General features: G+C 35.7%; 1 long non-coding RNA gene across 1 annotated transcript; it reads left to right on the top strand.

Moving 5' to 3' along the window:
- Window positions 1–38,578: 38,578 nt before the first annotated feature.
- LOC117979433 (uncharacterized) lies at window positions 38,579–43,138 on the top strand. Its single transcript, XR_008624566.1, has 3 exons — window positions 38,579–38,944; window positions 42,776–42,886; window positions 43,002–43,138. It is a non-coding gene; the product is annotated as an uncharacterized LOC117979433 (long non-coding RNA).
- The last annotated feature ends 28,951 nt before the right edge of the window (window positions 43,139–72,089 follow it).

The raw sequence follows: 72,089 nt of genomic DNA, 5'->3' as shown, positions 1-72,089 counted from the left end.
CAACAAAAAGGAGTTGACATTTTTCCTAAATGGAAGAAAAAAACCTGTCATTTTGAAGTCATGCTGTCATGGTATCATATATAGCATGCCTCTATTATTGTTGTGTAATGCCTAGAAAACCAAAAGTCTATAGTCCTAGGCATATGAGGGCAAAAAAATAATAAATAAAAATACTCCCCCCTCACTAAAAATTAATGCAAATGAAATGCAGATCAACAACACAGAAGCCTTGGGCTATAAGTGTGCCCCTTCATACACAATGTAGGCTTGTTACAATACAGAAAGCTACAGACCTCGTGGACACTCCCAAATACCTGCCAAGTCATGCTGTCCTGGAAAAAAACTATAGTCAAGACGAGAAGAAACAACTCTGTAAAGATAAACTCAAGCTCAATTTCAGAAATATGGCCTATCTCTACGAAGAACGAGCTGAGAAACACATCTGTTATGTAGCAGGCAAAGAATGGTGTACATGTGCAAAAGAAAATGGTATGACAAAGGAAGAGAGGTAAAGCTGAGAATAGCAAAATGCAGGCTTCCAGTCTAAAAGACACAGAATGCATGAATGCTTCTTCTTGCACAGGAAAAGATCTCTTCATTTTTATAGCCAAACTTTCAACAAATATTCACTTAATACCACATGCTGGATCCATAAGACATACAAAGTTCTGTGGATAAGTTGCTCTTGGCACCAGGCAGAGGTAACTTTGATTTTAGTTTCACTATTATCAAGTGCCTTTCACAATGTGTTAATTTCACAGTTGTCTTTACATGTTCCTAAATGGTTCTCCACAACTATGGAGGGCTTATGGGAAAAGAAATCTACCTGTCTATGGACAAGTTCCCAATATAGACCAAACCGTATATACGACTTCCAGGGAGCAGAGATTATATTATCATCAGTCATAAGTATGTACCTATAAAGGTTGGGTCATCATTCTCCCCCTCAAACATGACCCAAATTTGTGCATGTCAGTTCTCACAGCCAGTGCATGCTCTTAATATTGAACATGAGGAATAGAAAGAGCCCCATGTTTGAAATTAGACAAGAAAACTGGACAATGATAATGTATGTGGGATAGTGTCCATGTATATTAAATTGTAACAATATTGAAAATTTTATTTCCAATAAAAGAAATGTCTTTTTAATTCTGTTAAAGTAAATGATTCATAGGATGCCTGCAATGCCATTCCTGATCAATTCATTGTTTTCCTTTTTATCTCCAGTTGCCAAGTGTATAGAATGTGACTTGGTAGATGGATGGATGGATGGATGGATGGATGGATGGATGGATGGATGGATGATTAGCTGTGATTAATTATATATTTGCCTCTTAATATCTATTCATTTAAATTATCAAACTTTCCACTATTATCTGAAATATGTTCCCTGACATTTTTTAAGAACTTTATTTTCTTCTCTTTTATTAATTTTCAAATGCTACATTTCTTCCACTCTTCCACAATCCAGTACATTCAGGATTTCTCAGCTCCTAAAAAAGGGCACATGGAGCCCCTATTGCAACTCTCCCTACCATTAAAGACTTGGGTTTTAATACTTTCCATTCATGCATACATCTTTCTATCAGCTTAAGTCCTATCAACAAAATTAAAACATCTCTCCTAAAAGCTGCCTCTGCCAAGGGCTCTGATTGATTTTTCTCTGCTAAATGATCAAGTAATAATGATCACTTAATCATTCAAAGACTTCTTGATGACTTGTGCCTAGAGAGCCAAGGCAGGGAAGCTCCTTCATGCCAAGTGTCATCTAGTTGCTGTGCAGGAGCTGAGTAATGTCAGTGGCAAGCCATGGCAGGGGAAGAAAATAGAAAATTGGTGTATGTAACAGCATTTCACAAAGATTAAAAGCTCAATGTAAATATAATGTAATCAGGAAAAAAACAGGTAGCTTAGTGGTTAAGAGTATGGACCCTGGCAACCATCTGCTGGGGTTCGTCATTCTGGCTGGGTCCCTCACTAGCTGTGTGACCTTTAGCAAGTGACTTGCTGTCTCTGTGTCATAATTTCCTCTGTAAAATGAGTATGATAATTGTGCCTACCTCTTAGAGCTAACGAGATAATTAAATTCATTGAGTAATGTGAAGTGCTTTGAATAGTGCCTGGCACAAAGTACTCAAATGTTAACAGTTATTATCATTTTTATTATAATAATTATTTTTTATTATTATTGCTTTGAAGACAGAACAAAAAGGAAAAACAAGATAAAGAAAAGAACATAGAAAAGCCCAGAATGGGGAGAGTGAAAAAACATGGCACCAGCTTTTGACAGTCAAAGGCTGCTTTGTGCTATCATGTTGTGTTTAATTCAAATCTATCCCCCACCCCACAGATACAAGGAAAACTTATGAACAAAGTAGTTCACTAAAATTCTCAAAACAATATGTCAATGGCAAACCTCCTAACTGTTATTTTTCAAGAAATATTCATTTTCTGCAACTGCCTAAAAACTAAGTAAAATGTCCCATTTTCTTTAAGTATAAAATATTACAAATATCATCAACTCTTTAGTAGCTTACATGTCTTCAGATTAACTCTACAACCAAAACTTCTTCCTGTAAGTAGCCCCCAAAATAGTCTGTTTTTTTCTTTATTCCCCAGTCAAAGTATCAGTCCAGGCTCTGAATACTCCTTTACTTTGAAATCTGACTTTTCTAAACAACAGTTACTGAGAGTTTTATTAGTCTTCTATGATGCAAAAATATACATTACTTTCTTCTAGAAATTCTATTGCCTTATGTAAAAGGATGACTTTCAATGTTCACAAGGTTTGTCTTCAAGTGGACCTAAATTCTAACATTTCTTCAATCTTTCTTATCTGACTGTTCTATTCTGTTCTAGTCCTCTCTATTGTACTCTCTTTTGTTCAAAGAATCCTTTATCTCCTGTTTTCAACTCACCAATATTAATCTGATTTTACCACCTACATTTCCAGTGCCACGCTTGTTCACATTCATTTGACGGGTATTTATTGTGTGTCTACTATTGTGTATCCTAGCATTGCAGATACAGCAGAGAATAAAAATAGACAACATTTCTACTCTCACATAGCTTATATTTTAGCTGGGAAAGGCACACAACAAATAAATAAATATATAATGTCTAGGTGGTAATGGGTTTTAAAGCAAACTTAAGCAGACTAAGAGGACACCCACTAGAGGCAGAACTATCTAGACAGCTTGGTTAGAGAGGGCCCTTCTGACATGATGATATTTTAATAGATGTCTGAATAAGGTGAGGGGGTAAAAGATGTAAAAATCTGATGTATCATCCTAGGTAGAAGCCCAGGTATCAGCATCTTTAACATAAGGAAAATTACTTAACTTCCATAAGTCTCAGTTTTCTTCTCTGTAAAATAGCAATGATGATAACACCATTGTTTTGGGGTTATTGTAAAAATTAGAGCTAATGCCTGTAAAAGATTAGAAAAGGACCCAGTGCAATAAATAATCATCATTATCTCACACAGCTATGTAAGAAAGTATAAAAATTTAGGATACACCAACAATACTTTCTGAAAATTTAGGATACACCCATAATGCTTCCTGAAAACTGCCTAAAAAGCATTTCAGAGTTTATAGCAAATTAAGTAGCTTCTTAAACACAAGTCTGAAAAACCAACAAATCTCTGAGTCCCAGTATTCTAATTTTCTAGATGTAAGATCTTGGGAAGCTTATACAATTTCTCCAAATTTGAATTTCTTTGTCTGTATAATGGGTTGTATTAAGGCCGAGCACGGTGGCTCATGCCTGTAATCCCAGCACTTTGAGAGGCTGAGGCAGGAGAATCGCTAGAGCCCAGGAGTTCAAGACCGGCCTGGGCAACATGGCAAGACCCCATCTCTACTAAAAATATAAAAAATTAGCCTGGCATGGTAGCATGCATCGGTAGTCCCAGCTATCCAGATGGCTGAGGTGGGGAAGATTGCTTGAGCCAGGGAGGTCGAGGCTGCCATGAGCAGTGATAACGCCACTGCACTCCAGCCTGGACAACAGTGTGACACCCTGTCTCAAAAAATAAAAATAAAAAGTTGATGTATGAAAAAGGCCTAGCACAATGCTTGACCTAAACAAATGTTGATTTCTTTTTCCACAGCTTTTTCTACATTTACTTAGATAGGGTAGCACAATTTGTTCATATAATTTGATGCACAGAATTAATTTGTTCATATAATTTGATGCATGGAATTAAACATGTTACCTTTTATAGATGAAATATTTAAAGGTGATCCCATATGGTCACAATAACCTTGAGGTTATTGGGGTATTGGGAGAAGGCAGAGAGGAGCAAGAAAATTAAGTAGTTGGCCTGTGACCAACTGCTTCTACCAAATACCCCAAAAGTAGCCTTTTACAGAATTTTTCTCTATTAAAAACAAAAAAGTTTTTCCTCAAGAAAGTTTGTTTACATCAGGAGAGATTTATCATTTTACCAAAAGTGGGGAAGTCCTTGAAAACACCCAAAGTTATCCTTACTAAAAATTCCTCATGAAGTTTGACCTTCCTAAACTCCCCAAATTCCTAATCCCATAAAAAAATGGCCCCCAAAAGGGGAGGGGATGGTGAGGCCTCCAAAAATTACTACATCTTCAACTGTCTGACTGAATGTTGAAATAAAAGATTTTTAAATAAAAAATAAAAATTATTGCATCCAATATTGATTAAAGGCAAAAAGACCAATGTATTCAAAGTCAACTGAAGAAAACAAAGGGTGCAAACACAAGATAAAGTAGCATCACTTTGAGGAACTAACTTAAACCAGAAAGCAAGCTTTAAAACAGAAAAGACAAAATACAATTCAAATCCTGGCTGAGTTCCAAATTTGGACATAAATCCTTTCACAGATGATATGCTAAAATGGGTTTGTTCATTCAGCAACTATTACGAAGAGCCTACTGCATGTCAGTTATCTCTCTGGGCACTGGGGAAGCAAAAGCAGACACAACAGACAAAACCCCTGCCCTTTGGGGCGTACACATGGATGGCGACAAGAGATGATACACAGGTGAGAGATATGGCAAGTCAGATGGTGATAAGTGCCATGGAAAAAAATAAAGCCAGAAAGTTGTGTGAAATGCCGAGTCCACTAGGGAGGGTTGCTTTTTTTGTTTTTTTTTTTTAATACAGAGTCTTGCTCTGTCACCCAGGCTGGAATGCAGTGGCACAATCTTGGCTCACTGCAACCTCTGCCTCCTAGGTTCAAGCAATTCTCCTGCCTTAGCCTCCCGAGTAGCTGGGACTACAGGCGTGCACCACCATACCCAGCTATTTTTTGTATTTTTAGTAGACGGGGTTTCACCATGTTAGCCGGGCTGGTCTTGAACTCCTGACCTCAGGCAATCCACCTGCCTCGGCCTCCCAAAGTACTGGGATTACAGGTGTGAGCCACCGCGCCCAGCTGAGGGCTGCTATTTTTAAGAGTGGTCAGGGACACCTACGCAGTACATAGATGACTTTGGGGAAAGATATTATGCAAGTGAGGAAGTGAGTCATGAAGGTATCAGGGAAAGGAGCACTCTAGGAAGAGAAAATAACAAATCCCTTGGAGGCAGGGATTTTCCTGGATTATCAAGCAAGTGCAAAGTGGGACATGTGGCTGGCGTGAAGTTAGCCAGGGAGCAGAGTAAGGGAAGAAGCCAAGAGGTATCTCAGAGGTCAGATCCAGTAGAGCCCGGGCGTCATTAACAGCACTGTGGCCGTCACTCTGTTCTGTAGAGAGCCACTGGTGGGTTTTGAGAAAGGGACTGAAATGAACTGATATTTAACCTCTATGGATTTGATGTCAGGGTGTATTGGAGTGAGGAGAAATGGACACAGGAAATGATGACAGCGGCTTGGACTACTGTCTTAAAACTGAGGTTTTATCCTGAGAAAATTCCCTTTTCTAAGACAGGAAGGACTGTTAAGAAGTGGCTTGTTTTGTGAGATTAGGATGGAGATCAGTTTGAGAAGCCCGTTGGACATCCAAACAGCAATGTCCAGTGAAAAAGAAGTTAAATACACATGCCAGGAGTTGAGGGAAGTAGTCCTGGCTGGAAAGAAAAAATTGGGATTTTTCAGAATATAGACAGTATGTAAAGCCTGAGAGATGAGATTAACCTAGAAAGCGAGTGTAGAGAGAGACACCTGAGCTTCCCTGGGTTCAAGAAGATGAGATACAGGCTGGGTGTGGTGGCTCACACCTGTAATCCCAATACCTTGGGAGGCCAAGCTGGGAGGATTGCTTGAGTCCAGGAGTTCCAGACCAGCCTAGGCAACACAGCAAGATCCCATCTTCATTTAAAAATATATGTATATTTTTTAAGCTTTTTAAAAGAAGATGAGACACAGCTAGCAAAGGAGTGGAATAAGAGCTGCTGGTGAGGGAGGAAGACAACCAGAGCCATGTGAAAGAAATCATTTAAAGAGGAGCGAGTGATCCCCTATGGGGAAAAATAAAATGCTGCTTCTATGTCAATCAAGATGAGGGCTGAGTCACTATATAGGAGGCAGCAATAAAAAAAATAAAGTAAAAGATAAGGGCTGAGGACTGACCATTAGGTTTAGCATCATGGAGGTCCTTGATTTTAGGAACAGAGCATCAGTGGAGCAGGAAAGGAAAGAAGGAGGGGTGGGAAGCCTAGGACATCAGATACAGACAGCCCTTTGAGAGGTTCTGCTCTAAAATGGACTGAAAAATGGCCATGTGCGGTGGGGCATGCCTGTAGTCCCAGCTACTCGGGAGACTGAGGTGGGAGGATCCCTTAAGCCCAGGAGTTCAAGACCAACCCAGACAACATAGTGAGAGCCAGTCTCAAAAAAAATAAAATTAAATAAAAAATAAAATGAATTGAGAAATGGAGAGGCTGCAGGAGAAGTGGGGTGAAGAGAGATAGGAGAAATTACAGCAGAGAAAGGGAACGTTTGATGATAAGGAAAAGGACGAAGCAACTGCTGAAGTGGCATCCAGTGTCAGGCTCCAGAGGAGTGAGGGGCTCTCTGATCAAGAGGAGGGGCTGGTCTCAAAGAGGGTGAGTAGAGTACAACCATGGTAACAGCAGGACGCAGAAGCACTGGCACGGAGGCAAGTAAGAGGCTGAATGTGGAAAGTCAACCCCCAACGTGTTGGACCAGTTAATGCTGCTGGTCTCTCTGAGAGGTAACTATGGAAATCTATAATAAGCCAAAGCAGCTGCACCCACAGCTGATGTGAGCCATGTGAGAGGACCACGTCATTATTATGGAAGGGGTTCTTAGAATTGCCACCCAAGTAGATTCTGTTGGAGATGGGAGGAGAAAGGGAGGAAAGGGAGTAGAGAAGGCCACACACAATCTTAAATTCAATATTTCACTCCCGTTAAAGATAAGCTGTTTATAAGCTCCAGTGTAGGGCATGTAATTCTATGTAAAAACTCTGTGGTTCCTCTTCCCACATGTAAATCATGATCACTCTACATTCTGCTCTCTGGGAGCCCTCAAGGCAAAGAGACAACAAGCCTCGAGATATAGTAATAAAAGTCTGGGTATTATAAAATCTACCCTGAGCTCCAAGAAAAGAATAGAAAGAAGGAAGCTCTGAAAAGTACTAATTTACCAAAGTACAATGCAGTTTTGTAAATTTTTATTAACATCCTCGGAAATCCAAATGCCCATCTTGATACCTGAGGGTTTTTCCCCTCAATTATGGCTATATATGCTTTAAGGATAAACTATGAATTCTCTTTAAACTAAGTGCCTTGATAAAATAATGAGTATTAAATACATTTCAGACCACAGAAAGGACTTATCACAAGTCTTTGTGGTAGCTGAGGAGTGCCCCCTACAGACTGATATGCACAATGCAAGCAGATGAAGAGGAAAGAACTGAGCAGCAGTATTTCAGGATTCTCAATAAGGCATCAATGAAAAAAGGTAAGAAACCTTTGCTGAACAAAATGTGACACTAAAGGCTAGGAAATATATGGACACTATGAATTCTTGTTTTTACATATTTGTAAACAGCAAGAAATGAAAAACCTTTGTTTGGACTTTTCTTCTTTTTGACTCTCACCACCGATTGCCCGCAACTGAAGAATGTGTTAGTAAAGTCTGTTTTGTTCTTTGGTTACTTCATATCAATATTTGAATACAAATGAAAATAGTAAAATAGTAAAAAAGATATTTTATTCTGCTGTGCAAAAACAACTACCTGGATTCAGAAATTATTTACTTCAGATGTCGGCAACAAAAATAAAACGTAACATATCTATTAAAATGAAGTTAAATGAATTCTAGTTTGAGGTTTTATTCCTTTTTGTAAAGACTCCACAGAGAAGTATTTGCCTTCTATGAATGTTATCGCTTAAAATGTTTATGTTTTTCAAACTAAAAATCACAAAAAGACATGAAAAACATATCCTATGATTATGAATAGATTTAAAAATATATAAATCTATAAATGTCAAAATATATTACTACACTAAGATTCAATATTACACACTATATAAAATATATTACAATAATATTTGAGAGGCAGAAAGTTATATAGTATATAACCTAATCATAGTTAATAAATTTCATACATAACAATATATTCCAGTTTAATTTTCCATTTGTAAGAGAAAGGAGACAAAATATAATTCAAAACCTTTACATTTTTTATTAAAGATTTTTAAAAACGAATACTGGTGCAATTTAAATGTACCAATATGTTTGATGTCTTTAAGTTAAACTCAGAATTTTATAAATCCTTAGCAATGGACAGAATAGTATTTATCCAAATTAACAGCCTTTTACATGATCTTTGAATAAATGTAGATCTTTGGAAAAATGCGTTTAACATCATAAAATGTTCATTTAGACTCAATTTCACATACACTCAGGAGATATACATAAATGAATGTGATTAAATTGATAAATTACACTTCCAAGCATTTTCATAAAGAATGTTTTTCACACTCAGAAAGAGGCAATTAGGGTCATGTTTTGATGGCTTCTTTTTCTTATGGAATTTAATAAGATATAATCAAATATTTATATATTGCTTCTTCTAAAATTTTTTAAATTGCATAATAATGAAATTAGAAAATATATTCTTTCCTGTAGGTAATAAAAGCCAGTGTACTTACAAAAAACTGCTTGATATATTAATCTTCCTAAGTGTTCTGGTTATTGACCTAATAATCACAATTGTCTCTTCTTTCCCTCTTCTAATAATATATACATGATGCATTCAGATGTTAAAATGCAGCACTTGTGGAAATGTCTGTTAAAAAATATTAACATATAGGCCCCAAAAATGTATAGTACATTTGAATTAATGAAACTGACTGTTTTTACATGTAATTAACCTCTTGAATGCACTCACTCTCATTATAGAATCCTTGCCAAAATGCAGTATTGCATTTCGGAAGGAATGAAGGGGAAGGGGAGGAGAGGGGAGGGGGAAGGGGAGGAGAGGGGAGGGGAGAGGAGAGTAGGGGAGAAGAAAGAAGGAAGAGAGAAAGAGAAAGACAGAGGGAAGGGATTAGGCAGGTCAGCCAACTGATTTAGGTAAATGAATCCACGTTTATAAACATGCACGTTGTAAAATTAACAATTTTCAGAAGAAAGGAATTAATTTACAAGAATAGCATTGATTCAGAAATAAATGTTATTATTCCTAGATAACAAATACAAATAAAAAATCAAATGCCTTAAATATACAATGTTGATTATATGGTCTTATCTTGTGGAAATGTACAAAAGTACAATTAAGATAATTTTGAATAAACTTTTATTCAAATTGAAAACACAATTATATGTTGCATATACTCCTTTGGTGTTTAGAAGATATCATAAATTCAGTTACTTCCTTATGCCCCAGAAAATGCGGATATTTTTTAGAAAGGCTATTGCTTTCATACTCTTTCTAACATGAAAAACACTACCTTTTTTGGCTAATACAAAGAAACCACAATTAACAGTGAAACCATAAATACTTTCTGTGTTAACCACAAATGGCCTTTCTCATAGAGAAATGGCTTACATGTGTTCTAAATGTGTTTGGTTTCGTTTTGTATGGAAGGAGCTGTGGGTATGTTTTTATCTAAGAAAAGAATATGGCATGCACATGCACAACTTTCTAAAATGAGAAACACTCATTGAATTTAATCGGAGTTTCGTCTGGGGCGGAAATTCAGAATTAAGCTCCATGGGTGATGATTTTGGATTATCTGGACAGGACTTCAGGGTCTACTTGCCAAACTTTCTTGGACTCTCAGTGCAACATGAGGCAGAAGGGATCTTCGCCTGTGTCCTATTATTGTATCTGGTGTAACCATGGGCCGATCTCACCAGGCATAGCCTTCACACACTTTCACTTTATCAGTTTCATTTGAGTCAGTCCCATACTCAACTGTCCACTGCTCGTGACTCTGCTCTGCTTGAGTCCTTTGTGTGTGCCTGTGTGTGTGTAACCATACCTCATTTCTTCAGTATTACACATCCTGTGAATATCAGGGAGTCTATGGAAATCTACACGTTGATGCTTGAGTATTACACATCCTGTGAATATCAGGAAGTCTATGGAAATCTACACATGTTGATGTTTATAATCATTTTTCTATTTGAATATAACATGTGCTGGGTCATCTTTATAAATGATGGCAACACTCTGAGAATACATAAGAAAGAGGAAGTTTCTTTCAAAAATGTGACCTTTGCTCACTTGTATTACTGAGTCTCCTTGGAAAAGGTCTAAATGGAAATTAAAACAAATTTTTGTTTTGTAGTTTTTCAGTGGTCATATATAAAATAAAAAAATGAGGAAATCAAATTTAACAAATGAACAACTCAGGATTTGTTCAGAATACTCTCTACCCAGTTGAATTTATACCCACAAAATAGCACATCTAAGCAAAAAGATTTTCTCCATAGAAAGCATTTTTTAGAAAACTTTCTGTAAATACGTATCCCACTAAAGATTCATCTAGTCCTCTGTTATCTTAATAACCTATAGAACTATTCCAAAGAATAAAAAGGCAGCCTTCTTATCATTTGCAAGCTTAAGACAACAGACTGAACATTTGTTTTCTCATTTTGTTTACTTTATATGTGCTAAGATGATTACTAATTTTAAAAGAAGAAAACTATAATCTTCGTGGCCCTGTAAATTATTTGATTTTTAAAAAGCTAAGTATTCATAGCATTGAAACTAGATTTTTAAAAAAGAAAACATTCAGTTCAGAAATAGTAATAAAACCCTTGTTTGACATCATGTAGACAAAGCTATTAATTGACCTATGAATTTATTGCTTTTTTGTGAATTTGTGATTAATTTGAATATGGTTGTAAGTAATGCTAATGATCTGTGATTCAAAATTAGGGTTATTTTGGTTGGTTGGTTGATTTGTTTTCATGAGGATGAGGCCTGGGAGTGTGTGGAGGCATCAGTGGGGGTGGGTCCCCTTGCCTAGAGGGAGATATAATGGAATTATCCGCAGCTATAGGTCTTTTTCTACCAGAGTAACTGTCCATTTACCCCCTTATGTTGAGCTATTAAATATACATAATAAAACTTGGAAAGTCTTTTATTCTGCTTTCACCCAATTACATTTTTAAAAATGCATTCAAATATATACAATCAAAAAACGTGTATTAGTCTTTGGTATGTAAGCTTCTCTGTAACTAAGATAGCTACCTATATTTAAAATATTGTCAGATATATACTACTAAAAGGGCATGTATCATCAGATATACTCTTATTTTGATTACAGTTTAAAACTTGATTACACTTAAAAACCTAAAATGTGTTCTTTGTGAGAATTTTCAATATTTGGGGAATGAATGGCCACAATGGGTGAATGTTGAGAATTCTTTTGAAAGGAAATTTCTTACATTCATTTTATAAATCAGGTGAATGCAAAAGATAAGAGTGTATGTTTTTAATACATACAGTTTGATTACAGTTAAAAACTTCAGACAAGGTACATAAAAGGTAAAAGGTACATAAAAATAAAATCTTAAACTAAGGAGATAAACCATAAACACTTTTGGCTAATCCTAAGGTGTTTCTTAAAAAGGAATTTTAAGGTGATTTTTTTAAATTCTAGAAATAATCTTAGTGTAAGATGGTGTTATAAGATATTAGAAACCTTAAAAGCTGCCTTATAACACCATCTTATACTTCTCAATATATTTCCATTTACCTTTCCATCTGCAATACTAACAAAAGAAAACAAATATAAGTGCATCACATATAATCAAGACCATTTTTACTATCACATGAATATTAAAACAATAATGTCTTACAAACAGCATCAGTCTTATAAATGAAGTTTTAAAAACATACACTCTCATCTTTTGCATTCACTTGATTTATAAAATGAATGTAAGAAATTTCCTGTCAAAAGAATTCTCAACATTCACCCATGGTTGCCATTCATTTCCCAAATATTGAAAATTCTCATAAAGAACACATTTTAGGTTTATTGTCAACCTCATTTGATGTTTCTTAAAGTGAGGTCCATGAACCACTTACATCACAATTTATTTCTGAAACTTGTTAAAATGCAGATCGGAATCTCTGAGGTGGGGCCTGGGAATATTCACTTAACCATCCCTGAAGGGCTTCTGACACGTTCTGATGTTGGAAACACCTTCAAATGGCAGTTGCAGGAGCACAGGGCCTTATTAACCTATCTGTCCCCTGCACCTGGGCCTGTACCTGGCACGGAAGTGCACTGAGCAGAGTGTAGTTGAGACGCATAACTGGCCTGCTGCTTGGATGACCTGAGACCACAGCAGTCCTTCTCAGCTCACAGCTGGTCAGGGTGGGTGCCTGCATCCTCAAGTTCCCCACAGCATGCACCACGCAGCCCGTTTGGGATGCATGGGCACCAAGGAACCCTTGCTTTGTGTGTTACTGAACTGATCTGACATTCTAACCAGAAAATAAATTCTTGCAGGAGAAAGATTTGTTTTGTTTCTTTTGTTCATTCAACATTCATGGTATACGTGTTTATTGAGCACTTACTCCATGCCAAATGCCATGTTTAGAACTGGTATGGAGCAAGAACAAAATAGACATATTTTTAGACCACTGGAAACCCCTTGACTCCTGGAATGGTTCTCAGGAGGGATAATCCTGTACCTAAGTGGCAATTTAGACTTATAGTGTGTATTTCCATCTACTAGGATAGTGGTGTCAGAGCATTTACAGCTTACATACATAGTATATCCTTATATACTTCCCTTTTATATTTCCTACATATTACAGTTACAACATCATAGATCCTCTTTCAATGATGTGCACAAGTAGGTAAGTATTATCTGTTAATTTCGTTTAAGATTACTATATTGGGCATCATAAAGTATATTTTTGTGATGGATAATTGGGTATAATATGGTTGAAAACCATTAACTTGGTGAATTTTTTAATATTAACTTGAAGATTTCCTTAGCACTAACCAGAGAGATATTTCCAAAGTATTTATAAAAACACATAACTTAATAGATTAAGTAATATAATTTCACTGTGCTGTAAACTTTCCTTTAGTCAATAAAAGCTTTCACATAGTTCTCAGATATATGCATCAGTGGTCCGTAGTTTAATACCATGTCTACATGACTAGGTGACCAAGAGGTTTCATGGTTTGTCAGCTAATTAAGTTAACTATGGCCAGCACTTACTATATCACCCTGAGAACATTCTGACCAACTAGGTGGTGACCATTCACTAAATGACTTTTTTAAAAATCAAACTGCCCACATTAATGTAACTATACTACCTAGACTCAGTTCCATTCCAAAGAAGCAAGCAAAAATTACAAAAAAAAGTAGGTGAGATTTATCCTACAAGGAAGGAATATTCTTGATATTTTCTTACACTTGAAGGACAAAGAAAAGAAATGAAAATTACTCAGATGCGATTAAAAAGCAATAATAATTCTATACCTTGGGAGCTCTTTCCTTCATTGAATTCTAAATCACAGAGACACTAACAACGTTCTACTTTCTTTCTATGAATGACCATTACTGCAATATCTTTAAATACTTATTCTGGCTTACACTGATGCTGAAACAACAGCATCTGATACAGCCCTTGTATTTGTAATTCGGGTATAGCAGGAGTAATCCATCTTTGGCATTAGAAAATATGCTTTATCAGCAAATGAAGAAGCAAAAATGACACCAAATGATGATAAAGGAATGACCCAGAGTAGTTCCATTGAGCTTTTATCACCATACTGTGTGAAGACCATCACTGTATAAGGAATGGCTTTTCCCACCTAAGCCCTCTCCCTCGAGTCAAACTTGTGTTTCCCTTTTAATGAGCAGTAAACACCAGGATGCCTATTACTTAGCTTGCCAGAATGACTACAGATTTATAGGAAAGAGGTAAAAGTAAACACGAATAATTTAAAATGCATTAAGTAGGAAACGCCTTCTTCAACTAAACTATGTTGTACATTTTATCAAAAATGTCAGAAAATATTTGTAAATCTTATATTTTCCTTTCTACAAGAAAAGTGGCACCCATGTCACTCAGTTCAGCAGTGTGAACAGTTGAATGAAATGGAAAACTCTTAAAAGTAGTGAGTAGCTTTTACTAAACTAAGAGTTCTTGAAAGTCAAAAAAAAAAAGGTTGTATGAAGTGCATCTTTTTCTTAAAATTATTTTTTCAAGACTTTTGATTACCTGGGCCACCATCAATTTACTATATGCATTGATGTAACCATCTATTTTCACTCAACCAGTAGAAAGCAGAAACAATGGATGTAATGTGTTAAGACAAAGGCCTAGGACAGTGGGACATGTTAGGCCATAAACATGTATATATGTGAAGTGCAGAGTTATTCCCTTTCAAAGGATGATGTGGAACACAAGACAAACTCCTACGCTGTGTGCAGTAGTGTCTGAGCCATGCAGATGCAGAGTGCTCAGGATTCTGCAGTATTTGATTGATTTTCATTTATTCCAATACCTCCTCCTACAGCTATTGTTTTTAGTCTGAGCTCTGATACAAAAGAGCTGCAACCCAGGAGGAACAGATATTATGGAGAGCTTCAGAGCTACTTACTCCTTGACAGAACAGTGATGAGAACTAGAAAACTTTGGAAGTCTATAAACCAGAAAGCACCATCTCAGCACAGCCCACAATTCTCTCTGCTTCAGCCCAAGATTTCCAACCCATTCCTTTTCCTTCTTTCCTCAGGAGGATAACGGAAGAAAAATAGCTTATGTATTTCCATATGAGTATCCCCAAAAGAGAAACAAGGAGTAAATAAGAGGTAGTCATAATTATCTGCCTCATTCCATCCCCAACTTTAATCCTCCTGACCCCAAAGACAGAATGCATATGGATTTAATTGGGATCCCAGGACAAAAAATGGCTTGTCAAAAAAGAGCATGGTCTCAGGTCTTAGCATTCATACCTACCACAGAGCCCTGCTGAAGGGCAGGAGTGGCCATTGGCTGGCAGTGTGTTTGAGGGATCTAATCCAGGTTAAACTGTGTGTGTTGTGATGAGCAATTTCACAAAGACATCCTCACTCCTCAAAACTCATGTATTCCTGCAGGTTCATGGGAAAAATGTCAAAAAGGCAACTGCCATATCCAGCATTTAACAAAATCATATTGGTTTCCACTATTTAGCTATAAACAGTCACTAAGGCTTTAAGCCCTTCATTCTTTCTCTTTACCTCCTACCACTTTCTCACTGTTGATAGTGGACAGTCTAGCTGGAATACATATTTCACACGTCAGCTTAAATCACTCCTGTAGCGTGACATCCCCAACTCACACCATCAAAATGACTCCCCTGTCATAAACTCTGCACTCTCTCTTTATGACACTTGTTACACCTGTATTCAAAGTTTATCTTTTCTGGCAGGGCACAGTAGCACATGCCTGTAATCCCAGCACTTTGGGAAGCCGAGGTGGGAGGATCACTTAAGGCCAGGAGTTCGAACCCAGCCTGGGCAACGTAGTGAGACCCCATCTCTACCAAAAAAACTTTAAAAATTGGTGGGGTGTGGTGGCACATACCTATAGTCCTAGCTACTTGGGAGGCTCCAGCAGGAGGGTCACTTGAACACAGGGGTTTGAGGGTGCAGTGAGCTATGATCCCATCACTGCACTCCAGCCTGGGCAACAGAGTGAGACCCTGTGGCTTAAAAATAAAAAATTATCTTAGAATAAAAATTTCATGACAGCATGGACCATGCATATGTGCATCACCATTATATTAACAATGCTCGTTCCTTGCATAGTGTAGGTGCTCAATAAAATATCAGTTGAAGAAGTGAATAATATTTTAGTATCAGCTGATGGCAAATATTTTCTGCCATGGGACTCAGTAATAAGTTCTCCAGTGAACAGTAAGGCCGTGGATAATATGGATTAACTTTAACATTGCTGTAAAGACCAAAATTCTTAACATCAAACCCTGCCACCTTTTCCAGGTTCACCTTGCACCAGATTTCTCTTACTGTTCATTCACACTATTCTTTCAGTTCTCTGAGCGCACCACAGGACTGCTTTACCACCATGGTTGTTTTAAAGGGCTATTTTCTTTGCTGGAAATATTCTCAACACCTCCATCTTGCATCTGTTCCTCATATTCTTTCTCACAGTTGAATTTTGCATTTATTTCTATAACCTTTCAATTCCTCACCAGATCATGCCATCTGCGAAACTAGGACAGTATCTCTTTATATTCACTATAGTATCCCAATGCCTAGCACAATGTAGGCACCTGATAAATATTGTTGCATGATTAGATAAATATTGTTGCATGACAGATGAATATATTTTACTGTGCCTTAAATCATCCAATTATATTACCATCTTCTTTTTGGTATTTATTGCAATGTTGCCTTTGAAACTATACGTTTTTCTATTCTTTATAGAGTTGCTACCACCATAGAATGCAAGAAAGTCAAAAATGTGCCACCTACTTCATAATTTTTCTCCTTTCTCAAGCCAGGAATTTTCCACAGATATACATCAGATTTACCAATTCCTAGATTTCTCCGAGACTATGGCCAGCCTATAGGAAAGGCCTCTCTTTGCATCTTCAGCTTTGGCATTATAACTTTGAATTGTGGTCTGTCACATTCAGTGGCCCCTAGCATTGATTCTTAACAGATATAAGCTAAATTACTACTCCCTTAACGAGTCCTAAGGACTAGACCAAGGTGGATTTAAGAGCCATGTTAGGCCAATGCATTCAAATATGTCCAAATCACTCACATTTTATGGGAGACATACTCTCTATCTTCCACATACAGCAGAGATGCACCGGCCCCCTGTTACCCATCTCAGGGTGGATGACTAGAATTGGTATTTTGATTTCTTGCTTCAAAATGGTAAGGTCTGACATCACCTCTCATCAGAAATATCTAAAATTGATTTCTTAAAATGGGATGAAAATGACTTTATGGATTACAGAATGGGAGGCTAGACACTGAATTAGACTCAGAACAAACAGATAAAATTTTACTTTGCTTAATCTCAGGAGTCCTCTGGGCATAGGCCACTTGCAGGCAGAGCGTTGGCTAGCATTCTTTTCTTTCTGCTCTTTTAAACCACAGGTCATCTTAAGTAGATGTACCCAGTTAGTCAATCCAACAGCCTTTTTGCTGATCTGAGTCTAATTGTGACAAAATATGTGGGGTGTTGACTTTGGTCACCAAACCCGAGCTATTCAAAACTGCTGATGTGCCAGACACAGGTTTCCTTATAGACATATGTCAAAGGCACACTGCGTGCTCTGGCTCCCAAGCAGGGGTTTTAGAGTTGTTGGCTTCCTAGTTTGCAATTTAAACCCTCGGACAAAAGTATTCTTCTGGGTAGTGTGGGTGCAGCGTTTGCAAGCTTTAAGTTGTTTAAGCTGAGTTGCCCCAAAAGGCAATTACTGGCAGCATTTCACTATCTTTCTGCTCCTTTGATGTGGTATTCATTTTGTTTGAGGCATTTGCCTCATTTAGGAGGTATGAAGTTTCTGTTAGGAATCTTCCCTCAACCCTTCCTAGGATTGGAGAATGGGTAGTCTCTGTACAAACCACAGAGCCCACTGCATAAATTGAAACACTTAAAAATAACACACACACACACAACTGTACATCTAGAATAATGAATCCAGCGTCTAGGCAAAAAAAAGCTGATATCTACAGATTACAGGACGTAACCCCTCTTGGGTTATCACACTTTGCCCCCTTCTCTCATGAGACATTGTAATAAATGTTTTGAAAAGCAGCAAAAACAAAAACAACATCCTGCCTTTAGATTGACATTTGAAAGGTATATACACAACTCTTTTCCCTAATTGTAACTTTACAAAGATCTTGTAGCCTTAGAAAAATGTCTTCAAAGTGTGAACATATCCATCTTCACCTAGAAGAGTGAGCCAGGTGGGTTTCAGAGCTGCATGAGTGGAAGTAGCAACCAGGCCTGGAAAATGAGCCCGCATGTCCCTAGCAACAGGTCAGCGTCTGCTAATTCCTTAGGTTTTAAATTATAACAGGGTAGGGCCTCAGTAAAAATCTGAAGTCCTGTGGGCACTGGAAGAAGGGAAGAGTTTAAGCTACATGCCAAGTAAGCTTCCAGGTGAAGTGGGCCATACTGATGCACAAAAATAGAGTTGCTTTCAAAAATCAATAAGGTCCATTCCTTGGATTTGAATAAGGACAATGTTTATTCTCTGTCAATGAACTTTTATTTCTGGAAAGTAAAATGAGGACAGATAGACTTTTGAAACAGGTTGTAACCAATGGCTCCATTTTCATTATCTGTTTCAAAATAATCCACTTGGCTTCATTGGATTCATACTAGCTTAAAAATTTAAGTTATTAATGCAAATTTTTAAAATAGTGTGGTGACGAGAATCAATGTGAGTATGTTAAATAATTGTGCACTTTTATATACTGGGCATGAATATTACTAATGTTTCAAAACCTAAGTTGGCCTTTCTTTGCAAAATGACTAAATCCTTCTCACATTCTCAGTACTAATGATGTCACTTAGAATAATCTCTTTAAAAAAATACTTGTGACTTTTTAAAAAGCCTTTGCCACAAAATATCTAGTTACTACTAATATGAATTCAGGAAGCATGGAGTTAAAGAAGTTGGCTTTTTTTTTTTCTTAAATCTGAACAATTGGAATCAGCAGTTTGCATTATTTTAAAAATGAATGCTTAGAATCAGCAATTTTCTTGTTTTTTTTTTTTAAAGATCTTGAGGGTTTTTTTTATTTAAAGTGGAAAACTACATTAAGTGCAAGGCAGTCAACAAAGAAGCAGCCATAAAGCCTAAGTATTCCTAGAGTTATAAAATATGTCCATTGTGCCAATTCCACTGCCAACAATGAAGTTTTAAGCATTAATATGCCTTCATTGCAGTTTTAATGCCTTAATATTGACTCTATAGCTCTTTTGGGTAATTTTGCTTTCTCTGGTACTTGAAAGGTGATGATGTCAGCGTTCTTCGCACTGATTCATATGCAGGTTGATGAAGCTGAGTTATTTATTGAGTTCCATTATATTTTCTATAAACATTAGTTCTCAATAAACAGAGACATTTAGCCGAGGGTTTATTTATTAAATAGGTACTGTACAGATGGTTTTGCCACACATGATGTGCTGCAGAGGATATTACTCAGGAATAATCAGCTGTGTTATAGCTTGGCTAAATTAATAAGATGATAATGATGAAATTGATGCTTTTGAGCTAGGCTTGGTAAATGGTTTTTGCATAAACAAACTGATAAATTTGAGAAGCAATTACTTGCTTGTCAACGATAAAAACACAACAGGGCCCATTTATAGTTAGGTCCTATTTATTTTTAAAGATTGTACCAGATTTTATGTTTAATACACTGCAATTAAAAAATAATACTTAAATGAAGAAGAATAAAAAAACTAACTTTCTGAGTTCTTCAAATCTGAAAAAACTGCATTGCTTGATTAGACATCAAGAAAACTTTTTTGCTGCATCTGGAGGGAAAATATATCTGAAAAACAACAGTGTAATATTCTACATAAATTTTTTCATCATATAGGCATATTGCACAAACTGCTAATTTACAACTCCTGCTACTCTGTCATCCGCTTCCCCAGAACACACAAACACACAGACGAAGGGAGATACACACACACTTAATAAAGGGCTCTACAGAAACTTGTTTATCTGGTTCCCAAATAGCAAAGGAATTATTTAACCTAGTTAATGATGTTCTACAAAAATTACAGTATTCACCCATCTTTTTCAACTAAAGGTTGTTCAGTTTTTACCTGAAGTCTGAACATGAAAAATACATACCTATTGATGAAATTTACTGAGATATTTTCATTACATAATGCTGGCTTTTTGCACTGTGAAAGTCGACCTGACTTCTAAAATCAAGGAAACATTAGCTTCCCTTCTCAGCTATAGCAGAATCTTTTAAAGCCCTTAGGGCCCACCTTTTAGACCTGGATATGCTCACATAAGTTCCATTAATATCAATACAAGCTACACAACAAATGTATATTGTCTACATCTGTGTGTGGAGGGGTGGAGGTTATGTTTTAAACTATATAAAAAGAACCTACAGGCTATCTCCCTATATACTGCAGCATCTTATTAAAAGCTACTAAATAGCAGTTTTCATTTTTCTCCTTTTTAAAGAGTCTATGATTACCAAAGGTAAGTTTTAGCACATTCTTATTCCTCAGATATATTTACCGGTATCTACAATGAACTATTTGTCATATAGACAGGGAATCACACAAAAAAATTAAATATTTCAGTTTTAGATGTTAGGAATCAAAACTTTTGTAATCATAATACATCTATTTTTAAAAAAAAGTTACAGAGGCAGAGACCACCACTATTCAAAACTATAACATGATTGTGAGATGAATAAGATCATTGTTTCATTAAAATAGTTATCTTGTCTTTGTAAAAAAAAAAAAAAAGACTTTGATTTCCTTTATTAAAAATGTGTTAGCTTTAACTTAATGCTGTGACCATTCAGTGCAAGCCACAGTGTTAGAATGAGTATTTTGCATTTTACTGTTTGTGTGACATAAAATGAGCTACAGCAAAATGGTGTGTATGTGCATGGTAGAAATTCTATCCCTCTGGGAAGCTCAAAAACACCAAAATATTTATCTTCTCAGGAAATGCCAGTAAGTACTAAAATGTAATGATCCTAAATAAATAAGAATGGGCAGGATTGTTTTTAACAATATGGAACAGATTTTTATTACAAAAATTCATAATACACTGGTCTGATATCAGAATGCCTAATGATTTGTTATAAAACTTCAGTTGTGATTTTCTCCTCCTTGTTAATTGGAAACAACTGCTCCCCAGGACTAATTGCAACTCTATCAAAAAGAAAGGCGAGCCCAAATATGTCTTAAGGGAATGTAAAAACTTTGAAGGTGAGGGCCCATAAACTGAATTAAAGGATGAAATTTAAAACCATTCTATAAGCTATGCTTTCTAGAGACTGTTGCAATGAGCATCAAGGAAATAAATCCAAAGAGTTTTCCAGTGATGATATCAAGAGGCATGAAAGCATAACATACCGACATGCCTTAGATAGTGAATCCACATTGATCAGCTCACAAATTGCTTACTGTTAATAGAAATTCTATGTTGGGTTTGAAATGTCATTTGCTTTACTGAAAATAATTTTTGGTAAGTGCTTAGCAGAAACTGACTGCTTGAAACTGGTCTGAATTACCTAAGAGCACTGATCTGCACGTGAACGCTGCCCTAAGCTGTAATCTTGGTAATAATCCTACCTAACATGTATCATTTAGTTCATACTTGAAAAATTCAAGATATTCTAAATTACCTAAGAAATTAAAGAATGAATAAGTGCAATGGTAGCTCTGTGTTTCTTGTTCTGCTATTAAAGATTGCAATATCTGAATTGATTTCTCTTGATTTCCAACGTGCATGATCCTATGTCACAAACCTGAGTATCTGGTTTTGCCCTTCCTTTTATAAATACTCTGCAATGCTGATGCCCAGTAGTACATGGCACACTCTTGACAACTAATACGAGGGTTATTTGGTTCTAATACTTAAAGGATTTGTAAAAATTTGCTGCTTATTTGGCAGTCTAATGTTCAAAACAAGTAATGTTGAACTTAGGAAATATATCTTGACATTAAAATTGTCACATTTGTAAAGTTGTTTCTAATCAATGTTCATGTGACACATTTTTTCTCAAAAAATTAGGGAAATATTCTAGTTAAAGTTCACATATAGATATAGAAAAAGGGAAACCATTTTCCTAGTCAAAAATCATAACAAATAATTTTATAATTAAAAAATTTTATTGTCTATGTGTTTTATCACAAATTTTATCAATATATACTAATTTATATTCACCATTTGCTATATTTAATAGTCCTATATTAAATGTTGGTAGATCTATTTAATTAAATAATCAAAAAGAGAATCAAAGCTCTCTTTTTGACACATTTTGACAGCTATTTTGGGTTTGTGGTTTTAAAAATAGTACTGTTTCACATTTTAATAATAAATTATATTTTAAGAATAACAAAATACTCAGAAACATTTACCCAGTTCTAATAGACATGAGCAAAACAGTTCTAATATATTTATTTGCAGTGCCAAAATGTAGTCATGGTTTCTCGTGTTTAAGAAATTCTTCCCTTTGTGTTAAATAATTTTATTGGTTAAAATAATCAAAATCACATTCATTAAATTATTATTTCACATGCAATGAAAAACACTGGATATAGCAGTGGTGAAATTATAAACTCTAACAGAGAATACACAATCCTCCTTATAGACATACATCGGAGCAGGCTCCTCAGCTAGAAAGCTGAATTATGCCGATTACAAAGCAATTGTATAAGATGGCTTGCATAGATTAGAACACTAAGCAACCATTCAAAATGAGAGTGGGAGAATGTCAAAGGCACCAAGTAGAATAGAACGATGAATTCCTGCCACTCTGTCTCTTAGACTCTGTCTCTTTCATATTTACTTTTCATTTCACTCTTAGATACGAGTATGTGTCTCCAAAGGCTAAAAATGCATTCATTCATTTATTCATTGTTTCTCTCATTCATTAACTGAGTACCTAATGAGTGCACTGCAGGAATGCTAAAATGAATCAAGCAAGGGTCCTATCTCAGAAAGCTCAGAATAGTGGGAGAGACAGCAGAATGTAAGAGACATGTATCCCAGTATCACCAAGTAAAGTACAGCACAGAAGAAAAATTCATTAACAGGTAGCAACTGAACCAACATGCTCAGCTCTTGTATGTGCACGAAAACTGAGGTATCATAAGTCCTGGGAGAAACCAGGAACATGAAGTCTGAGGTTGAATTGATGAAAGAACATGGTAGATACCCAAGCAGATGTTTTTCATCCCAGAACATGTTCCCTGAGATAAGAAACAAGAAAGTGGGACCAAATGTCCAGTTCTAAAATGCAAGAGGATGTGGGAATGGAAAGGAAGATAAGAGAGAGATGATGGACAAATAACTGAAAAAAGTCCTTTCAATGTTGGAAATGTCTAGATCTTCTGAAAATACTGTTCTTTGAGCAGTAGGTCATTATTTTCTGCTTATATCCCCAAAGACTTCTTTATCTAGGGTAACAACAGCTTCTCCTTTCCCCCCATTTATTCCTCTGCTTCTCTGCTGAGATTCCCAAAAAAGATGCCAATTAGTGCCAATTGTCATGATGTTTTGAGATGTAGACACCTGTCTTCTAATAACTGGACTGAGACCACCAACTCATTTCATACAGACCATCAAACAGACATCAACTAGTAATGGCCTACATTTACCATCAACCTGGGCTCAAGCCAAGACCTTCTCCCATGGAACTGCTCAGCATTCTTGATGGCAAACAAGTTCAATATGTGCTCACTCTACTCCAATAAGTGGACCAGTACCTGTGGCAATAAGTGCCACTAAATAATCATGTCTCCCTCTCATTCTCTATGTTACCACCATATTTGACCTTTGTAGAGTCAGCCTTTCTTAAGCAAGTATTTTTAAGACCCACTGAAGTGGAATGCAGATTAAGACTTACGCACAATTTTTTTAAATATGGAAACTACATTTACATATTCATGTCCCACCATAAGATGAGGAGGTAAAGAAGGCTGCTGTATGTTAAATTCCAAGAAGCAAAATAAACAGTATCAACATCAGGGATGCATGAATTCCATGTAAAGTATTTTATAACCATCTATATATTGTAGTTCTCTAAAATAATCTTTAAAGTAACTTTAGAGTACTTAAGTTCTAGATTCTCGGGTTCCCATATATACATTGAACATTAAAGGGGATATGGGTTTCTTTTTCAAATGTTAGTCTAAATGATCAAAAACACACACAAAAAAGGTTTAGATCAAATGACAGTATTTGAAGAAATTAAGAGATGAAGTCCTAAAGAAGTGCAGGATACAGAGAAATTATTTTTAGTTCCAGTGGTAAGATATAGGATTGAAGAAATAAGTTAGAGTTAGTCCCTAGAAGGCTAAAGAATTTGTTGGGATGGGAATGCTTCAGGGATATTAATATAACAGAATAAAATGTACCTTATATAGAAAGACCAGAGGCAGGAAGGGCAGGTGGAAGATAACAATAGTTGCCCCAGAAAAATCTGAAGTGGGGAGGGGCGTTTCTTAGAGAGAGTGTTGGTTGAAATGAATAACTAGGGGAGAGGCTGTAGACTTATAAGGAAATAAAGTTGACCCTAAGAGGTATCTGGGTATATAGAAGACAGTGAGCTAGCAACAACAATCAATCAATAGAGGGAGAAAAAACAGAGGAGGTCAGAGGTAGATGCAGATGCAGATGTGGATGTAGTTGGGCGGGACATAATCATTTCAAAGTGCTAGTGAGCAGCTATCTCACTAGCACTCACAATTTCTATCTACTTTGGGAGTCACCTGAGAACATATAATAAAACACAGACGGTAAATGAAAATGTAAAAGACTGAAGAGCTAGAAGACAAAAAGACATACAACCTAGTCCCTCAGAAGTACCTTGTCTAACCATAGAGAGAATAGTGCACCTTCATAACACAACCAAAGGAAAAAAAAAGACAGTAAGAGTTAAATGCAAAATGTTAGCAACGCAAAGCATTTAAATGTATAAGCATTTAGTCTTTATAATATAATATCTCTGACTAATTTTAATAACCTAGAAATTTTGGAATTCTGAGTCATGAAAGCTGAAGGTGGTCACTGTAGAGGAGTAACTCTCAAACAAGGATGATTTTTTTCCCTCCAGAGGACATTTGTCAATATCTAGGAATATTTTTGGTTGTCACAACTGAGAGGTACAATTGGTATCTAGTGAGTAGAGACCAGGGATGCTGCTAAACATCCTACAATGCACAGGATACCCCCACCACAAAAAGTTACATGGTCCGAAACGTCAATATGGCCAAGAAACTCTGCTATAAGTCACTTTGGTTCTTTGCTTAATATTATCTAAGATACGTGACCAGTAAAGTCCACTAATGAGATGAGCTAATATATTACCTGACTTCTATTTGAGTGCTTAAGATAGTTATTCAAGGTACAAGGAAGACACTAAAATGTTGTAAGGTAATTTCTACCATAATCAAAAGTAATATTCATGGCAATTTGTATTATAAATATGTAGTTAGGCATTTAGAATTTCAGGTATTTAAAATATTCAACACTCTCCAGCGTAATTGTGTTTCCTACATTTCTATTTTCCAAAATTCCATCAATTAGTTCATTCCTCACAGTTCCAATCCTTTAAAATGTTAAGTTAGTAGATACAGAAATGTACCTTGGCTGACTTTATTGCTAACTTTCCTCTTTGATCCCATATAACCTCTCCAGCACTTAAATTCCACTACACTCTGATGCATATTGTTTTGTTATTTATGCCCATAGATCTCCATGATACTTATTTTGCTTTTATGCAGATTTTATTTTGGCAATGCTGCTATTGCTGTGTAAAAGTGCCTTCACCTAAACCCTCTCACAATGAAGCCAGCCACAGAACCACTTAACATCTGTGATTTACGGTTTACAAGGCACTTCCATGACATCATCTCACTCTTCAGGACAGTATGTGATACCATGTGTTACCTCATAGCACATGCTACAAATTATCACCATGTTGGGAAACTTTGGCTTAGAGATACTCTTGAAGATTGGGCCCAGACCTTGAGCCCAAGTTGTGTGATTCTAGGTCCATTTAACCACATCCCTTACCTGATTGTGGTAAACGCACCGAGTTCCCCTTCCTCCAAGCTCCAGGCTCCACGTTCACAAGGTCTGTCACTGTGTCACCATCTTTTGTGACACTGCTTGTGCAGATGAAATAAAATGTCCAATTTCTGAGGCTGCTGTTAAACCTCAAAAAACAGGCTGCTTCAATGGATAAGATTTTGATTACCACACTTTTTCTGGGCAGAGACTTAAGCTAATCATTCAAATGGGGCTAAAATACTCTGTTTTAGCCAATCCATCAATTCTCAGTAGGAAATGTTAGGTTGCTGGCTTAAAATATTAAATATGACAAGATTCCATTAACATGGATTTCTTTGTTGGATATTCACAGAAGAGTTTCCATGTGAGAAAGAATTCTGCTGACATATGTCGATATTCGCTTCCACTGCTAATGAGGGGTCCCCTTGGTCTCCAAGTTTCTTAGTCTCTGTCTCTCTCCAGCACCACCAAACTCCTCTTAACATCTTGGAAAATGGGTACCGAAGTAATGGAGTCAGTTATCAACTGACAGCTCTGAGATATGACTAGAGATGATCAAACATTATTTGGAATCTTCTCTGAAACATACATGGAAAAGTGGAAATTGTTCTTTGTAGCTGATAAGAACTCATGAAGTGATGTAGAATAGAACCAGAGAAGGCACCTTAGAGTTCAATTGTCCAACAAGCTCATTTTCAGCTGAGAAAACTGAGCCTCAGAGAAGAGAACCTTTAATATAAATCATGGTCATTGCAAATACATTAAAAATGATGAAAATCTCTCCTGTCCATTTACCTTCTGCAGATTATCTTTCATTCCAATGCAGCAAGTGCCATTTTCTCTGGATTTTTTTCCTTCTGTTGCTGACTCGTCTTTCTCAGTGCTGTAAACTTCTTGTTGACTCCTCGCTGAAATGAATTATTTGTGTTTATTTAACATTCAGTCTGCACTTTTTTCCTCATGTTAAATATGTGGACTCTGGGACTACCTGGATTTGAATCCTACTTTTATCAGATGTTGGATAAGAGACTTAATCTCTCTGGCCTGCATTTCCTCATCTTTAACATAATGATAAAGTTGTAGCTACATAATAGATGTTAGAAGAGAATAAAATGAGATTATATATGTAAGAGTGTGTGTGCGTGTTTTGTGTAAGTTTTTTTTGTGTGTGTGTACATGTGTACCAGGCGCATCAAGGCACACATGCTTAGTACCATGCCAGGCACATAGTAAATACTCAATAAATGCCAGCTGTTATTTCCAAGAATAATAGATGTAATTATCAAAATTCTGGTTCTATAATTGAATTCAATAAATAAATAAATGTCACAAACCAAGTCACCTAATTGGTCACTATGTATTTCCTGGGAGTTGGAGCTACAAACACGCCTTATGAAATAGTAGCCATTCATTGACTAGCACTGTGTGCCCATCTTGCCACTGTGTGGCAAGAATTATTGTTGTTTTGTCCCGTTTGAACCTTACAACAATCAAACCCTGTTTTTCTGTTTGCAGATTAATAAAGTTAACCAAGTCTGAGAGGTGAAATGACTTGCCAAAGGTCACTTAGAGATATTGGAGACAAGACTGGAAACAAGAGGTGTCTCATTTCAAAGCCGTTTCCATCTAAACCACTTTGATTTTTCCTCCTCTTGAATATGCCCTGCTCTGGAAAGTGTATAATCACATTCCCGAACTATGCAGACAGAAAACAAGGGATGTGCAACATAACAGCAAAAGTTGAAGGTCCTCATCCCTCTAACTCTTCTGCCTCTTTTCTTTGACATCTACCACTTATTTGTCTCAAAGTTTCATTCCACAAAGTTTGGATTCTAATTTTAAACTTTCATGACACACCTCTTCCTGCCTAATCATATAACCATTATTATATCTTAATTTATGTGTCATCTTATTAAAAATGATTCAAAACAAAAGCATTTAAAGCCCATCATAGGTAAACTCAAAAAATTGTTTATAGTACACCAACCTTATGCTATCCATACAAAATAAAATTAAAGCATTTTATTAATGGGTTGTTGCTTCCAAAAAATCCCATACCAAGTGTACTGCCTTTGAGAATCTACAAAGACATAAAATCACATATTGTAGGCATCCCATTCTGTGGAAGATATCAATTCAAAATAGTAAGGGCTAGATTTTTTTTTCTGGCAATGGAAGTTTAATAGATGTTGAATGATAGAAAAAACAATGCACTAAAAAGTAATTTTTATTACTTTTCCTTTGGTGAGGAATACTATTTAAACATATGTGTGTGTGTGTGTTTGTGTGTGTGTGTGTTTGTGTGTATGTGTGTGCATGTGTAGTATGTGTTTGCTTTTCATAAAGCCTCTAAATAAAATTGGAGAGTGTATAATCCAGGAAGCTCTAATGTCAATCTTTATTTTACAGGCACCAAAATGTATATCAGAAGAAATTGTCATTCATCATGACACTTTACATGTACTGCATTGTTTTAATAGAAAAATCTGAAGTTTCATTATGTTAATGCTGAGCAATGAAAATAAAACATCATAAAAAAATAAGCACTTTTTGGTGATTGGCTATAGCAATTTTCTGTCAGCTTTGAGCACAATAAAAGCATACTGAATAGAGATAGAACAAACACCAGGAATCCAGCAGCACCAAAAATGTTTAACTGGATCCCTGGAAATCTAGTGTTCATAAGTGCCAGCCAAATAAAATGCAACTTCTCCAGCAAAACTATGTGATAATTGTTCCAGAGAAGGATTAATAGAATAATTCTTCCTATACACCAATGCTGAAAGAAATTTATCCAAATAACATTTCTCATTCAAAGTGATGGACAAAGTGACACATTTAAAATTTAATAGCTGATGCAGGTCGAATTCAAAATAGAGGAATACTACAGAGAAAATGCAACCCAGAAGCTCATTGATTACTTTGATTTTTTTCCCTTTGTAGACAACACAAATATAGAATTGATATGTGGTATTAACAGTAGAACCATCTACCATATGATCATTGTGCAGGAAAAAAAAGCCACAAATACAATACTGTTATAAATAAGCTTGAGTATTTTCTGTTTACAGACACTTATTTATAGAGAAATTAACTAAAAATGTAGATTGGTATAAGAGGGAAGTGCAGATTTGGCTTAATATAAAATATCTTACTCTTAAAAAGTAAACTATTTCTTATGTATCAAAATGTCCACTTTCAGAAGATTTTATTATATTCATATTTTTTCTCTTCACTTTTTGCTTAAAACTCCCTTATTACAGCAATTCTCTTTGTCATGAAACAAATATTTTTTATGTAATGTGGTGTACTAACCAATATATAATACTTATTATACAACAAACCTATAATAAATGATCAATATTTATTAAATTGAGTTAATATTTAATACTGCCACATAAAAATATTTCAAAATAAACCACTCTATTTGAAAGTAGATTAAACAGCATTCCCCTGCAATGTACTAAATACAAAATATCCATCCATTCACTTACAAACCACTTGAAAGAAAGGAAAGACATGACGGCTAGATTATCAGGTCAACAGTTTGCCTTCATTTTTTGCAGCAGATTATTCAGGTATAATACAATTTACAGAACATTTTCTAGGAGATGATTAAAGATGTTTTAATCTGCCTTTCCTGAGACAAGTGAGTAAATTATTGTTTAATATATCCTACCCTTGCAGGAAAAAATCTTGAAATACTAGTCAGTTTTACTAAATCTTTCTATTTTGTGTCCAAGAGTTTAAGTATTGCCCAAACCCTAACTTTGTGAAACTGATTTTCCTTCCCTATCCCAATTCCTTTATATGCCAGAACAGTAACTGTCCAATAACAGCAAAAGCTGAAATAACTGCCCAAAATAGATTTATAACACCCCTTCCTGCAAATCTGGATTTTATTTTGTTTTGTTTTGTTTTGTTTTGTTAATGGCTGATACAAATTTTTCTGAAGACTTAAATGAATAAGCCTCTTTTAGTGAGGGTTTATAGGCAATTGGGGTTTGTATTATGTTCTATATGTTTTACAATACACTGAATTACAAGATATCAGTATTTTCCCAATCTTCTGAGAGTATCTATGTTATTACAAACTTCACAGCCTGAATATTCCTGCTTGGTTCTCTTATATTCATTTTACAGGAATGAGTACTTTCCAGTCTGCAAGAGGATAAGCATTATCTAACCTATGACATGTGAACCCTTGAAAAGAGTCCATATGATCTGTGGGAAAAAAATTAACGAGTGTCCACTTTGCAAGAGTCCTAGAGTTTATTTTGATTTCCAGTACCCCTGGATCTTTTCAGTCCTGGTGTTCATACTTCTCTGAAATCAGAGACAGTTTATGGCCAAACCACTGGCACTGCCAAACCCTTGGCCAAACTATCTGATGGAGTTCATGAAGATCCCTCTTTGTTCTGTTGTCTGTGCAGACAACACTCACTCGACTGTGTAGAAAAAAAGTGCTAGACTGAAGCTGTGCGCACATAAGTAAAATATTGTTGAATACTGCCTAAGGAAATAGAAGAACATTATTTTAAATTATCTCGATCATAAAATCCAAGTGAAGATCTGGCAATATAGCAACAAAAAACTCAAAACCAGTGATTCCTTTTAAATAAAAACAAAAATGAGAAACAGTAACTATTAGAAATCCCACCTGGTGCTTTTCTTGTGTTAATGATGCTTCTTAAATTGCATGTGGGTAAATGGTAATTTTGTCTCACACCATTAAAAACTAATGGAACCCTTGATGATAAGAAATGCCATAGCTAGCTTGTTGGAAAACGTTTAATTAATAAAGTAATAAAATTATTGTAAACTAGTGCAGTTTCAGGGAGAATTCAATGGGATATAAAACATATAAAACATCCTAGCGAGTTTGTATAGAAAATAAACATTACTATATAAAATACCATATAAAGTAAAAGGGGTTTCTGTAACATAGAATTAAAATTAGCTATTATACTAATAAAAATAGATTATTCTTTCAGGGAAAACATGCTAGAGAACGCAGCCTATAAAAAGCTATTTTCTATAATTCAAGAAAAGTCAGAAACAGAAAAACATAAAAACAAAAAAAAGGAATGTTAACTCTATTTTTTCATAAGTTGGAACTCAAAATTTAGGCATAAATATGTATAATAATCTTAAGATAACAAAACAATGGGTTAAAATAAAAACAATGTTATTCTTTCACCTGCCTTTTCTAAAAATAAGTTAATTCTTTAGATAAACTTCTATACTTTTTCCAGTGCACTTTACATTTTTGTCAAATATTGAAACGTGTTCAAGAAGCCCAAAGGAAGACAATTTTGTCATCATTTGGGAATAAATCACTAAATAATAAATATTCTAATGACCAGCCCAGTTTTTCCATGACTCCATAGGATAGTGTTGATTATTTTCCAGTTCTCTAAATCTCCTTGGAGTTATATTATTCTAAGACTAAGTTTATAAAAGGAACAAATTTAGTGTCCTCACAAACAGGAAGATTGGAAATCTTCAACCAATGCCTCAATAAAAAAGGGATTTGAAACCTTCTATTACCAGTTCCACAGTGATAAGTAAAGTTGCCTTTGTAATGGTGGTGTTGCCTATTACTTCTACAGTAACTGTAGAAGTAATACTGATTTTTAGAGTTTTATTAATTCAAATTTTCATGTATTCTTTTATATATAAGCTTAGATGTATGCATTCATTCATTAATTCCAAAAATATTATTGAGCAACTTCTGTGTTCCGAGTGCTGCTATGGGGGGACACAGCAGTGAACAAGACAGAGGTCACTCACCTCATCCAATTTATATTCCAGTTCTGATTTCTATTTTGTTCGGAAATTGAGCATGTTTCTCCTTCTCTAGAGACCATTCTGTAATCTGTTCCAATTGCATATGTTTTTGTCAGTAAATCCCTAATTACTTTTTATTTTTCACTTGACGTTTTATCCCTAGTTTTTTGTTTTTAATTAAAAATTACTCTGCTTATAATCTTGGGAGAGGAGGTCTTAGCAAATCTCCAAATCATAAATGATAAGAAAAAGTTTGACTTCACTATGCAAAGAGCTTTTAATTATCAATAAACAAATAGTAAATAACATAATTTAAAAATTAGCAAAGAACTTTAACAAGTAATTTATAAAAGAGAAAATTTAAAAGGATAATAAACATAAGATACACAGCATTATATTAAAAATACAAGAATTTCAGATTAACATAGTCACAAGAATTTATTTTCCTCTCTGACAGAGAAAAAAAAATAAAAAGTTTATTATACCAAGGTAGGTAACAGTATGTGAAAAGATTTACTCTGAAATTTAGCTGATAGCACAACTTCTAGGTGTTAATTTGAAAATGTCTATTAAAATTTAAAATATGTGCAACGTTAACTAAATGATTCTGTTTCAGAAATGTATCAAAGGGAAAAAATGGAAAAATATACAAAGACATATGTAAAAGGATATTAATAGCAACATTATTTGTCAGCTGAAAATTTAGGGGAAAAATAATAAGGGACTGGCTAAATAAATTATACATACATAAAACAAAAACACAATTGAAGAATAGCTGTCTATATATTTGATTAGAAGGATATCCATGACACACCATGACACACTATTAAGGAAGGCAGATTATGAAAAACTATGTATAATTTGGTACCATTAAAAATATGTTGTTTGTATATCTGGAAGATACACCCTAAACTTTAATTACTGTTTCTAGCAATGAGATTATGGTAGATTGTAAGGCACTTTTCATTTTCCATTTTATATATTTCTAATTTAATTCTCTGTTGCTTTTAATAAGCATTTATTAAGTTTGCAAACAAAAAGTATACTTTTATCTTTAAGAAATTAAAAAGTCATTCTATTCTCAAAGACGCAGAAACCAAATGTAATTGTCTGGTTCAGTTTTCAGGATGCCAAGGTCAATTTCCTAGAGTTTAGAAAGTGAGGTTTTTTTTTTTTTTTTTTTTTTTTTTACTTTTTTATGAGTTTGAAATATTCACATTGTCACAACTTATGAAAAACTTCAAATTTGTAGGATCAAATATTATACCTGGATAAAGAAAGAAAGTGCCCAATATATATATCAATATATCTTTACATACATTTCCAAAACATGGGGCAGAGCATCCCTGATCATTCAAAGCATTGCTTCTTCACAGAACAGCAAGAAAGTTCACTTCAGAATTACATCAGCATTTGCATAAGGTTAATCATCAGCCATAAATACAGATGGAGGCTTAGGACTTTTTTAATCTAGGTACCCAGCAATGCTAAAGATATCATTAGATAGGCTGGGCGTGGTGGCTCATACCTGTAATCCCTGCATTTTGGGAGGCCAAGGAGGGTGGATCACCTGAAGTCAGGAGTTCGAGACCACCCTGGCCAACATGATGAAACCCCACCTCTACTAAAAATACAAAACATTAGCTGGGTGTGGTGGCGTGTGCCTGTAATCCCAGCTACTTAGGAGGCTGAGGCAAGAGAATCTCTTAAACCCGGGAGGTGGAGGTTGCAGTGAGCCGAGAGCGCACCACTGCACTGAGGCCTGGGCAACAAGAACAAAACTCCATCTCAAAAAATATATATGTGTGTGTGTGTGTGTGTGTGTGTGTGTATATATACTTCTATGTATACAAAACAGCTGTTCAGATTACCACAGAGTACATCCCAGCACATTCATTCTAGGAATTCACAAGAGGTATTACTGAGAAGCCATCATAATTCACAAGGCTTCTCTCTCTCCCCCGAATTTGTCATCAAGCTCAGGTGATTCTATCTTAATGTCTGTCTCATCTTTCCTCCTATTCACCCATCATCATAATGTTAGCTCCAGCTCAAGGAATTTCTCACCTGGCTTTCCGGTCTTATGACCCCATCCTTATTTCCTTCCAATCCATCCTCCTGATTGGGGTTTCTAAAAGACTGATCGAATTATGTGGCTCTCTTGCTCAAAGCCCTTTTGTGAATTCCCAAGCTTTTCTAAAATCCAACTTCCTGCTTCCTTTCTTTCTAAGACTAAGACCTCCTTGAAGGCAGAAATACATTTGGCATAGTTCTTGGCACATAGTAAACTCTCAGGAAATTTTCGTGGGCTGACTGAATGAATGAGTGAGTGATTAAAGAATGTATCACCCTGCACCCCGGAAACCTACACATCACCAAGTATTTTCAGTAATAATTATATGACTGAAAACCATCACTGATTTCCACTACTTAGTTTATAAACTAACCTTTCATGCTCTGGTTGACCAAAGTCATTTCTAAAAAGTGAAATGAGAAGCAAATATATTCCTAGTGAGATTTTCAGGTTGAGCTTAGCACCAAAAGACCATCAGTATCCATGTTAAACACCAATTACATAAAATGGTTTTGTCATCTAACCTGATGTAGGGCTCTAAGTCCACATGCTGTTTAAGATAATGGTGTTTCTAGTGACAGTCAAACAAAAATATGTCCTCAAAATAGGTTACGAAACTGGAGGGAATCTCTTTCCATTGCAAAATGTCTGGATCTGTGTATGATTTAATAGTAACAGCAGCTTTATGGTGTGATGAAGTTAGTCAACACATGATATAGCTGTGGATTTGAAGGAAATAAAAGCAGCAGGCAGACGGACAGATAAGCCTTGCCAAAACAGTAAGAATAAAGGAAATTCTTAACAGCAAAGATCAACCAAGAGGCAAAAGAAGATAGATAAAAAGTGATTCAGAGGCCAGCTGCAGGATGGTAGTGAGAGCTCTGAACTAGGAGTAGAGGCCATTTTTGTGTCCTGGCTTTGACCTGTAAAACGGACATATCCCCCTTGAAACCTCTAAATTGCTAGCTTTCAGTGTGTGTGTGTGTGTGTGTGTGTGTGTGTGTGTGTGTGTGTGTGTGTGTGTGTGTGTGTGTGTGAAAGAGAGAGAGAGAAAAGACAAGGTAAGATAACTCTTTTACAGCCACTTAAACATTCACTTAAACATTACATGGTACAATATAACTTAAACATTATATGGTACAATATAGAGAAAATGTCATTAAACTATAATATAATTATTCAAAGAAGCATGGTTGGAAGGGGCTGCCGGTCACCTTCAGATTTTCTAATTTATACCTGCATCTACAAGTATTCTAAAGTCTGTTTCATCTCAAAAAATTATTTTGAATGCAGTCTTTCATTGACATCTAGCTATTTTTAAACTGCCTTGTGTCTCATTTACCTAAGAGCCAAGTTTCCCAAATGAATAACTTAAAATTTTCTATTGTCTCTTATGACATTGAGGCTTCTGATCCCAATTCCCTGGAAGCCTTGGCTAATGGATGTTTTTAGTCACCATCTTTGTTCATTTCTCTATGGCTTTTGATACTTACTCACCATCTCTTTCTTGATGCTCTCTCCTTTGACTTCCATTTACTACTGGTCTTCCTGCAATACCTTTGACTGTTCCTTCTCAGTCTCCTTCACTAGTTCTTTTCTGTGTGTCTCTTAAAATTATACCCCTGCCCCCACTCCAACCAGACACACATACACACACACACACACACACACATACACACACACAGAAAAAGAGACTTCTTGTTTCACTTTCCCTACTATTCTTGGGCAGATTATCTGAAGTGCTTGAACATACCAAGAGGAGATTTATACAAAATCTGGGTAAGGATTAACAATAAGGAGATAAATATAAACACTTAACTCTCTAAGAAGTTGCAGTTAAAGAAACTTTCTAAGAAGGTTATTGAGAAGGTGAAGGTATAAAGGTGTCAAATTCCTATCTTCTATATAACGAAATCAGTAGACAATATATAAAACTGAAAAATGAGCAGTCTGTAGTATAAGCAAGTTATTTCAAATGCAGAGGTAAACATCAGGAAAACAAAAAGTCAATCAGAAGCATTGGAAGCATTTCCCTGAGGAGGGCGAATTGTGGAAGGGTCCAAGGTCTGCTAGGCAAGGGGCTGCTGTTTTTCACAAGACCTCTTATAATACCACTTGGCTTTTTAAACTTCATACACATTCATATAAAAGCTGACAAGGATACTATTCCAAAGCCACCAGTTTCTTCAAATATAAAATTAGTATTTTCATGTAAAATTTGCCTAAATGAAAAAAAGATAACTGGCCCCATTCCAAAGCAGACCTTCAAGAATGGAGCAATAAAACAGAAAAAAAAAATGCTAGCATGGCAGTTGAAGGAGGAGACGAAGTGAGAACTGCCGTATGGAATGATAAAGAATTAACTGCATACCCCTTTTCTATTAAGCACAAAACTATGTTACAATAATCAGCTCCTAAGTCTTCATAATATCTGTTATAAGCAACTCCTGTGTTTGCCAATAGGAGTTTCCTAGGTAAAATTTTATCTGCCAGTTCTTTTTTTTTTTGGTATTAAATCTGTTCTAAATGTATTTGATTCTTAATTTAGATGTTAGAGTAAATAACATGGACTTATCTTTTAGGTCATTTATGTTGGCAGATAACACATTCATTATTTATCTCTTTACATGCATTAAGCATAAGAAATCCAAACAGAAAATTGTTGATAATAAATCAAGGGGTTCATATTTATATAACACATCTTTTGCATGAAAATGCAATAGTATGAAAAGAGTAAACACTGAACTTTCCACAGACTCCTATATATTCCATATTGTACAAATCTACCATGATGCCCTAGTGTGGCATCTTGTAGAAGCCTTTGGGGCTTTACAGGTGTTATTGGATTCCAGTACCAATAATTGGTCTAATGTATCTTCTTTGCAGGCATTCCTGATTAAAAAAACATAGAAAGACAATCCAGAGAATGGAAGGAGTAAGGAAGGAGCATTCTTTAGCAATCTCAAACTAAAAAGGTAGTCATAATCCATAAACTATTGATCCAATAGACAGAAATTTCCCTTTGTTTTAAATCAATTAACATTTATACATGAGCCATTAAAAAGCTACCATGCTTATAAGCCATTACAGTGTGTACCTATTGTATTGATTAGCATGCAGTCAGTTATTAATTAATGACATCATAACTCTCCAACCTCTTAAAGTCTTTAGTGTCTTAAAGAGACACACCACCCAGCAGAGTTAAGTACTGTGTATCTGACACTCTTTATATCCTTGAGCAGAATACTATGTTTTCATAGATCTTCTGTGTATCCTTCTAATGCATGTCAGCCTGTACTGCATGGTGTGTCCTCCGAAATAATCCATTGCATTTTATAAGTAAGCCACAAAAATCTCCAGAGACACAATGGTTTTAACATTATTTGTATGAGTGACAGAAGCGTATTAACTTCTCAATGCATACCCAAGATGAAAAGTGTGGTAATTTACAAGGTAGGTACAATGACTGCCTTCTAAAGCTAAATGCCTCTTTCATCCTAAATACCCTCTTACACTATTCCTAAAGTGTCCTAACAAAGCAGGGCCTAAAACTACACAAAAACACAAACTCTATAAAGTCTGTAATATCAAATGTGCTTTCTTTAATGCAATATAAACCAGAATAATACTTTTTAATACCTTTTCTTATTATCTTCAAGATGGTTGTCTCTTTAGAAAAGAGAAAAAAGTCTTCAAATATTTGAAAATGAAATTTTTAGTTCAAGCTTCTGCATGGATGTAAGAGAACTAGAATAAAATCCTAAATCATACTGTGAAGCAGTCACTTACACTTAAAATACTGCAGTCTTTTGGATAACACACTGTCACCATTGAATAAGTCTTATTAAGTACACAATAAAGTAAAATTTACCCTAGGGAATCTAAAATCTATTAAAGAATGTTAACATCATCTCTCTATCTAAATCAAATTAACATCTGAAGAAGAAACATATACCACAGAATAACTAATTATTATTCTGCCTATCCCCTATTAATCATGGATAAGCTAGTTATCTGGTTTTCTCTCTAAAACTTTAAAAATAATACAGAAATTTAACTGATATTTTTTCTTTATTCAACTGTACTTTGTGATTTAAAAAAATATTCTCAATAGATTTACATTAAACAGGCACAAGAATGAGATCAAATCACCTAAAGTTTTTTTATTTTTCTACTGTGTTCTCTGAGGTCTTAGCAAATTACTAATTATCTTCATTCAGAATAATTGGGGGAAAAAAGGTGGAACAAGTTTGTGTTAATTAAACCTGTTGAGGTTGAAATAATGTATGAACAAATTAAGTGTGCAGAATTATCTCCTCGATAACATCCTCTAACATAACTCAGCCTGGAAGATGAAAGAAAAAAGCACCAAGTAAGATGATGATGGTTATTAATATTACTTTGCCTCAAAAGAGCTCTCTCTACTATTAGCCTCAAAAGAGCTCTAACCTCTCATTAAATTAGAGATCAACCTGAAATAATCTGAAATGATGGTTACAGCATGAGAGGGTAGAGTAAGAAGTAGGTTAAATAAGGCTCCTGTGTCCAGTATCTGGGCCTCAAATAGAAGTCAGGTGTATCTGCTTTTATGAAAGACTTTGGTTAATGAAACAGTTTTTTGGGGTGTTTTTTTTTTAAACCACAACAAAGTTATGCTTATTTCTTCCATGAAGGAAGACATCTTTTTTTTAATAAAATTGGCAGTGAGGTTATGTGTAAGGCAAATTGTGACTGAGCCAATAATCTGTCATTCTTACCATCCAGAATGTTCACATGAAGACATAAACAGAAAAAGAAGCCACTTCATATCTAAAGAAAAAAGAAGAACACTCTTCCACAGGATCTCAAAAACTCAGATTCACACTAATCATGCTCAGAGGTGAGCAGCAGAGAAGGTATGAAGGGAGAGAGAGAAAAAAATACTAATGGGGGAACAGACACCGCAAATTATTTCACAGTAGGGACATTCCTGTAAAGTCTACACAAGTGCGTTTGGTAGGCCCAGTAACACTGCTCTGGTTTTAGTCGGGACAGGAAATCATCATCACATGCTATGTGGTCCTGATGCAGGTACAAACAGTCTTTTCTTCAGTAATAATAGCTCAACTTCTAATGTCCCTCTTGTCATGCAGTGGTGTCTGCAGGACCATGTCACAGACACAAGAGCCATTTCTGCACTCCGTTCAAAGTCACAACCGTGAGATTAGTAACGGATTCATTACATGAGAATGAACTCATGTTAATTCTTTCTTTGTTTTCCTCCTTTGGTACCCTGAATTCCATGATTTTAAAAGATTGTCCCTTCATTCAAGGAAAAATCCACAGGTAGTTGAAAGGTATCATTTGGTGTTTGTGTACATCTAACTGTCTCAGATAATTATAGAAATGTTGAGTAACTCTAAAAGAATACATTTGTGGGGCTGGGCATGGTGGCTCACGCCTGTAATCCCAGCACTTTGGGAGGCCGAAGTGGGTGGATCACTAGGTCAGGAGTTCGAGACCAGCCTGGCTAACATGGTGAAACCCCGTCTCTACTAAAAATACAAAAAATAGCCAGGCATGGTGGCGCGTTCCTGTAATCCTAGCTACTCGGGAGGCTGAGGCAGGAGAATCGCTTGAAACCGGAAGGCGGAAGTTGCAGTGACCTGAGATCATGCCACTGAACTCCAGTTTGGGTGAAAGAGCGAAATTCTATCTCAAAAAAATATATATATACATATATATATGTGTGTGTATATATGTGTATATATATGTATATATGTATATATATGTGTATATGTATGTGTATATATACACACACATACATACATATATGTATACATATATACATATATATTTGCTGACCAGAAAAAAAGGAATATATATTTATATATATATATGTGTGTGTGTGTATATATATAGTGTGTCTGTATATATGAATATATATACACAATAATTATGCATGGCATCATGATGAGGATAGGTTCTGAGAAATCTGTCATTAGGCGATTTTGTCATTGTGCAAAGGTCATAGAGTGTACTTACACAAACCTAGACAATACAGCCTACTACACACCTAGACTATGTGGTCTAGCCTATTGCTTCTGGGCTACAAACCTGTATAGCACACTCCTATACTGAACACTGCAGGCAACTGTAATACAATGGCAAGTATTTGTGTATCTAAACATATCTAAAGACAGAAAAGGTAACACATAGCACTATAATGTTATGACAGATATCACCAAGCAGTGAGAGTTTTTCAGCTCTATTATAATCTTACGTGACCACCTTCTTAAATACAATCCATCATTGACCGATCCATCATTACGTAGTGCATGACTGCATAAAAAATATGGTAGTTAATTAGTTATTTGGAGCAGATCATTTTACTGGCGCTTATCTCAGATGTCAGCTTCTATGAATCCAGAAACCTATCTGCTAAAGATCTTACTTTACCTGAAAAAACAGATTGGCACTTATTTAGAAAGAATTACATGGAGTCCCTTGCTATTCTGAGGTCAGGAAGGAGCAGTGAGCTCAAAAGAATAAAGTTTTTTAAGCATCTCTTGTGTGCCAAATAATATAGTAGGTGATTTAAGCATTGGTCCCTCACAACAGGATCCTTATTTTAGAGGATCCTGAGACCCAGGGCAAAAATACAGCTCATAAGTGCTAAAGGCTGGATTTGAACCCAGGTCTTACTGACTTCAAAACCCACTTCCTCTGCATTCCACCAGTCTGCTTTACTTGCATTAAACTGGAGATGCTACTGTGATAGTTACCACAAAATTTCCTATAACACAGAGCTTAGTACCCTGCACCTAGTGAAGAAACAGCAAGGCAAGGGTTTTTATTTTTATTGTTGCTGCTGTTAATACTACTTTAAAGCATGGGTCAAAATTCAGACAGATTATTGTGAGCCATGGCCTGCTTTGTATCATCTAACATGGGACTCTCTGACATACGGTTGGTGTCTACTATTTAACAAGCTTGTCTTCTCAGTGGTGAAGAACTTTAGTTTTCCATTAAGGCTTTGGTAGAGTTCTTCAAAAATCAGTCAAGACAAAATTGAAAGTGATTATTTAAGCCTCTTCAAAAACTTCAAACCTGAAATTTAAAAACAACAAAAATGGCAAAATTAAAATTGATAGCAGCATGAATTTTCATGTACACAAACACACCATATAGCCATGTGTGCTTTAAGGGAAATGTTCCCTGTCTTATTGAAAGAGAGGCAACTTGTTATGATTTGTGCACACTTTCATGAAATACCAAAGAGGGAAAAAACCCTCCTGTCACTTGTCAGCTAGTTCAGTCAGTGCTGCTGTAGAGGTACCATAACATATGCACGTCCCCCTTCTGAAAATGTATCAAAAGGGGCTTTGGTAAACTCCTGTACAAGCATATCATATGTGCTAAAGCCAAAATGACTTAAATTCTATTCCCTGATGGATCTGCACATCAGATGTATAACTGATTAGTGACAACTGACACAGAAACAGAGAAAATGTTCACTGTTAGGATGAACACACGATTCACAAGAAATGCTATCAGGATGGCATACTATACTTTCTGTATGCACGTAAAGTATGCTTCTCTCCTAGGAGAAAATTCTAGCCAAAGAACTTTGCCTTTTAAGTACTAACCCCTCAAACTGACTTGGAAATATGTCTTAAAAATGCTTATCAATTTAATATGTTCATCATTAAAACCCTGAAAAGCAGCACAAACATTCCACTCTTGAGTTAAAAATAATTCATTCAGAAATATTTCTCAAATACCTATTCTGTGCAATGTGTACTTCACCAAAGCATAAGTGACAGAAAAAAATATATGCTGGTAGCATAAAAAAGTTCAAATAGAAGTTGATCGAGTTATGCACATGGCTCATATATTGAACAATTCTCAAAGATGTCAAAAATGTCAGAGATTTTGAATGGCCCTTCAAGAATGAGTAACTTAAACCAAGATAGTATTAAAGCAACCAAGAAAAAGATAATATTCACCATGTATATGAAAGACAAAACTGTAAAGCACCGTATTCTCTACCTAGTTTATTTTTATTTGTCTTTCAGGAAAGTCACATGGGCATTTCACTACCCTGGGGAAACCTATGCCCTACCATTAAGAATAATACAGAATTTAGGCCAGCCACAAAACAGATTTAAGAGAAATGGTTTTCTTTCCTTCAAAAAATCTAAAAATATATTAGATGCATAATTTCCACAAGTTCTTACATTGGCAAGAAAATTATCTTATGTGCCCTTGCTTTTGTTTGATTTGTTAAAGATTTTTTTTATCTTTTCAAAAAGTTTTCCCTCCATGAATGTAGAGATGATCTATTTTACGATGCCTGCCTTACCAGGCCTGTCAATAAAATTTCAACATACACAGGTAGTTGTGTCCAAGGTCTCAGGTAGTCAAAGAAAAGACAGTCCTGGATTATTATGCCTCCCACCCCCCTCTCCTGCTCCTCCCTGCCCCTACTATTTCTAATTCTGAATAGTTTGCTTTATTTGTTTAGTTTTTCTGCCTTTGCAAGCTTACCTCCTGCCCCCCACCTACCCAGTTCCCAAAAAAAAAAAACTGCCAGTTTCAAGCTAGTTGGAAAGAAATGCTCTCTCCGCTATTTTCTCTGCTTGTTCAAATCACATGTAAAGATGTAGATTAAAGAAAACATCTTAATTCAGCTCGCCTAAAACAAAATGCCTTATGTGCCCATCTTAAGTGCTGCAACAACTGCCAGCCGTGAAGAGACATGAATTACTGGCTGGGGAGGGTACGGGGCCAGTCCTCTCACATCAAGTCTGCACAGGATGAAGGAGGCAGCCAAGCACAGGTAATGGGCTCACTTCTTTTACCCGATGGACTTTGGGGTAGAAGGGTATCCCTTCTTCCACATGTATTCTAAAAACCCTTCTTTTTCCTTTCCCCTCCCCTTGCCTCCTTTTCAGGTAGTGTTCTCACAAAAAGTGGCTGCAGATGCTCTTTGTGAGATGGTGACATTCCCATCCCAACCCAGGCTGCTCTGCCTGGCACTTGCTCTGTTTCCTGGGTGCCACGGCCCTTCCGAGCTCTGCTTACCCGCGCTTCCAGCCAGGATGCCAGTGCCATATTCTGATTACTGTGAGGAAGCCAGTCACTCCAGGAGGCTATGTATTTAAAGTTTTTATACCAGAAGAACTGCACATAGATAAAGATGCCTTTCATCAGCCCTGTGAGAAACCAACACCAAAACAAAACCCTGGAGCAATTGAGTCACTTTCTTAAAGTGAAAACCCAAAAAGCCAGAATTCTAGGCCTTTATATTATAGTGTCCATTCTTACGTTCTGTTTTACAAGTAGTCGTTTTTGCATTCTTCTCTTTACAAAAGGAAGAATAAGATCATGTAGGTTTTATATAAATGTAAAAAAAAAAAAAAAAAAAAAAGAAAGCCTCTCTCTCCCGCCACTGGCACTAATATCCTTGGTATTCTGCTGTCTCTTTTGCCTGGTGTGTTTTTAGCATGTTTTCATACCCTGTGCTCAGTACTGTAACACATAATGGAGGTTTCCAATCTCTGCTTACATTATTTGCAGAGGATGGTTTACAGAAAACATAGTCAACCTATATGGAGCATAACACCTGAAGAATATATCTAACTTATGAGAAAGATGCTCACAGGAGAGACTATTGCTTTAAAAATATGTATAATAAAATAAATCAGCTCACATGCCAATTAACAGCTTGCCAGAACATTACCTTCTTCTATGTGAATTGACTGGCTTTTGCACCAGTTCCTAATGTTAATGAAGTGATAAAGAAACTGCAAAATATAAAGGATATATGTTATAAACCAACCTGTTGATATTTTGAATAAGAAAACTCCTTATACTGCACCAAGTTAAACACTAACTATAATATAATATGTGGCACAATATTCTAATGTACCAAGGAAGTCCCTTAAGGTTTAAATTCTGATGATCTATTCACTTTTGATAATTTTTATGATCTGAAGTAGTTCTCTCTCTAATATAAAACATATCTCCAACCACCTACTAGTTATGAAAGCCATTAAATTCTTGCAGATTGAAGGTGGAAAAATAAATTGTGTGTATTTTAGACCCAGAATGATCTTCCTATAGCAATTTTAGAACAAACTATGAAGAATTCTGCAATTTTAATCTCAGTAGCTTCCCATTACTAAACAAGCAAAGCGCCACGATACAAATGTAGACGTTACATGTCATCTTGATCTGCTGCTTTTTTCTTTCATTAAAGCTTTAATGCAGCAATTATGGCTACGCTGCCCTATAAAAAAGGAAAAGGCAGTTTACTTTAAAAAGTGAAATTGCATAGCCTACTATTTAATTATACACAAATGTAAATGGCCTATTTTTCCATAACTGGTTATTACAGCACTGTTTTACTTTCTGAGTTTTCACAATCTCTAAAACCTACAAAGCTTCCTGCTACATAATTGTTTTGTTACATTATTGTTTTCATCTTATTTTTTCTTTTAATGTGAGTGCAGCGGGATAAATCTTGGTTTTAAGCCAGCCACTACTTCATCTACTTAAGCTTTTATAGATGAAGATTGCTGTAATTATCAGAATACCCGCTTATTTCTGAAGTATTATCCTGGCAACCTGCTGGCATTTACAACCAATTAACAAGCTTTGCCATTAGTTGCATGAGGGGTATCGCAGAGTAAACCCATTGTGTGCTAATTTTCTATTTTAGATAATCAGTTTGGCCATCCAGAATAGAAAGAAAAAGAAAAGAAAAGGTTTGACACTCAGTGGCAGACATGGAAAAATTACTGCGTGCCCCTAGAGACAAAGGTATCCTGCAACTCAATGATTGCTTCCTTGCCATCACTATTGGTTCTTAAGTACTTCCCTTTGTCTCTTTTGGAAGAAAAAAAAAAGTGGAGATTCAGCAAAGTAATCATGTCCTGTCTCACACGCTCTCTGTCTTTTAAAACTGACTAGCTTCTCTTGCTGTCCTGCCCATAATTTGACCAAATTGTACAAGTGTTAAACACCTAAAAAAAAGACAGAAAGAAATTGAGCACGAGTTCTTGGTTTTCTTTTTTTTTTTTTTCTTTCTAACAATGTCTTTCAACCTCTTTCCCCTCCTTTCCCCCGTTGCTATTAGAGTAAATTAATGCATGGGCTTCCTCCAACCCGGCTGCCTTAAAATTAGCCTGCAAGCTGGGTTTAGTTAAAGTAGTGTGTTGTTTTATTGCTCTGTTTAAACAGTCTCTGATATTAATATGTCCTGAAGTTTGGTCTAAAGCAAGACAAGAAGGTACAGTTATGTTTTGCTCTTAAAGCTCAAGCTTCACCACAAAAGGGTAAATGGCATCATCAGAACAAGAACTTCAGTGTGGGGGCACAGGAGCCCTCTGGGGCTTATGTTCAGAAATAGTCTGTCACCCTGTATCTTAGGCAATACTAATAATTGTTTCATCAAAATTCTCTCTATGTTTATCTGAAAAGTTCTTCTAGGCAAAAAGCTGCCTCCTTCGCCCTACCCCCAGATGACACTGAATCAGATGCAACTCTTCTCTCTAGGAGAAAAAGCACAACATGTCATTTTAAAAGCACTAGTATTGATCAGCACCCATAGTGGCATTTGTAAAGCTCTTTGGCCACAGAGCTTCTTAAACTTCCATGCCAAGAGCCATTAAAATCATAGTGTTTGGCACCTCCAACATGAGTTAATAGGTTATGTCTATTTGCAGACGTATCTTTAGAGCAGACCAGCATACTCCTTGCTTTGCTCCTTCTCAAAGGACCCATCTAGGACAACACAGTTGTAAAGTACCCATCTCTAAGAACCTGAAGTTGCTTTAGCTGGAAATCATTGACTGCCTTCCCCTCCCCACAAAAAAAAAAAAAAACAAAAACAAAACTCTGTAAAAGAACACTCACTATCCCGTGCATCAAGTTAAAACTTCTAAAAAATCTCTTTTTGTCCAATAGTTTGGTCACAGATGCAGGTAATGAATGTGTCTAGAGACAGATCCATACTATCAGGGCATGACACCACTATAATAGATTTTTCTATCTTCATAGTCAAATTCAAGAGTCATTATGCCATTACATTTGAACATATCTTTCCAGCAGATGAAGACATTATTATGCTTCTCACAAATACAGCTTATTGAAATCAAGAAGAGACGTTCTATTCAAGGTTTGTTACATTCTCATCCTATTGTAAAATTCTTATGAAGAAAATCCTAGCTAACTTTTCCACTTTCACAGCATGAGGACCTAAATGCTCGTGTTTTGTGCACAGAACTACACACACACGCACACACAGACACACACACACACAGACACACACACACACGTCAGAAGTCACTTAAAAACTTGGACAGTGACAGAGAAGTAAATAAAAATGTTGGAAGTTCCTTTATCATTATTTATATCTCTTGGATGTTTCAGACAGTTATGTTAGTTAGCCCTGTTTTATAAGTTTATATTGTTATCCCTATAGTTATTTTGAGAGGCTTTTATTCTTTAAATTTATTTTATGGCTGTATTAGTTTCTGGTTTAAAAATTGCTGATTTCAGAACTTAGTGAGTTGAATTTTAACCTCACTTGATCTCTTGGAGCTGTAGTGAAAGAGGACAGAGAAAAAAAAAAACTAAAAATGACTTTGTTTAGAATGCTGGAATTAACAGGATCAACAGGTAAGTGAGAGGAACATTTCCTAAGTCTTGTTCCCTCAACAAGCAAGAGGTGATTACGTGATAATGAGCATCATCTCTGAAGTTCACGTATTTCTCCAACTTTTTCTAGCTTTGTGATCTTGGTCAAGTTACCTCTCTGTGCTCAGTTTTCTCATATGTAAAATGTGAGTGACAATAGCCACTTCATAGAGTTATCTTAAAAGTTAAATTTAATAATGCATGTAAAATGCTTAGCACAATGCAAAGCACATAATATATACAAATGCAATTTTGTAATTTTATCAGTGTGCTAATGATTATGCTAATCACTGCCAGGCTGCTCACATTGATCAGGGCAGGAGTCCTTATCACACAGAGCTTATGTAACCAATAAAAAGTCCTGGCAGAGGCCAGAAGGGAAGAATTTAAGAATATTTCATAACATTTCCCCCTGAGCATAAGTAGAAACCAAGACCTATGGTTTGATTTTGCTTGTTAAACAGGTAAGCTTGTCTAGTTTGTTAAACAGGTAAGGCTAAAAAGATAGTGGTGAGGGAGAGCTAATCCCAGACATGATATACTGGTAAGCACATGCATAGTGTTTTATAATCATCTGTTAATTTTCGAAGAACTCCAGTAGAGTAAGCAAAATAAATAGCAGTGCATGGCTATTACTAGTCAGTATTTGACATTACAAAAATATAACTCAGCTTGAAATCAGCAACAAGAGTTTATCTAATAACTGGAGATTTTATTTCAAAATTACTGCCATTAGGCCCAATAGAAAATGTTTCCCATAAAGAGAGGAAATTTGGTTTCTTTGCCTATAAGCCCCATGAGAGCAAAGACCCTATCTAGTTTGCTTATTGCTGCATCTCCAGCTCTCAGCCAAGGTTTAACACAATTATTATTTGTTGGATGGATGAATGAATGATTTCATTTTCTGTTGGTGGTGTTTCTATCAACCACTAGTCTTTAATAAATTATTAAGTCAATAGGTGTTAAGTATCTAGTGCTGTATTAAATATGGAGCTAAGAATGTGAAGAAAATGATATGGGAAAATTTTGTCTCCAAACAGCTTACTAAATAGTTTTAGAGCCTCTTTAGGGACTTCCCTGTGAAATGTTGCTACGTACTAGAATGGTATTAAGCTTTGCTGAAAACTGCAACAGTATTCTCAGCCTGCAATTGTTTTATAAACAACAAATCCAAACTTCTTGTTTCATGAAGACTGCAGCAAGACTGAACAACTGTTCATTACACTCCAAAGGTCTATTAAAAATCCCAAATATGCTTGTTTCAAGTAGTGGTTTAGGTTTTGTTCAATTACTAGGCCAGCCCTTGTTGATCTAATAATCCATCATAAATGTTGGAAAAGAAAAAGTAACATTTGCATCAATATTAGACAAAGGATAACTTAAAATTGAATATAAGTCCATTTGTAAAATAAGTTGACAGTTTTCCATTTTAAAATAAAACCAGAACATATCTTACAACTTGAAAACTTCTGAGCCACATTTCTATTGCTGTCAAAAGGTGAACTGACTCCACCTCTACCGCCTCATCAAAGTTCTCCAAATGGCAGCTTTCAGCTGTTGAGAGTTACATTTCGATTATATTTGAGATGAGTTTTCTAGTGTGCTTTTTTAATTGGCAGGAATTTAAGAACCACTTTTATATCACAAAGAGTTTCCTTTTAAATTAATGAAAGCAAATAAAATCTTGCAAGATTATCTATCATTTGAAGTTCATATTTTGCTGTGTGATGTTAAATTAAATAATATCCCATGTAGCCATGGGAAACTCAGAATAAAAGTATTGCAGTTTAGATTAAAGGCAGTAAAATGTGGTATAATAAGTTATATCTTTTAAGATATCTGTAGCTCTTAAAGAAGAAAGCAAGTAAGGACAATTATATTTATGTTTCTAGCCCAATAATTAAGAGCACATTTTAATTGTCATTGTTTTTCAGTGTTAAGTTAAAACAGCTTTTCAAGGGAATGTTAGTCCACAGAAGGATGTGAATCATTTGTGTTTCTTCTGAGTTATTTGGCTATTACCATGCAAACTCACAAGTCTCAATTCAGCCCCAATATCACTATTACAGCTTTGATCTATGGTATAAAAAAATAACAAGTCAATTCTGTCATTATGACCACATAATTTTTCACCAATGTAAAATGATTTCAAAACTGTATTTTATTTTATGTTCTATTAATTTATGGCCGAGAGCTTTTCAACCACACACATACGTACACAGACAGAACTCTTTATCATTTTTTACAACTTTATTTAAAAGTATTTTAAAACAGTCACATATGTAAGACTATATTTTCAAGATATTTGTGGAAGGAACCCAAATCAGGACAAAAAAATAAATAAGTAAAAGTGCACACAGACTCTTAAGAATATGCTTTATCATGTCACTACTTTTGAAGGAGAAAAGAATAAAGGTCAGGAAAAGCAGTTGCATCGCACAACAATCTGGAAAGGAAGAGAAGTGTCGTTTATAATGACACAAAACCCATGCTCACAGATGAAGTGTTCTGGTTTGGGGAAGGGCAACCATCTGAAATGGTTGCTGAATGTGGTGTCAGGGTAGCATCAGAGAAGGACCTCTCTTCATTCTGTGGTTTATTATAGTGACCCAAGCTCTCCCATCCTTGGGGCCTCACTTACTCCAATGTTGGGGAGAGGAGCTAGCAGGCTAAATGCCACTCTCTAATCCAGAGACAAGGTCACCACTTACATTCTGCTTTATCCTCTTACTGCCCCCTGCCACTAGCCTTAGCCCCAGTCCTGACTACAGACCCTCTTGTTAGCAACTTTACTGGAGGACAGAGAAGAGGAGAATGACAAATAGTTATAGTACAACCCAAAGCGTAAGAATCTGGAGACTACTATTTCTTGCTAATACTAAAATATAAGGGAGCTCTAGGGCTTGGGTTCAAGCCCTAGTGTTGCCACTTTGTAGCTGTGAGATCTTAAGTAAGTTACATAAGCAATCTGTACTTCAATTTCACGCTCTGTAAAATGGATGTGAAGACAGCATCTATCTCATAAATCTCATAAACTTGTTTTGAGAATTAAATGAGTTCTGAGGCTCCACGTAAAGTGCTTAGCGCAGTGCCCAGCACATAATTGATTATCTACAAATATCAGCTATTTTTATCATTATTGTAATGTGAACAATGTCTATCTCCTGGGTGCTGGCACCATCCCACCTCCCCTTCTTATGTTGACCCAAAGCACCAGAGACTGCCAAAATAAGTTTGTGTCTCTGGACACATGAGTATTTAGATGGCTCTAGAAAATAGAACATAGCTTTATTTATTGAACACTGCCTGTTTGGGAACCCATTGGTCTTACACAGTGGACTAAGCCAAGATGTTGAGAGGGGCCCCAGTGGCCATTATGGACACGTAGTGTAGTCAAAGTTCCAAAGGGTGCAGTCAGACAGACCTGGTTTGGAATCCCTCTGCTTCCATTTATCAGTTATGTAAATCTGTAACCTGGTCAAATTCAATCATCTTTCCAAGCATCAGTTCCTTTTCTTTAAAAATGAAAAAAATTAAGAACTTGTTTGCAGTACTGTGGGAAATTAAATAGAAAGTTAGAGAGCTAGAGACATGTCATTTATTACCTAGCACACGGAAAGCACTCAATAATGTAGTAGTATATTTACTAAAATCAGGAAAAGGTAGATTACGGACCCAGGGAAACTGTGCCGGCCACATTATTGTCCCTCAAAGATGTCCATGCCCTCATCCCTAGAACATGTGAAGATACTACATTACATAGCAAAAGGGACTTTGCAGATATAATTAAGGTTAAAAACCTTAAAGTAGGGAAATCATCTTGGATTATCTGGGTGAACCCAATCGAATCACGTGAGCCCTTAAAAGCTGAGTACGTTCTCCAGCTGGAGGCAGAAGAGTGATAAGGTGAGAGAAGTCAAAGAGGTTCTAAGTACGAGAAAGATTTGCTGCACTGTCCCTCGCTCTGGGATGGAGGCAGTCACAGGCTCAGTGAGGCCTCTAGGAGCAAAGGGCGGACCCAGCTGACAGTCAGCAAAGAAAGAAGAATTTCAGTCCTACAACTGCAAGGAACTAGATTCTGCCAACAACCGGATGATCTTGGAAGCAGATTCTTCCAGGAGCCCCCGGATAACTGGTCAACACATTGATTTTAGCCTTGTAAAACTTGCCACAGAGAAACCAGCCAGTGGCCAGGCACAGTGACTCACACCTGTAATTCCAGCTCTTTGGGAGCCAAAAGCAGGCAGATCACTTGAGATCAGGAGTTCAAGACCAGCCTGGCCAACATGCTGAAACCCCATCTCTACTAAAAATATAAAAATTAGCCAGGTATGGTGGTGCACGCCTGTAATCCTCGCTACTTCGGAGGTTGAGGCAGGAGAATTGCTTGACCCTGGGAGATGGAGGTTGCAGTGAGATCTGCCTCAAAAAAAAAAAGAAAGAAAGAAAGAAAGAAAAGAAAAAGAAACAAGCCATGCCAACATAGAAACCTGGTCTGTAGAACTGTGCAATGACAAATGTGTGTTAAGTGTGTGGTAATTTGTTATGGCAGTAATAAAAATCCAATACATGAATTACTAGTATAAATGGTATTTTACTTCTAGATTTTGATAGTCTCACTAATAACAATCAACGCACTCGAAAATTTACTTAGTGGAGCACAGTGCCAAGCGCTTTACATATATTACCTCCTTTTTACTTCACAAAACTCTGTAAGGTAGGGACTAATATAATCACTGTTTTACAAGTAAAGAAATAAACTAAAGCGCAGGAAGGTTAAAAACTTGGCAATAATCACACAGCCCACCCATGGACGAACCAAGATTCAAACTCAGGAAGTGACTGCATAGCACATGCTAGTAACCGTAATACTATGCTTCCCTCAGCACAGTACAGGGATTGGAGTATAATCTATATTCCATATTTTGCTGAGTTATTGAACAAATTAATGAATGGATACAAAGAAATAGTTTATCTCTACTAATTTAACCAGTCTTTTCATAATCTGATTTATTTCAAGTACAAAATCAAGCCAACCAAGACAGTATTAGTAGGTTATTTTACTAGTGAATAAAACTAGGCTGTGGTAACAAATAGTCCCACAACCTCAGTGTGTCGGTATGACCAAGGTTTATTTCTCATTTATGCAAATTCTGTTCTGAGTTCGGCAGCACTCCAGGGCGATTGTTTCCCATACAATAATTTGGAGAATCTAGGTTCCTTTTATTTTGAGGCCATGCTGCCTCCATAGGAAGTCCTGGAAGTTACTGATGTATAAGAAAAAAGCACCTGGCTACATTACACATACTCTTCTACACTTTAGCCTTAAGGTAACATCAGTTACACTCACAAAACCATTGGCCAGTACCAGTCATATATCACCTCCCTATTGCAAGAAGCCTAAGACATGCAATCTTCTATGTGCCAAAGTGAGAAGAATCAGATATTGATAAGCACAAGAAAAATCAATCAAAATCATTAAATCCCACCATCTCCAAAGAAATAGTTATTTTAAAAAAATAGCCCCCAACTTCCTGTATCAATTGTCTAAAGAAACCCTATTTCAGCCCAGTCTGTTCAACATCCTGTCCTCCTATCTGCACTTCAAATTCTTCATGACAAAGGAAAAGTTACCAGTTTTCATGTAGGAAAGGCTCTACCTTCTTTCTTAATCTGTATATGGCCAACCACAGGGTAACAATTTAGATAGCCTACTTGCCTTCCAGGGACTCTCAGACCCTCACACTGTCCCCTAACTAAAGGACTTTCATTACTAATGTCAACTGGTATCAATCAAATATGTATCTACCCTCAGCCAAGACAATTCAGCTATCAAAGAAGACCAATTGAGATTTGTTTGGGTTTTTTTATTATTAAAAACTTACCCCTGAATGCTATTTCAAAATTATAGAAATTTCCTCATCCTGCTCAAATAAGGCTTTTATAAGAATCTCATTTAGGCTCTTACTTCTTTTCTTAAATTAATTAGTGAGTAAAGGTCTTATTTTGAATTAATGAAGGTATAGGAAAGATCAGGAAATGTTTTCTAATAAGTTAATGTACATATCCGCATAGTCTTGCTATTAGCGTTCTGTATGTGTAATATCACAGATCTGATAAATGCAGCTTAAACCACAGGGATATTGGTGTTCACCTTGGAGAGATTGACTAGATCTCTTATTTTAATGGAAATCTGCAAAATTGTAAGGTTTCATGTTTTTGAAAAATGAAAAAATAAGTTTTGCTCCATGTCATGCTAGGAGGATATTTTTCTATTTACTATATTTAAAACAATGGTTCTTAAACATCAAATGTATAGAAAGATGATTTTCAGAGTTTATTAAAAACAAAGATTTCTAGTGGCTATCCTCCCCAAATGCCTTATTTAATAGGTGTCCTATGTAGCCCTAAAACTGCATTTTAACAAGAGATTCCTACAAAGTGTTTGTTTTTGGTCTACAGTGAAGTAAGGAACTCATGTCAGACTGTAAAAAATACATAGATTCCTCCATTAATAAAGTCTTGCTAAAAAAATTGTTAGCTACACTTGGTGTATTTGGTGATGAAGATGACTTATATTCTGGGGCAATACTTTGTCTTGAGCAGACAAAAAAACAGTTGATAGGGCAAAACTCGTGCACATTCCATACTCTGAGGAACCACTGGTAGATGTCCATACTTGGAAAACCCAGCTCTAAGAATACTGAGATGTGGGCTTACCCTTTCCTATAAAATACACTTCTCTTTTACAGGTCACTATTAAGTCAGACCCTTGAGAATGGTGTCCACCCTTGTCCTACTTCCTGCTTCCTGCTTCCTATAATATATTACAATGTAGAAATATAGCTGTGAGTCTGTGTGTTCTGATAAGGGCTATGTACATGTAGGCTTAAATAAATATGTCTAGTACTCAGTCCAACTGCTAGATTCATTTGATTTTATCAATATTTTATGAATACTCATACTGTGAATGGTCATTTACTGAAAAAAATAAGTTTCTGGTACAAAATACAAAATACTCTTTCTACTTCTAATGAAATCTATTAAAATCAGAATATCAATTAAAAATAGTGAAATCTCAATTATCCCTGATTATGAAACTAATGAGTCAGCTTTAATCCAAATCACCAGACGAAATCATAGAATACCTACATTTTTAACTTTTTAATCAATTTTAATGTATTTAGTATTAAATCACACCTCTATTTGGAAAAAGCCAGTCTTAAGGGCAGGATTCAAATTTATCATATAATACCATAATATCCAATTCACGAAAAAGATATCTTCATGTCGAGGAATGTACCTGAATATGAGTGAATATGAGTTTCTTATTTTATCCTTTCTTCATTATGAAATTACAGATGTATTAAAGGTAGAGGGGCAAACAGCATGACTTATTCATATTTATAATTCTCAGAGTAACTTGGACTTAGTAGGGCTCAACAAATCAAATAAACTTAATAGTGAATTTAATTAAATTTATTGCCTATAGTATGCCTAATAATGCCAATTTTAACTTATTTTTGGTCCAACCAACAAGTATTTATTGAATGTCAACTATATTCCCTGTACTGAACTAGATGCAAAAATCACTAAGACAAAATTCTTGCAAAGTGTTTGCATTCAAGTCTGTGTGACAAACTAAACAGACAATTACAATATTATATGATAGTGCTAAAAGAAGAGTATGTAATAATAATAGTGGCCAACATTTCAATGGTTACATGGAACCGAGTAGTACTCTTGGAACTTTTCTTTTTTCACTTGCTATTCCTCAGAAACACAAATCATTGTTTCAGTCTGAATTCTTGGATGCAAGCAACAGAAACTGACTCTGACTACTTTAGGCAAAAGGTCAGTTCATTGGAAGACTTTTGTACGCCTCACAAAATGAACAGGAAGCTGGAAGTCTGGGCTTAGGTATAGGCAGGATTCAAGGCCCCTTCAAAGGACTAAGAAACAGGAAGCAGAAGCACAGCACCCAGCTAGCTTATGGCTGGAATTGCTGGCCAGGATGCCACCACCATTACAGGGCGCCATGGCTGCCACTGCTGCTGTTATGAGAACTTCTAGTCATGCTTCAGGCCTTGTAACTTCCTCAAATTTGATGTACCCAAAGAGGGTGTCTAATTGGCCAAAATCGACACTCAATTGCCCCATGACAGTACTAGGGAAGTATACTAGGAGAGATGCAATTTCCTAAAAGGCGGGGAAGGTGCTTGAAATAACAGAGATTCTGGATGACCAAAAATTGACAAATGTTAGAATCAATGTAGATAAGACAAAATCTAAAATAAAAAATGTATTGTAAGAAAACAGTGGGCAGAGGAAGGTGTTTTGAGATACATTAAAGTTAATGATTTTCCAAACTAGAATTTTAATTAGTACATACAAATTTGAATTCACTGCTGTTGTTTAAGGATACACCTAAATTATTTCACTCCATGCTTGAGCCATTCAAATTTGTAAAACTGTCTACTAAATAAAGCCAGTTGAGAATGTAATAAAATTTATTCACTCATTTAATAAAAATCCATTCAAAGTCACTTTTGAGATAGATAGCTATTGGATACACAATGATACAGAAATACAGACTTCTTTGGCCTTTCAGGTTCAAGAGTTTAAAAGCAAATTTAATCATAACATAACTCATGTCCCTTATTCCTTTTCATAGTAATAATGCTTTACATTTAAATGACATATTTTAACTAAGAATACTTCACTGCCCTTACTCCTCACAATACTTTTATGCTCTAAACTGAGAGTATTATTCTTTTCACTTTAGAAAAGTAAGTCACTTGTTTAAAGTTACACTGGCTATTTAGAGTAAGAACTATCAGAAGATCACTTATGCTTACCTTTACAAGTTACATTATTTACAAAGTCCAAATATCATTCCAAAACTCCTACTGCTTTAATAGAGAGTTACAGATGAGAATAATGAATAACCTGTGTTCCAGGATTCTCTCATACAAATTTTATTGTATCTGAAAATATTGGATGACAAAGTGCAAAGTGACAGTGAGTCAAGACTTGAAGTGTTTATAGAACTAATTTTTTCAGTGGTAACAGAAAAGCTTGAGAGGAAGGAAAGACTAAACCACACCTATAAATGGCAGATGAATCAGGCTGTGACTGCAGAGTTTTTTTCTTTTTTTATTATCTTCATGCAGGATATGGGCTACCACAACAAAAATAATTTGTGGTAATCAACTTCTACCATTCATATAGTTGATGAGAACAAAACGATTATGTTACAGTCATTTATTTCACCCAGGACAGCCTGCCTTGAGTGAGAAAAAAACACTTTTGGAGTCAAAGTTCACTTTTCACAGCCAGGGACTACTGGATTATTATAAAGATTAAATGAGATAATGTATATGAAAATACCTTGTAAACTATAAGAAAATCTTAGGTGTGCCATAAACCAGTGATCGGTGTGATAAGCTATCAGAAGGTCACCAACTTTTTAATAAATAACAAAGTATTTCAATGACTAAAGACTGAAAATAGCTAGTTATGAAAAACTTTCAGTTTTTCCATGGTAAAAAGAATACCCTCCGCTTTTGTGATGCTGCTGCTGACACAGTATTTTTGCATAAAATATTTTAGAGATATCAGCAAGAAGAGGGTTAGTGCCATCAGTCTGTTGAAGAAAGTGACCTCAGTCCTGTAGTACTTTCTCATTCCTGACTTCACCTTTCTCTGACCTGTCATACACCTTTGGCACCCAGTTGTCTTACATACTTATTTCAAAATCTTAATAGGACAACAAATCACAACCTGATCTTTAATTGTTCTTCCCAATGAAGTGTGGAAACTGAAAACATTAAGAATTTTTGCCTCTCCAAAGAAAATGTGTACATACGTAATTGGAATCATTGCAGCTGATAAGTCACAGTGTGATAAAGAGATGGGATAATAATGGCAGAATTTTAGGCATCAGACAAATTAGGAAGAAAAGGATTTTACGGGCATCAGAACCCTTCTGCTAAGCCTGAAACCATACTTCCTAGGTCATCATTTAGTTGAAATAAATTGAGTCTGAACAAAAATAAACTCCAGGACAATCTAACATTATCAAAATCCAAGTCACAACAAGCATATGATTTGCAATAAGCCAGCATGGTACACTATTGTTCTCAGAGAGGTAAGATTTCTTGCCCTCAGAGATGACTCACCCAACAGCCAGACTGATGTTAGTTTCACCCACCTGAGTTTGTATCTCTGCCATGGAGGACTGGAAATACAGTGGACATTTGACTCATGGTTTTCTTTTATTTTTCTCATAATCCCTTAGTTGATGCATCATTGACTCTAAAGATCAAAGGCAAAAGAAAGATATGTACCAAAACCTTAAAAGCTGCCCCAAGTTTCTTTCAGAATCTTTCTGACATGCTTGAGATCTGCAGACAAAATAACATACTCATTTCTACCACTGGGTTATTAGGAAAATGTTCAGTAGGAGACACGACAAAAATTTCATCTATTCAGCAAATATATATCAACCACGATGTGTCAGACATTGTTCTAGGCACTTGATTTAAAAGGGAAATGTGAATCAGAAAACAAAATTTATTAATTTCAGTGGGAAAAGTGACAAGTACTTTTTAATTGGATCTTTAGGTAAAAATTGGGTAAAACTGAGATAAACCCAAAAAGATTATTAGGTATCCTGTCTAGTATACCCTTCTGGGCCATCCCTACCTTTTGTTGTCTTTGAGTTATTTTCTCTCTCTGTGACTTATAGAAAATTAATAATAATGCAAATCATTCTAGTTCATAGAAATACAAATAAGGTATGACCTGTAGAATGCAATTCATTATTGCCTCATATATTGATCCATTTTGCTTCTATTTGTAAATTCATTTCAAGCATTGTTTATCTGCCTATATGTGTGTAGATGTGAATTTGAATCCTTTTTTGAGTAGGTTGTAACATCTTACTGCTTTCCTCATTAATTAATGTAATAAAATCTTTAACACATGTTCATCTTATGTTTGTATAAGAATCATAATTATACTTTTTTAAAAATTATCCTTTAACAGTTTATAGTAACTATTCATTATGGGACAACCTACTTCAAAAAATATGTTTAGAAAGAAATAGTAAATTGTTTAAAGCTCTTCAAATGCAAAGTATTAAATGCAGGGAAATAGTATCTTCTTACTATTATGTGGTATTTTAAGGCATATTTGATAAGGCCTCAAAGTGCCCTCACATTTCTGATCCCAGATAGAGGAATAGAGCTGAGCTATGGTAGAAAAAAAAGAATATAAGATCTCTTGTTATTTTTTGCTTTAAAGAAATAATAAACTGCATTGTTGTAACTCAGTGTAAGTAGATTCGAGTAAGGCAATAGATATGGGTGCCAGAAGCTACTCATATCGTTCTTTAAAATGGAAATTTACCGTCTGCTGCATCACATGGACAAAATACAGAACTATTTTTCACAGCTTGTTCACTGAACAGATTATTGTAGAAAAAAAAAAACTTTTACATTTTCTGCAGATTCCCAAATCTCAGTCAAAAAACTCTTGGCAATTTTTAGCAGTGAAACAGATTTCACTTTCAGATTGAGATACTCCATTTAGCAGTAGTCAGATGATCTTCCAAATAAATATAGACTCGTTTCACTCTTGATTTTATTTAAAAAAAATGTTTTCATGAGGTGTCTTGGAGGAAACTTGCACTTATTTGGTTTTCCCAAGCTAAAGCAAAGAAAAACTCGAAGGTCTAAAAATCAGAGTTAAATAAAAAAAGGAATGTTAAACTGAAAATGTTATTACAAATAATGCATGTTCATCACAGTACCAATAAATAAATAACCCTATAAAACTTTAGAATTAGTTGCAAAGATGCTACAGTCTTTTCTTCCCTAAATCTCAGCTCCCCAAAATATTACTAAACAGAAGTGCATGTGTTCGGTACAATATAACAGGCAGCAATATGTTGAGATACTTCACACAAAGAGGTCTCTGGGCCACTTTTCTCTTTCAAGATTAGCTCTATCACTTAGGTGTGAGGCAACTGCACTTATAAGTTTATTTATATAACCAGTTTTTCCTTAACTACCAGTTATTAATGCCACGGAAAATAATGGCTTATTTCAAATTAAATATAACATGACCAAAATCAGAATAATGATTTAATATAATCCTATTTCTGAGATCCCACTTCTATAGATCTACGCCTCCTCCCTAAATTTCTGTACTAAATTTTGCAAATGTTTCTTCTGTTCATGAAAGGAGGCTATATTGTAATTATGAGTAAAGTCCAGAGGTATTATCTTACTTTTATATTTATAAAAACAGATGATGTGTATATGAATACCACAGGATACCCACTAAATTTCACCAAATTTTGCTGCTATTTTTAACAAGTTTTTATAGATTTGTTAAAAGTTCATCCCAGTGACATTAAAGATGATCTCAATCATAAGCCAAACAACCTGGAATTTAAAGCAGATGCTTTACCAAGTAGAGAAAACCAGAAATAGTTCAGGCTGCTAAAAGCATTTTATTATTCTCCTAATGAAAATGTTACTGTCTGAGAAGGATTCATTGTGTCCAGTCCCAAAAGCCACATTTCTATGTTTAATGTGACACAGAAGAATAGGTTAGTTTTTGAACTCACCATGACTCATTGAAAAATTTCAAAGAAAAAAAGCATTTTTTCATATCCTAATTATGATTTTATAAATATTTGGATAACATGAAAGAACAAATATTCATAATTATTTCTTAATAAAAATTTAAACTATTATAAAATGTATAAAAATTGAATAAATCTACTATGTCATGATAAACTGTTAAACTTTATAAAATTTTAATAAAACCAAGTTGCTTGGCTCCAAGGTGATAACTGAATGTGACAAACTTGCTGTGCTTTTGCATTTAAGTGTTGATTTCATTTGTAGGTCAGTGATAGAGGAGTGGGGAAGATGGATTAGAGAGAAAAATGTAAAAGCTTAACATTCAGAAATTTTTCCATCTGAAAAAAATATTTGAAATAAACCTAAAGAATTTTTGAAATTGTAATTCAAGCAAATGGGAAAATGAGACCTTGCATACAAAAATTTTACCACCATCAAATAATATCCTTTCCTTCTTTTTATAAAATTAATCCATATCTCTGTGCCTGCTTTTAAAAGACTCATCACAATAAAACATATTCTGAACCTCAAACTGTTTGAAAGTTTAGGCAACTAAAGAGAATAACTTGGATAGATGAGGAAAGTGAAACACCATTTCTAGGTGCATACGGCCAATTGGCAAACCCACCACAGGGGCCAGTACTGAGCAAGTGACTTTGGGACTGAGAGGAGGACAGGAGGAGATGCAGAGAAAGAAGGAGAAGAGACAACGGCAGTTGCTCCTAATTTTTCCCAACATGTAAAGTTTAAACAACTAAAATAAATAAATAACAGAATAATTATAAATTGAAATATTCCTACGCGTCTCGGAAATTAACCCCAAATTCTGATCTTTTCTTGTAAGAACCATCTGTGAGCCCAATATATCAAGATAGATACTAACCCAAATCATAGTATTATAATAATAACCACAAGAGCTGTACCTAAAATTAAAGGATTCTTTTTACATCTTATATTGAATTTTGGAGCTTACACTTTTTAGGAATATATTTTGATGCTGGCTACTAGCCCATACTGCTGAAGTCAGTACTCAGCCTAGAGAACCCAGACCTGTTCAAGGCTATCTTCCTTATTGATGATGGTGCCTGCCTTCTGGATTGTTAAATTTTTGGAGTCTTAACCCTGTAGAGTGCCTTTATCAGACAGTTGAATTGAGCCCTTTATTAGAGTATATGTCATGGGATGAGTCAGCAAAGGACGCACCAGCTACCGTGAATCTTAGTCCATGCTTACAGCCTTGTTGCAAGACATCTTCTCCCATGGAAAGGGATTAAGTCAATTCATCATAGCTAGACTTTAGCTAATAGCCCACCAAAACACTCAGTTGACAACCAGTGTTTCCCAGCAAATAAAGAAGATAATGAAAGCTGATGGCGGATCTACTAATGCCCAGCTGCCTGCCAGACACTCACAGCTAATGATGTAACACCACAGGTCTTAAGAATTTAGAGTATCAGATACAGGAGTCAATTGGGATTTTCCTAAACAACTGTGGCTTTCTCAGAAGACTACAGCTGTGAAGTTATGAGGCTATAGTTATTGTTGCTTTTCCTTTTTTTTTAAAGAGGACCAAAGATAAGAGGGGTGAAAGTGGTGAATTATCCCTCGAGTAATTTCTATCACATGGCCCTTACCCTGCTAATGGTTATCTTTTCCTCATCACCAAACTTCCTTTTTACCTCTGGCTCAGCCACTCAGTCTCTGTGACCTGTAGATTTCCCTGACCTAACTACTTGTGCCTATGCACTTATTTGCTCAAACTATTACCTCATTGCCTTGCCATTTTAATAAAGTGCTTATATATTTTTAGTGGTTACAAAATATAGCATGCCAGAGATGAAAATCCCCTTGATCCTAAATGGGACACCTGCGGTAAATGCAAAGATAGCTAGCCCATATTGCTCACTCTCTCACTTTCTCTCTCTTCTCTTTTCTTGTCTCTTTGGCTTTTTTTTTTTTTTTTTTTTTTTAATGGGAGAAAGAAGAGGGAGTGCTTTTCTTACTCTGAAATCCTTGTTCAGTAAATGATGGCTTTTCAACATTTACCTGTTTTTGTGGTAATACTATAAATTTCATTCCAGCAATTCCATTCCTTTCAATAGTCATTTTACTCTTCATTTTCTAGGTGAACTTTAACGGCTTCCTTTGTGCATGCCAAAATGCATTTCTAGATTTTTTTACCAAAATTTGGGCATGTTACACAGAAAGGTAATATAGTAAGAATGTGAGCAATACTTTTTAAATAAAAAGGGAAATCAAGAGGCATTTTATCCTTAACTTTCAAAGTTGTAGAATTTTAGAACTTTCTGTGACCCAAGAGATCATCTAAACCTAAATTCTCATTTTACACATGAAGAAACCAAGACACAGAGAGCTCTGTCGGACCTAGAACTGGTTCCCTGGACTCTTAAGACATATTCCAATACCGTGTCTAGTAGACCTATACCTTATTTTTACCTTTTTCATTTTATTATATCTCAACAAATTAAGAAGTAAACATAAAGTCTGTAGTTACTTCACTTTGTGAGGACTTCCTTCATTAAATTTCTCACACCATTAAAAAAGTATCAAAAATTGTTACGCATTTGTTTTATGGGTGAACTGTTCATAAGGACAATATAAAATATTATTCACTGGCAAGAAAATTTGTAGTCACTGACTGTGACACATAAGATAAGTCTCTTATGAGTTGATAATTTACAAGAAATTGGGTGCAAATGTGTATTTATTTTTTATTTAGATTTTCATGGTCTCTTTTACTCCAAAGAATCATTTTTACATGAGTCTTTGTCCCAGGAAGAAATGTTGTGATTAAATTTCACGGGCAGACTCACTGCTGCCCAGCTGATTAAATCCCAATTCTTTCTCAGTGTTTAGTAGCCTCTTTTTTTAAGCCACAAGTTTGTATTTTTAATTCGTAGCCTCCGAGGAAGCTATTGGGCATTTGAATGCCATCCTTACTTGGGCCTTGCTCACAAGAAATGATAGATTGTAAGAGATATTTTACTAAGTAAATTACAAAATACAACAATCATTTGAAACTCTAGTGGGGGAAATTAAGCTAAATGTCAATGGTATTCTCACATAAAATTTACTGTAATGTGAGTCCTGACTTCCAGGACAACCTGAATTTTTGCATTTGGAAGGGGGTTTTGGGTCATTCCACTGATATCAAATCTATCAAAATGAGCAGAGATCAAAGCTCTGAATGTCTTGGCATCTCTGATTTTTATTAAAAGTTTCCCTTGGCTTCCTGGCTGGATATATTATTCTCAACAGATCTCAGTGGTACCAATGATTCAGATTCTATAACCTGGCCCTTTTAATTAACCTGGGTATTGAAACCACCTTTTGACTGTGAAGACATAATGTGTTGGTATCACAAATGATGGAAAGGAAATTATTAATAACTAAGATTTAGAAAGAATATTCTTTTGCCAGTTTTGACTTATTTTATGCAATTTGCTTAATTCCTTCTAAGGAATCAGGGGAACTCTCAATAAATACATACAAAAAAGTTTTTTAATGTGATAAAAGTAAGAAAATTGAATAGTGAATAATTGTTCATTAAATCTTTCTTTCTGTCATCAATCAATGACTTGTGCCCTAACCCACAAATAATTCACAAGCCACAAAAGAAGGCTTAACAATTTGGCAAAAACATAAAATCTCTGTATAAAATAAACAAAAATCCCATCTCCTCACTTCTATGGTTGAGAATCTATTTTATTAAATAAGGGAGATTATTTTGTTTTTCATTAAAAGTAAACCTGAATGTTTACACTCTTTATTGTGATTTAGCAATTTAAATTAAAAATATGTTTTCTGCTTCGATTTGTCAGTAAATAATGAGTAAATAAGATGAATCTTATTACATTTTCAAAGGCCAATGTTCTGCTCTCTACTTATCTTACTATTTTATTCTACATCTCTTAATAAGCTAAATTTTTCACTTTTAAAATGACTTTTCCTGTTCATCTACTACACAGGCTGCAGATAAAATCTCCATAAATTTACAATTGTAAAGAATCCCTTTTACAAGAGCAAAAAACCAGTCATCTTTAATGCATTGGGTTTTTTACAATTATACAACAAATTTTTTTATTTTACTTTTAGAAAAAAAGAAAATAATAATATCTTAACATTTATGTTATGCCATGCAATAAAAACAACTCATAACTTTTTCTCATATTTCACCAAGTTTTCTATTAGAACTTCTTCCTGGCTATTTAAATATGCTTAAACTAATGGTTTTCTGTAATTTGTCTTTTTTCTTTGGAAACATACCGTGCCATTGTCAGTTTTTAAAAAGAAGCAATTTTCTGACTTTTGAGATTGAGTACGTAGGTCAAGGAAAAATGACTACTGTTGAAAACCCGTAATTAAACAGAAAATGCAGCTGCACTTATGAGAAACTAAAATGAAGTTTATTAATACTCGATTCTGAAATGGGTTTTTGAATTTTGGGTTAAGGTTTCATTTAGAGCCATGCCTTATCTATACCCTCTTTGCTGATTACTTTTCATAAGTAATATGTAGGAATATAATAATCCTACTTTTATGAAGAAACATTTCTGATCTATTTCCTTTTCTCCTTAAAATATCAATTTCAGAAGTATTTTAAAACAAACTAATGAAATATTCTTTGTCAATTTGCTTTTCTTTTGTGATTACTCTAGATAAATACATGTTCTCCCCAAACATTAAAAAAGTATGTTCAATAAATACATTTTAAGCACAAATTTTTATGATCATTTCATAAAGGGTAGCATTTTAGAATATAAAATAATCAAAGCTTTCTTTTTGTATTGATTTTCATCATGATTACTTTTTCTAAATGTGACATATATCACTTCATTTCATTAAACAATACTCATAAAGGAGGTTTACTAAGAATACAAGCTAATTTTTGAATTTATGAGATTACCAGATCTATTTGCTGAGTGTAACTCCTATTTGAACAATTCATCAAATTAGGTTACGTTTAAAGAGTTAAAATATTTTGTACAAACACAAAACTAATAAACAAATAAAACCATTTAGAACAATTTAAAAAGTCATAATATTTGTCACTGCTTAATTTTAATGGTGCATTTTAACAAATCAAGATAAACACCCTTTAACCTCCCCTACAAAACTCTTGGATTGAAATCTGAATAACATTTACATAAAATTAGGTATAATGTGAAAGCCTTCTTAAAGCAAATGAGAGTACTATAAAATTATTTATGTATTGAAATAGTAGTAATCTCCATTTAGAAGCTGAAGCTGAATGTCAGAATATACATAAATGTTTGCTGCATCTTTAATTATAAAGCTTATGATTTTTCATAAGTATATGTTAAGTGGCACAGCAATATAAAAAAATAGTAATTATTTAACTGCAAATATCTAAAATCTTAAGCTTTGAAACTTAGTTCTACTTTTGAAAAAATAACTTTTTTCTGAGAAAGAATGTTCTTGTTCTGTTTTTGCTTTTGTTTAGAACCATTTTAAACACATCTTCAACCAACGTGTTCATTTATTTTTTCTGACTACATGTACTCTAAAACGATGGGATAGTGGCTGGGAGACAGTGATATAAAACAATATACTTTTCAAGTACTACAGACTTATGGAAAGAAAGTACTAGGAAGTGAGAAAAGCACCCAGTTTGAGTGGGAAAGAATTACAATAAAACTAGGGCTTTAATGAACACACTCCTCTTTGACATTCTAGGTCAGTCCTGTTATACCTGCGTGGTTTGGTCGTTTCTGTTCATTTGTTAATGTGCTAAGGCTCTTGGAATTCTATTTTCCAGATGCTTATATTCCATAGAGGAAAGGAAAACTGATCCATGAAGTTGTTATTTGCATAAAATGCAGAGGCATCTGTCACAGGCTTCTTCCTGGTTAAGTTCGGCATGCAGGGATTCTGCAGCTGCTCTGCCGCAGCATTAGGTCCCCATGCGGGCAGCGAGAGTCACCGGTGAGGACAGCATCTAGGGGCAGGGTGAGAACTTGCTCAGTTCATAATCAGGGTATTTACAATTATATTTTTGATAGGATGATGACATCACTGGTCCTGTCTCTCTCTTTCTCTCTCTCTCTCTGTGTCTCTGTCTCTCTCTCTCTCACACACACACACACACACACACAACTAGCTCAGATTCAGCCCAAGAACAATTGTAATTGACCACACTTTTCTGTAAATATGTTTCTTATCAAGGTCATGATAAATTAATCATAATCTTGTTGCATAGCGTTAATGTAGCACAGAGGGTGGAAATCGGAAGGCAAGGTTAGGCTTATTCGCAGGCCTTTATTTTAGGGGAGATTTTTGTTTTGTTTGCCTTTGGTTTTGTCTCCTTTTCTCTTGAGTCTAATTAAAAACCTATCAGTGTGGGTATCTTTGTGCCCACTTCACACACTCACAGAAAAGAAACGTTGCTTCTATTGCTAAAGTAAATTGTAAAATCAGAATGGATCAGGCCCGTCATGGTGGCTCAAATAAACTTTAAAGAGGTATACTGCAGCTTCATTATGTTTCAGCATTTATTCCTGCATGACACTCAAACCAACAATTACAAGTGTCAAGTTCAGTGACCAAAAATGTCTACAAACTCCATGACTGCATTGTTGCACAAACCTAGATATGATTTTCCACAAAGATAAATATAAATCAGTTCAAAGCCAAATCATTTGTAATATTTTCCAAAGCATATTTCAAATAGATCTCAAAGTGTCTGATGTGGTAATACTATTTATAAAATACTTGGTATTAGTCTACCTTCATTTTTCAGTGCCGATGTATTCACTATGACCTGTTTCCTGAGGATAGAGTTACTGCAATCTGTCTGACAAGGACTTTGTGAGTAAAATGGCACAAAGAAGCAGGCATAGTAACCAGTTAACAAATTCAGACTTTGAAATAATAACAGTTCTTTGTAACAAACTGGGATAATTGGGCTAAAAGTTTCTCTGATGCAAGTTCATCAGTAAGCAGTAATCAGATAGGAGGCTTCTTTGAAACTTTTCTGATTCATAAATAATATAGTAGTTTACAAAGAGGAAGTTTGTGGGAAGCAGCAGTAAACAGTCTCGCAATCCATCTGTTATTATGGAATCCAGAAGAGCTGAATCAGGATCCACGTTGTTTATGATATAAAAGATGCTCGGGAAATGTTGCTGAAATAATTATTAACCAAAAATGTCATGTTTTTACTTTTTAGAAGTCTGAGTCATATGTGGTTGTGATGAAATGTACCCACCTGTGTGAATAAATGCAGGAAGTTTACCTGGATTAATAATGTAACAGAACACCAAATGCAATTCTTAAAAAGTTTTTAAATAGGCATTGCAGAATGTGTTCTTATTTTTTTAATTACTGGTTAATTTTTCAAAATTACATTCAAATATATTCTTTTTAAGCATAATGTGATTCTTCAGAATATAGCTTTAGAATTCCATTTGATAAAAAAGTGATTAAATTCAGCGCTGAGTATGAAATTAAAATAGCCAAAGCTAAAATTGTCTTTCTAATCTGTCTCTTGACCTTGACCTCACCCCAGTTTTTCTCCTCACCAACAGTCCTAGCACACACACAAACACACACACAAACACACACACACAGAGAAAGAGAGAGACTGAAAGGAAAGGAAAGATTTAGGGTGAGAGTTGCAGTGTTGCCTCCTTTTCAGGTCCAGGAATTATTCCTCAAGACTAACTTTTTTGATACTTATTTAATTGTTCAAAATTTTGCAAAGAACAAACCAAGAAATGTGTTACTATAAAGAAATTTCAACAGTGAGACCTGCCTTGTTTCATATTTACTCTAAATGAAATCAAAATGTTTTTCCTTGTACATCTTTTTGTCTGAGGCATGACAATAAATACATAAATCCTATCATAGTAAGATAAGCCACCACAGCTGGAAAACATGGTTGGTAATACACAACCAGAGCAGAAGTTTTAACATCCTAAAACAATAGCAACACAATGATGTCTATGGATTTCCAATAATACTAACTTAGAAACGTAATACAATTAATCCATCACTTACCCTTAATTAGCTAGAAATAGATTTTGCTCATTATGGGGAAAATAAACTAAAAACCTAACCAAAATAGAATGCCCATATGAAGATGCAGCTATATTGACCATAAGTAACAGGTATATGGATCTAAAACATTGATCATGCATCATTTTTCTTGAGTTTCAAATTGGTTTGGGGTTTTTTTCTGTATTTTATAGAAAACCTATAGAACAAAAATCCACACATAATCCTCCCTTAAGGGCATTCTATTGGGCTAAACCGTACAGAAACCAGCTTGAATAACAAGAATTCGTTATTCTCTGCCTGCAAACATTGACAACAGTGCCATCTTCTGGCTCTATAAAAGCAACTCCTGCATTCTACTTTTGTCAAACTGCTGAAAGTTCTTTCTACCGAGAATGAATAATCCTCAACCAGGTTTTCGAATACAATGGTCTTTACTAACAAGTGTGAGTTTGCGCCTTTATAACTAGGACCAGGACAACTTAACTCCTGTGTTTCTTTTCCTTTGGCGTATATACCTTTGTAAGTAGTAAACTCTTTATTTCTAACTGTTAATTCTCTTTCTCACTCATCCATTCTTATCTTCAATTTATGGTGTTTTACTTAACCTTAGCCCATGCCTACCTACTTGCTTTGTTCTAAGAATTTGTTTCTCTCTGTATAGTTCTAAGTATGTGTCTCTACTCCTCTTGTTCTATTTGATCTCTGCAGCTCTATTGGTGATGTTTATTTGGAATTAATTTCATACTTTAATTCTGTACTCTCTAGTATTTCTTTTTCCCATCTCCTCATGGCTTTCTTTTAAAGCTCCTCTGTATTTTTCTAACGTTGTCCAAATTGGTAAAATTTAACAATTAGTAAAATGTAAATGAATAGCTGTAATTGCTTTAAAAATCTCATAGCCATAAAATACTATCTGCTGTTGATGAACATTGGAAGAAAAGCTACATCTTTTCATGTACATTCGGCAACAGATAAATAACCAAAATAGTAATGTCTCTTTCAACCTTTCAATATGTTCAGTACAGTTAAACACCAAATGGAGTAATGGTAACATGCAAGGGGAATTCTGCATTTCCGTAACAAGTTTAAAACTGCTATTCAAAGAGGAATAGCAGTGCTTTGGACAGGATGAGTGATCAACAGATACTGAATGAAAAATAATTAGGTGATCAGCTCCAAACAGGGGCACAGGAAATGACACAGGTGAATGGAATACGAGTTTGTAGAAAGGAGGGCAGAATGTGTGTAAATTTCCTAATCAAATGAGTGCACAAAAGACATTGGAGCTTTTTTCCCTTCAAAAAAAAAAGTTGCATTTTTTTAAAGCACTAAGCTTGTCAAATTTTAATCAGGGAGATAGATGAGTGACAGATGAGGAGTAGTAAATGATGAGAAATTTTCAGCGAGCAAAAAAACGAGTGAAAATGGAGAACAAAAGCTGAAACAGGGAAGCGAGCTAGATGGTAAGGGGAAACATAGGAGAGAAGGGGAGTAGCCAGGGCGAGACCACAGAAACCCAGGTGAACCAAAGCTCTTTCTTGAACCTTGTGCAGGAAGAAAAGAAACCAAAATACTGATTGTTGCCCAGGGCTTTGTGAATCAAAGTAATGTGCTATTCAGAGCAAAGTGAGGAAAACACAAAAGAACAGATTTGAGGGTCTGCTGACCTGACTTCAATGGCAAGTGAATTATGAAAATTCTTGCGGAAATTATAACCCAGCCACACAATGCCACATGGATGTACCTCCTGCTTCACAATCAATGTATGACAGCGTCACTCTCCTGCTAGCCCAGCAGTTCCCAGACTTTGCACCTTAACATCACTTGGAAAGCTTTTGAAAGTCCTGATGCCCACATCACACTCTCATACAAACTATTTAAATATGACTTTCTGGGGGCCTAGCAGGCATTAGTATACACATTCACAGATCCTCATATCAGTCCAATGTGTAGCACAGTTTGGGAACCACCAAAGTAGACTAAAAATGTTTCCAAGGGCAAGGTCTATAGCTCGGCCCCTTTTGTTACCTTCGGGGTATTAGGCATAGTGGCTGCATTACACACCCTTGTTAAGGGAAAGTAGTAAACATTAGCTTTGGACCTTCCACCTTTGTGTGTGTTTCAGAGTCACGGACTTTCCTTCCTTTCTCCTGAACTTGAGAATTGAATATTTCTGCTTCCTAATCCCATGACCTAGGACGAGCTACTTAACTCTCTCAGCTTTAGTTTCTTCGTTTGTGAAGTGGGCTTTATCACAAAGCTGTTGAGAGGATCAAGTGAGATAATGCGAGCAAATCCCTCGGCTTTGTGCCTGCCAAATAGTCAACGCTCCAAAAATGTCAGCCGGTATTATTATCCATTTATTCATGAGTTAATTCCCTGCCAACATAAAGGATTTTTTAAAAGTCTTTTGAGAAAGAAAGTATCAAGAACTTTATCACAGCAGCCTGAAAAAGGGAAGTCCAAGAGACAAGAGGAAGAAACGATCTTTTTTTGAAGGGTTAGGAGAAAGTTGAAGATGCATGAAGGATGGGATATTTATATTAAATCCAACTCAATGCCTTATATTTTAGCCCACAGCTCCCAATTAAAGAGGGTGAGATTTAGAAAATCAATCAATAATTAACCAGTTGTTTGGAAAAACAGAAACATGCTTCAAGGGAGGGAACATTATAGCAAGTGAAGACCAAGTTTAGGGTCCCTCACTTCCTCCTGTCCCTTAAGCCGGGCCCTTGGAGCCTAGACAAGTGAGCGTGTGCCTGGTGTCCAGTGGCCCCTGTAAGGCAGTGTAGGTGGAAGCTCTCCCATGAGCCCAGCCTTCTGACCCACTTTCAGCTGGTCAACCCAGGAGACCTCACTTTGTCTTCTTGTGGCCAGAAATTCATCCTGAAATAGAGCAATTCTGAAAATGGGAGACTCTGATTTTTAACTGCCCCGGCCGGCCTCTGTGCTAGAGTTTTGGAGACCCCGTACAAGTTGTCCAATTGCAAAGAACTCAGTTATTGCACCCTAAATGAGGGGTGGGCACAGCAGCAGAAGTGTTGGGGCAGCGCTGCCAGGGAAGAAGAAATTGCACTGTGAACAAGACGACAGCTTATAATTGAGTTAAATGTATTATCTTTAAGCGGTTGAAGTCTGAAAGGCAAATTAACCTAAGAAGCCCTCCATAACCATTATGGTGGGGTAAAAAGCAGATCACTCTAGGTAGGAAGGGTTTCATCAAAGGCCAGGAAAACTAGATGATTGGCCATTATGTGTAAATTGGAATCTGTTTTCACAATAATCAACTTGTTAATTTTCAATGAAATTATTTCAAAGAAATTTTAGCATTTCCTGAACTCTCTTTATTTGCTTCTATCCTTTTCTTTCACCAGATGGACATAATGTCAATGTTTAAAAGGAAGTATTTATGCCTTTCTTTCAACAGTTAATTATTACCTGTCAGGCAGCTGAAGATATCAGGCAAGGCTAAGCAAAGTAAAATGTGTCACTTTTCCAGGCAGAAATTCACCCACTCAACAAATGTATATTGAGTACCTGATGTGTGCAGGGCACAGAGCTTGTTTCACTGAAAGCTGGTCAGTAAACTCAGAAAGAGAGAGAGCGCATTGCCCTCCACCATTCTAAACTTACACAAGCAAGGAACCAAGATGTTATGGATTGGATTGTGTCTCCCCAAAATGTATCTGTTGAAGCACTAACCTTCATTATCTAAGAATAAGACCATATGTGGAGATAAAGCAGGGGTCCCTAAACCACTTCCCACCCCTCCCCACCACAGACCAGTACCAGTGTGTGGCCAGTTAGGAACCGAGCTACACAACAGGAGGTGAGCAGCTAGCAAAGTGTCATCTGTATTTACAGCGGCTCCCCATTGTTTGCATTACCGCCTGAGCTCCTCCTCCTGTCAGATCAGCAGCAGCATTAGATTCTCAGAGGAGTGCCAACCCTATTGTGAACTGCGCATGTGAGGGATCCAGGTTGTGTGCTCCTTTTGAGAATCTAATGACTGATGATCTGTCACTGTCTCCCATCACCCCCCAGATGGGACCATCTACTTGCAGGAAAACAAGCTCAGGGCTCCCACTGATTCTATGTTATGGTGAGTTGTATAATTATTTCTTTATATATTACAATGTAATAATAGAAATAAAGTGCACAATAAATGTAATATGCTTGAATCATCCCCAAACCATCCCCTCCCACCCCACCCATTTGTGGAAAAATTTTCTGCCACAGAACCAGTCCCTGGTGCCAAAAAGGTTGGAGACCACTGAGTTAGAGCCTTTAAAGAAGTGTTTAAGTTAAAATAAGGCCTTTAGGTTAGGCCCTTATTCAATCTCCCTGGTGTCCTCATAAGAGGAGGAAATTTGGACATGTGAAGACATGCCAGGATTCCGTGCGCACTGAGAAAAGACCACGTGAGGGTATCATAAGAAGATGGGCATCTACAAGCCACGGAGAGCGGCCTCAAGAGAAACCAATCTTGCTGACACCTTGATCTTGCACTTCTGGCCTCCAGAACTGTGGGAAGATACATGCTATTTATTTAAATAGCATTGTTTAAGCCACCCATTTTGGCTTATTTTGTGATGACAAAAGTATTTCTTTATAGCAGCCCTAGCAAAATAACATATAAGCCAA

This window comes from Pan paniscus, chromosome 13, assembly GCF_029289425.2.
Source record: "Pan paniscus chromosome 13, NHGRI_mPanPan1-v2.0_pri, whole genome shotgun sequence".
In the NCBI taxonomy this organism is placed as follows: Eukaryota; Metazoa; Chordata; class Mammalia; order Primates; family Hominidae; genus Pan; species Pan paniscus.
Note: the sequence above shows the minus strand (reverse complement) of the source record. Positions and strands in the feature narration are given on the sequence as shown.